Here is a 72,089-nt window from a genome sequence, read left to right as displayed (position 1 = left end):
ATTCGCAGCAGGGGTACTCAGAAAGTTTGGGCACCCTGCACTGCGGATTCCAATCCCCAGCTGCCTAGTTGTACTTGGCTGGACACAAAAATTGGGTGAAGCCCACGTCATTTTTTTCTTTTAATTATTTCATGAAATTCATGAAATAATTTAAAAAAAAAAAGGGCTTCCCTATATTTTTGGTTCCCAGCCGGGTACAAAAAAGCAGTTGAGGGTTGGGGCAGCCCGTAGGTGCCTGCTGTACCTGGCTAGCATACAAAAACATGGCGAAGCCCACGTAATTTTTTGTGGGGCAAAAAACTCCTGCATACAGTCCTGGATGGAGTATGCTGAGCCTTGTAGTTCTGCAGCTGCTGTCTGGTGTCTGTCTGTATGGAGGAGAGCAGACAGCAGCTGCAGAACTACAAGGCTCAGCATCCTCCATCCAGGACTGTATGCTGGGGGGAGAGACAGGGGGAGCAGAACTACAAGGCTCAGCATGCTCCATTCACTAGTGCATGCAGGAGAGCAGACAGCAGCTGCAGAACTACAAGGCTCAGCATGCTGCATCTAGGACTGTATGCTGGAGGGAGAGACAGGGGGAGCAGAACTACAGGGCTCAGCATTCTCCATTCACTAGTGTATCCAGGAGAGCAGACAGCAGCTGCAGAACTACAAGGCTCAGCATACTCCATTCAGGACTGTATGCAGGAGTTTTTTGCTCCCCAAAAAAATGACATGGGCTTCGCCATATTTTTGTATGCTAGCCAGGTACAGAAGGCAGGTACGGCTGCCCCCAACCCCCAGCTGCCTATTTGTACCCGGCTGGGAACTAAAAATATAGGGAAGCCCTTTGTTTAATTATTTCATGAATTTCATGAAATAATTAAAAAAAAAACACGACATGGGCTTCGCCCCATTTTTGTGTCCAGCCAGGTACAACTAGGCAGCTGGCGATTGGAATCCGCAACACAGGTTGGCCCGAGATTTCTGGGCCCCTCTGCTGTGAATTGCAGTCCACAGCTGCCCCAGAAAATGGCGCTTTCATAGAAGCGCTATCATCTGGCGCTGTATCCAACTCTTCCAGCTGCCCTAAAGCCGGGTGGCTCGCTGGGTAATAATGGGTTAATACTAGCTTTGTTTTACTAGCTAGTATTAAGCCAGAGATTCTTAATGTCAGGCAAGTTTGACCCGGCCATTAAGAATCTCCAATAAAGGGTTAAAAAAAAAAGCCACCACAGAGAGAAAAAGTACTTTAATAGAAATAAATACACAGACACACTTAGAGACTCCATGTTTATTACTCCCTCTTATCCCTCCACGATCCTGCTCTTCTGTCTTCTTTCTCCTTCAACCCATGCAGCTCTGCTACATCAGGCAGTACTGCATGGGAGGAAGATGATGCTGCTCCCTGTGTAGTCTAATCACTCAGTGAATGAGCAGAGGCTGCGGGCTGTAAGCGGTGACCTCACCGCTGACAGGCGGGTTACCATAGCAACGGTGCTCCGATCACATGATTCCCGGTGCCGCAATTCACCAGCTGTGGCATCTAGTCCTTGCACGTGGGCTGACTCTGTAACGAGCGCCCACATGCAGGAACATGGAAGCCGACCATGTGCCAGAGCATTTTGCCGGTACACAGAGATGCTGGAACAATCACCGCATACCGGAGAGATGCACTGACAGGACCTAGCATGACGTCATAGCCATGTGACCAGTCTGTAGCCAATGAGATAATAGACACGTGACTGGTCATATGCTATTTTGACGTCACGGAAGGTCCTATCATCAGTGCTGGTTACCGGGAGGACGCATCGATTATCGGAAGGAAAAGCGGTGGGAGACAGACCTGGGGACCTGTAAGTGTTATGGCAATGTTTATTAACTGTATGTGTACATTTATAATGTGTTTTTATGTGTTTGTGTTTGCCTCCCATTGTTTTCAATGGGGTTCGAGTGGTTCGTCGAACGGTTCTTCGAATGTTCGTCGAACGGAGCCTCCGTTCGACGAACCGAACCGAACTCGAACGCTAGGGGGGTGGATTATCTCTAGTGAATAGTTGATATATGACCTGCTGATTCCCTCTGGAATAATTCACTCTTAAGCAATATTATTATACTGCATCTGTGCAGCTTTTGCCTGGGTGATTTGTGATATAGGATGTGGGCCAATTTATGATTATTGATTTTCATGTGGGTATTTTCCTAACAGCGGCATTGCTTTGCATATAAGATCTGTATATTCTGATATTTTGTTCGCTGGGTAAATTACTTTGATGCATTGTAGTAAAAATTTGTTTATATGGGGATTAATCCTATTCACTATGTAATGATCTACTGTGTAGGTTCAGATTTTTTGTAGACATTTATGTGATATCAATAAGCTATATGGGCTAATGCTTGTTAGCTATAACATGTGATACTCAAAAATTGCTTATATATGATAGAAAATCTGGAGATATGGCTATCTATCCTATGGATGGTTTATGAATTTGTATACATTTTTCTGTGAAAATCCTGACTGTAAATCAACTTATGACTGGTCGTGATCTGGGATCATGTGTCCCGCTTGGTGGTCCCGCAACAATTGAGTGCGCTTTCAGTTCGTATCCAGCCAAGTATAATAGGTTGATTTTTGGTAGTTGTATGTTTTGAAGTGTGTGCTATATAATAGGACAATTAGTAAATAATGGATTACATTGTGATAGGTATTACAGAAACCTGGCTGTATGATAGGCATGGTTATGTGACAAACCTAGAGGGTTAAGGCCACTTTACACACAGCGACATCGCTAGCAATGTCGCTGGTGAAAGCACCCGCCCCCGTCGGTAGTGCGTCATGTGCAAATCGCTGCCTGCGGCGCACAACATCGTTAGTCCCCGTCACACATACTTACCTTCCTAGCGATGTCGCTCTGGCCGGCGAACCGCCTCCTTTCTAAGGGGGAGGTTCGTTCGGCGTCACAGCGGCGTTACTAAGTGGCCGCCCAATTGAAGCGGAGGAGCGGAGATGAGCGGCCGGAACATCCCGCCCAACGCCTTCCTTCCTCATTGCCGGCGGCCGCAGGTACGTTGTTTTTCCTCGTTCCTGCGGTGTCACACATAGCGATGTGTGCTGCCGCAGGAACAACGAACAACCTGCGTTCCTGCAACAGCAACGATATTTGAGATTAGAACGACGTGTCAACGATCAACGATATGGTGAGTAATTTTGATCGTTAGCGGTCGTTCGTGCGTTTCACACGCAACGACATCGCTAACGAGGCCGGATGTGCGTCACGAATTCCGTGACCCCAACGACATCTCGTTAGCGATGTCGTTGCGTGTAAAGCCCCCTTTACACTAAATCAGAAAGGTCAGGAAAGACAAAGAAGGTGGAAGAGTGTGCATTTTTGTTAAAACTAACTTAAGATGTGTGCTCAATGATATTGGGTGGAGCTATGACAATGTAGAGTCAGTATGGGTAAATGTACATGGAGAGGGCAATAATGGAAAGCTGCTTGTTGGCGTTTGCTATAAGCCTACTAGTATAGATGAACAGGTAGAGGATAAAATGAAGCTACCAATTTCAAAGTATCAACAACACATCTGACTATAGCTACATATTCAGACGTGTTGTTGATAATTTTAAATTTGCAGCTTAATTTTATCCTTTGCAAATTAGAATATTCCACAAAATTGCTAAGGTAATGTAAACCTTAACAAAAAAGAAGTGGGTAGTGATAAAAAATATATACAGTGTGAACGGAAAGTATTCAGACCCCTTTACATTTTTCACTCTTTGTTTCATTGCAGCCATTTGGTAAATTAAAAACATTTTTTTTCTCATTAATGTACACTCTGCAACACATCTTGACAGAAAAAAAACAGAAATGTGGAAATTTTTGCAAAAACAAGAAAAAGTGAAATATCACATGGTCATAAGTATTCAGACCCTTTACTCAGACACTCATATTTAAGTCACATGCTGTCCATTTCCTTGTGATCTTCCTTGAGATTGTTTTACTCCTTCATTGGTGTCCAGCTGTGTTTAATTAAACTGATAGGGCTTGATTTGGAAAAGCACACACCTGTCTATATAAGACCTCACAGCTTACAGTGCATATCAGAACAAATGAGAATCATGAGGTCAAAGGAACTGCCCAAGGAGCTCAGAGACAGAATTGTGGCAAGGCACACTTCTGGCCAAGGTTACAAAAGAATTTCTGCAGTACTCAAGGTTCCAAAGAGCACAGTGGCCTCTATAATCCTTAAACAAAAGATGTTTGGATCACCAGAACTCTTCCTAGACCTGACCGTCCAGCCAAACTGAGCAATCGTGGGAGAAGACCCTTGGTAAGAGAGGTAAAGAAGAAGACGAAGATCACTGTGGCTGAGCTCCAGAGATGCAGTAGGGAGATGGGAGAAAGTTCCACAAAGTCAACTATCACTGCAGCCCTCCATCAGTCGGGCACCGTGGCCTGACGGAAGCCTCTCCTCAGTGCAAGAGATATCTGTGACGCCTGCCTAGAGCCAGGGACTCAGGATCGGTGAAACAGATGAATAGAGGCAACCACCCACAAAGCAGGAACCTGGACCCCACAACCCTTTAACCCCTATACAGATTGCAGTCCTGAGAAGAGCAGTAACCAGACAGGCTACAATCCCGAAGGAAGAACAGGGACAAAAATCGTCAGGCAGGAGAGTGGTCAAATATTAAAATAAGGGTCAAAACCGGAACTAGCAGCGAAGTACAGAAACGGCAGGCAGTAGAGTGGTCGGGTAAACAAGCTAAGGATCAAAACCGGAGCCAGCATCAAAGTACAGGAATGGCAGGCAGAAGAGAGGTCAGGTAGTCAAGCTAAGGTCAAAATACGGGAATACAAACAAACAGCATGGCACCAGAGACTAGCAGGGATTTACAGCACTATATCTGGCACCTGCCAACAGAAGGGAGAAAGCACATCACGACGGTCAACCAGTGGTACTGCAGGTCTTAGTAAAACCCAGCGTAATAGATGAGTGGAGCCTGCACCCAACAGAGCCACTGACTGCTCCCTCGTCCTCAGCGCCCTCACAGTGGTGACGCGGTGGTGTCTGGTGATTGAAGCAGAAGTTGACTCTGGTGGAGTCGTGACAATATGAAAGCCCGCATAGTTTTTGCAAAAAAAAAACACATGAAGGACTCCCAGACTATAAGAAATAAGATTGTCTGGTCTGATGAGAAGATAGAACTTTTTGGTGATAATTCTTAGCGGTATGTGTGGAGAAAATCAGGCACTGCTCATCACATGCCCAATACAATTCCAACAGTGACATATGGTGGTGGCAGCATCATGCTATGGGGCAGGGACAGGACGACTGGTTGCAATTGAAGGAAAGATGAATGCGGCCAAGTAAAGAGATATCCTGGAAGAAAACCTCTTCCAGAGTGCTCTGGACATCAGACTTTGCCAACGGTTCACCTTCCAAAAAGACAATGACCCTAAGCACACAGCTAGAATAACAAAGGAGTGGGTTCAGAACAACTCTCTGACCATTCTTGACTGGCCCAGCCAGAGCCCTGTCCTAAACCCAATTGAGCATCTCTGGAGAGACCTGAAAATGGCTGTCCACCAACGTTCACCATCCAACCTGACTGAACTGGAGAGGATGTGCAAGGAAGCATGACAGAGGATCCCCAAATCCAGGTGTGAAAAACTTGTTGCATCATTCCCAAGAAGACTCTTTGCGGTACTAGCTTAAAAGGGTGCTTCTACTCAATACTGAGCAAAGGGTCTGAATTCTTATCATCATGTGGTATTTCAGTTATTCTTGTTTAATAAATTTGCCAAAAGTTCTACATTTCTGTTTTCTTCTGTTAAGATTAGGTGCAGAGTGTACATTAATGAGAAAAAAAATGAACTTTTTTGAATTTACCAAATAGCTGCAATGAAACAAAGAGTAAAACATTTTAAGGGGTCTGAATACTTTCCGTGCCTACTGTACATCTTTATTAGAATATTTAATAATTAATATAGAAAAAAATACATGGTATAATAGTGCCACAACTTCAGTGGGACATATAAATACAGACAAGTATATAGTTGCTTAAGTAACAAAACACAATATAGAATGAGAATTCCTGTTCAGAATTAGTATCCTAATTTATACCCAGTACCTAGAAGTATGTATGGTCTCTAATAGCCTTATACTGTAAAGTGCAACTTAAGGGTAAGTATGAGAAAATATTATAAGGTGCTCATGTGCATTGAAATGTGTTTACCTTAAGCCTGCTTTACACGGGACGACCGATTGTGCAATTTCACAATCGATCGTACCCACCCTCGTCGTTTGTGCGTCACGGGCAAATCGCTGCCCGTGTCGCACAAAGTCGTGGAACCCCCGTCACACGTACTTACCTGCTGAGCGACCTCGCTGTGGGCGGCGAACGTCCACTTCCTGAAGGGGGAGGGACGTTCGGCATCACAGCGACGTCACACAGCCGCCGGCCAATAGAAGCGGAGGGGCAGAGATGAGTGGGATGTAAACATCCCGCCCACCTCCTTCCTTCCACATAGCCGGTGGGAGCCGTGGGACACAGGTAAGAAGAGTTCATCGCTCCCGTGGTGTCACACGGAGCGACGTGTGCTGCCAAGGGAACGATGAACAACCGGCACAAGTAAAACTAAACGATATTATGAAACTGAGTGACGAGTACACGACTCACGATTTGTGAGCGATACTGCGTTGCTCAGAGGTTTCACACGAGACGACGTCGTGTATGATGCCGGATGTGCGTCACGAAAACCATGACCCCGACGATGCATCGCACGATCCGTCGTCTCGTGTAAAGCACCCTTTAAAGATAGCAGTGGTGTGGTTCTCTTATCCCTCCACTGCTGGAAAATGGCGCCGAACTCTGGTCATGCATGTACCAAGATCTCTGACACTGCAGTGAAGACTATGAGAGGCATCGGCACTTGCCCAGATTTTTTTGTTATTTACATTTGCGCACACACTGATGTCTCTCATAGTATTCACTGCAGTGTCTTCAATAAAATGGCGACAGAGGTTGCAGTACGTGCATGCACGCAGACTCCAGCAACATTTTAATAAAGACAGAACTACTGTGGCAATGTGCACATGCCGCCAACAACTGCAATGGCGGCATGATAATCAAATAAAGAAAAAGGGGAAAGCCAGGAGGATGCCGGAGGAGGAATAAACGCCAAGGACCTGACCCACAAAGGCCCGCTCATGTTGCACATATCATTCAAAATGCAGTGCTTTTCTGTAACTTTCATTAAAGATATTTCAGCAACCAAGCAATCAATCTTTCTACAACAGGTATGCCTGAATTCAGCATCTTTGTGCCAGTATGACACTTCCTTTAGTCCATATCAGAAAATTCTGGTGGTTGGTTCTCTTTAAATTTGCATCTAGACTTTTTTTCCACCAAATTGCGGAGCAGTGAGCGATGAGCACGGTGAAAGATTTCTTCAAGGTATTGTGCTGTGGAGAAAAGAAATCATGGAAAATGGAATCCACCAATGTTTGCAGATTACTATTGGACAATTGTTAAGAGATGATCCAATGCAGGAATACAAGGGAGAAGCAAAAAAGACTTGTCACTGAATGAGGACCAAATTTTGTAGTACAGTTTCTGTAACTGTTTATTATTCACAGTAGTTTTTAGACAGGTTTTACTTATTTGAATTCTTTCTTCGAAATACAGTAAATATCAGAAAATTGGCATAGCAAAATATTCCCCATCTTTATATTGTACTTGCAAAAATAATAATGTTTCAAAGTATTGAAACTTTTATGCATTAATTATATGTAGCAGTAAAAAGAAAATTCTTTAATATCATAGAAAGAAGAGCCAGCTAAAAATGTTCATTGTCAGATTTGAATTCAGGAAGTCAACATCATTAAGAAAAGGCTCATTTCATTTCTGAATTTGGCAACTTTTGAAAATATGTAGAACAGTGTTATAAGAGCACACACTCAAGAGGAGAGAGAGGACCCCACCGATCATAACAGCTTACATTCTAGAGGAGAGAAAGGATCCACGGATCATAAGAGCTTACACTCTGAGGAGAGAGAGGACCCACTTATCATAAGAGCTTTCACTCTAGAGGAGAGAAAGGACCCACAGATCATAAGAGCTTACACTATAGAGGAGAGAGAGAGGACCCCACTGATTATAAGAGCTTCCAGTCTAGAGGAGAGAAAAAACCCACTGATCATAAGAGCTTACACTGTAGAGGAGAGAGAGAGAGAATCCCACTAAGAGAGAGAGAAGAGAGAGAGAGAGAGAGAGAACCCCATAAGACGTTACACTATAGAGGAGAGAGAGGAGCCACTGATCATAACAGCATACACTCTAGAGGAGAGAGAGGAGCCACTGATCATAATTGAGTACACTCTAGAGGAGAGAGAGGAGCCACTGATCATAAGAGCTTATACTCTAGAGAAAAGAGGGGAGCCACTGATCATAAGAGCTTATGTGACGCCCTGGGCAAGACAGGGGTCACAGATAGTGACATCACCACACCCTACACCCCGGATAGGTACACCAAAGCTAAACCAGAAACCCTTGTTGCCTTCCTCCAGGGGCTGATGTCCACACCAGGGGGTGGGCCAGGCAGTTGGCTCCGCCCACGGAGGAGTTCACAGTCCTGGAGGCGGGAAAACCAGGCAGTTGAAGAGAGATAGAGTTTGAAGTGAGAGTGAAGTGGTAGAGGAGCAAGTGAGAGGAGTTGAAGTGAAGGAGAAAGTGACTGTTTGGAAAGCCTGAAATTGGTCCGGGTGTGTGCCCCAGACTGAGACAGCAAGGTTAGCAGACGGTGGTGACCGTTTGCAGGAGAGGCTGATCGGAGGTTGCCGAAAGGACCGTGGACGGGTGGTGGCCCGGCGGTACCGGACCGGTATACAAGGAGAAGCCAGCACCATTGGCAGGGGCCTTTCGGATCCCGGCAAGGCTAGGAGTCACCGTGAATTTGCCAAATCCGTCAGTGAAGGGGACCTCCGGGTCTCCCAACAACTAAGTCCCGATTGAAGACAACAGTCCAACCGTAGGAGAGAGACACCGCCACCGCCAAGGCACCAGTTTCTCAGGGCCAGCGCCTGCGGGCACAGAGGGGCTCCTCCGACCCATATTTAAGTCGGGGAGCGGGTTACCGGTGGGAACCCATCGCTACCAACATTACACTAGGTGCAGGGACAGAGACCGTCACCGCCAACTACCGGGGAAAAGCAACAGCAGCCGTCCGTGGGAACCGTCTTTCCAGCCGTGTGTTTTACCGAGAACTGTGTCAACGTCTCAGGCTGAGTGAGTACCACCGTGCCGTGCAGCACAGTGCTGCCCCCGTGACCCTGCACCTCACCAGGCCCCACACCTGGCCTGCCATCCATCCCTACCCCATCACCGGGTCCCGGGACAACCAACCCCCTACCCACGGAGGGGAGGAATAACAACAAAGCTGCTCCCTGTCACCGCTCCCGGGATCCCTATACAGAGCAGCGGTGGTGTCCACACAATCACCACAACCGTGGGTGGCGTCACGGACAACAATAAATCCCCAAAACCAATCCCCTTTTCACTCATGGGCGAGGAGCGCCGCTCGAGTCCCCGGGATCCGGCCCATCGCCCGAGCCACCGAGCAGCAGAGGCCGCAGCAGCAGCGGCAGCCGGACCCGAGCAGTGGGAGAGCGCGGCATCCCCTCCTCCGCCCGTGACACTTACACTCCAGAGGAGAGAGAGGAGCCACTGATCATAAGAGCGTACACTGTAGAGGAGAGAGAGAACCCACTGATCATAAGAGCGTACACTGTAGAGGAGAGAGAAAACACCACTGATCATAAGAGCTTACACTCTAGAGGAGAGAGAGGACCGACTGATCATAAGAGCGTACACTCTTGAGGAGAGAGAGGAACCACTGATCATAAGAGCGTACACTCTAGATGAGAGAGAGGAGCCACGGATCATAAGAGCATATGTAGCGCCCCAAGGGGTAAGTGGTTAACTTACTCATTGCTGAGCAGTCGCGGGTCGGGTCGGGCGATGTCACGGGTGGCCTTGCCCGGTTCCGTTGCCCCGAAGTGTACAGCAAATGAAGGGAAAACGGGGTGATTGTGATTGGGAGAGTTTGTCGTGATGCAACCTGTGGTATGTGGCCAGGCAGTAGCCGCCCCTGCAGAATTCCTCGCTGGTGCAGGTTTTATGGCAGCCGGGATGGTGTTGCTCCCCACAGGCGGAGCGAGCCCCAGGTGAATAATGGGAATATGGCAGTCCCTTGGGAGTGCCGGAGCGCGGAGCGACAGCGTCGCTAATCAGAGTCTGCATCAGCAACTGCGGTTCCAGGTTCTTTTACTCACTGATTTAACCCCTTCACCCCCGGCCACTAAAACACCCTAATGACCGGGCCATTTTTTGCAATTCTGACCAGTGTCACTTTGACAGGTTATAACTCTGGAACACTTCAATGAATCCCGGCAATTCTGACATTGTTTTTTCATGACATATTGTACTTCAGGATAGTGGTAAATTTAGGCCGATATTTTTTGCATTTATTTGTGAAAATTTCAGAAGTTTGGCAAAAATTTTGAAAATTTTGCAATTTTTAAACTTTGACATTTTATGCCTATAAATCTGAGAGATGTCACACAAAATAGTTGCTAAATAAAATTTCCCACTTGTCTACGTTACACCAGCGCAATTTTCAAAACAATTTTTTTTTTCGTTAGGAAGTTAGAAGGGTGTATAATAGCATTAAAATTAATCCTTTATTATAATTAATCTAAAAAGAAGAACAACAGTTCCTCTAATTCATATAATATCAGCTCACAAAGCCCTCACCATGTATGTGTAACATGAGTGCCCAGGTAGCTTATAGGCAAATCATGCTGCATGTAGATAAACATGGTGGTGGCCACTAGGTCAAAACAAATTAACAAACCAACACAATAAACAAAACAAAAAGTGATTATGCCCAGGTCAACGGACAATGGTCCCGTTTGATAGAAAAACTAAGCATAAAAAATAAATATACCTAACAGAAAATGTTGTCAATTAACACCTGATACTGACAATGGTCAGATACCATAATTATTAACATATGTTAAGGCATATAAAAAGGAATTGTCTCACCAAACCCTTCCAAAAAGAGGGGCAGGCAGTCTCTCCTTCAGATTCCTGGGTTCAGTATGCTAGTCCAGCATTCACTCTCCCTATCCAGCCAGGAGACCAAAAAATAACAAAATTACCTGCCGCCCGAAACTCCCGTCCTAACAAGGACGGTCCACATCTAAATTGCAGAGTTGGACCCCTAAGCTGACCCTGTTGGTGTCCCAATTATATGAATTAGAGGAACTGTTGTTCTTTTTAGATTAATTATAATAAAGGATTAATTTTAATGCTATTATACACACTGTTATTGGGATTGCTGTATTATATAGGAAGTTAGAAGGGGTCAAAGTTCATCAGCAATTTCCCATTTTTCCAACAAAATTTACAAAACCATTGTTTTTTACGGACCACATCACATTTGAAGTGACTTTGAGAGGCCTAAGGGACAGAAAATACCCAAAAGAGACCCCATTCTAAAAACTGCACCCCTCACACTGTTCAAAACCACATCCAAGAAGTTTATTAACCCTTTAGGTGCTTCACAAGAACCAAAGCCATGTGGAAGGAAAAATGAAAATTTTACTTTTTTACAGAAAAATGTTTCTTTAGCCATAAAACTTTAATTTTCACAAGGGAGAAAAGAGAAAGTGCACCATAAAATTTATTGTGCAATGTCTCCTGAGTACGCAGATACCTCATATGTGGTGGAAAGTAATTGTTTGAGTGCATGGCAGGGCTCAGAAGAGAAAAAGTGCCATTTGACAGCAAAATTGTTTGGAATCATTAGCGGACGTTATGTGGCATTTGGAGACCCCCTGAGATGCCTAAACAATGGAGGTCCCTCACAAGTGACCCCATTTTGGAAACTAGGGAATTTATCTAGATGTTTGGTGAGCCCCTTGAGCCCCCAGGGGCTCAACAGAAGTTGATAATGTTGAGCCATGAATACATATTTTTTTACCACAAAACTGTTACTTGAACCAGGTAACTTTTTTTTTCACAAGGGTATCAGGAAAAAATGCACCATAAAACGTATTGTGCAATTTCTCCTGAGTACGCAGATACCTCATATGTGGTGGAAAGTAATTGTTTGGGTGCATGGCGGGGCTCAGATGGGAAGGAGTGCCATTTGACAGCAAAATTGGTTGGAATCATTAGCGGACGCCATGTCACGTTTGGAGACCCCCTATGGTGCCCAAACAGTAGAGCTCCCCCACAAGTGACACCATTTTGGAACTAGACCCCTCAAGGAATTTATCTAGATGTTTGGTGAGCCCTTTGTACCTTCAGGGGCTTCACAGAAGTTGATAACTTTGAGCTGTGAAAACTATTATTTTTTTTTTTTTACCTCAAAATTTTGGATCGTCGATGGGGGGTGGCGATGCCAGCCCCTCTGGGGTCAAGCAAGGGTCCCCTGCTGTAAGAAACAGCAGGGGACATCATTTGAAAGCTGTTGCTATGACCACGGCAATCAAATGAACTTTAGGCAGTAAAGTTACGTGCCTGGTCGTTAAGTCACGTTAAAATAGGACGTAACTTTACTGCCCGCGGCCATGAAGGGGTTAAAGCTGCACCCATGTACTGGTCTCTGCAGTCTTGGGCTCCGGTCAATCCCAAGCAAGTAAGGGGGCACCACCGGTGTTTTAGGAGAGAGAGAAGGAGAGAGAGTCCTATTCCAAGGATGTCCCCCTCAGCAGCTAGGTACCCTGGCTGAGCTCCCGCTCCAAGTCTAGTAAAATCCAAGAGTTCCTGAGGTGTCTTGTTAGAACGATGGTCCCGACTGGTCTGCTTTTGATGTGAGTGTGTTGCACCTATTTCTACCCCCAAGTGGAACCTACCCCCCAGGTGACTGGCTTCAGTGACCGGAGAAGTCCCATGTATCGTGATTGCCACCCACTGCCTACCCTGAGCCATCCCATCCTGTGCGAAGGCTCCTAAGCTGTATGTAGAGTGTGAATGTGGAACACCGGTGATTAACCTCCCCATACCTGAGATGTACCCTGTGGCTACCAGAGCCTCGGGTGCAGCACAAGTACACTCTAGAGGAGAGAGGACCCTCTGATCATAAGAGCTTACACTCTAAGGCCTCTGCCACACTCACGTGCCTCCGGTACGTGTTTGTCATTTTTCTCACATACCGGAGACACGTACATACGTGGGCCTAAGTAATCCTAATGTTTTGGACACACGTAAGTATTTAGTAACGGAACGTGTGTCCGTTCCGTACTTACGTGTGTTCGTGTGTTCCATATGCTGACATGTCCGCTTTTCTCAGGCAGCACGGGTGTCACACTGCCCGCACCAGTACCACACGAATGTAGTGTGGATGCGGTCCCGTGTGACACGCGCCGGAGAAACACACATGTCACGTTAAAAATAAAAAAAACACACACTCACCTCCACGAGCCCTGCAGTCTCTGCCGCAGCTGTCACCTGCGTCTGTCCCCCAGTAAATTTGAACCACGCATCTTCTTCACTGGGAGCCGGAAGCAGCGTCAGCGGGGCGTGGCCTGCCCCAGATGCTGTCATTCAGCACCACAGACTGCTCCGGACGAAAAAGTTAAGGCGTGGTTTCCGTTCTCCGTGTGTTATTACATATAACACACGGAGAACACGTACGTGCCACAAACACGGCACACGGGGAGCAAACCACCGCTTTAACACTAGAAGTCCCAGAGAGGGTTCATTTAACATTTCTACCATTGGAACCCTATGCAGCTTGAAATTTCTGGGACTTCTAGTGTTAACACGTACGTGAAAAAACGGTTTGTTTTTTTCACGTGCGTGTGACAGAGGCCTAAAGGAGAGAGAGGAGCCACTGATCATAAGAGCGTACACTCTAGAGGAGCTTACACTCCACACACACACACGAAAAGATTACAGTTTATACTTTAAAAGAATTGGACAGAAAATAGGCGACATTAAAGGTGGAAAAAGTTCTGAAATTATTCTTCTTGGTATGATTTTTTTTACAAGATAAAAACATGGCATTTTAACAAGGGTGTGAAGACTTTTTTACATTCACTGTAAATCAGCAACAGATCTTTTAGGTGCTGTGTGCAAAGTGAATCGCAAATTGTATGCATTTACTGGGTTTAGCAATTTTTTTTTAAAAATCAACACAAATTTGGTTTGCATCAAATCGAAAACTTATACGGGTTTACTTATGTGAACTATTTTTATGGGCAGTTTTTCAAGTGATGAATTTGCATGTCCCTAGCAGCAATGAACCAGTCTTTCGGCTAATAATCTTAGCAGATGGTTTTTACTCTGAAGATTGACATAAGCAGCACTCTATTGATTTATACACTATGCTGTGCATCCACTGTCAAAGTTCAAGTAAGAAAACTGGTCACACCGGTGTCATCTGACCATAGATAGATCACAAGGTCTACATGAAATGACGCAGGAATGGAAAACATGATACAACATTATGAAGTTTGAGACTTGTATCCTCTACTTTTAGGGACAAGAGGAGCTGCGAACTCTGCACAGTTTGCACTTGTCGGCTTTAAATCTTGTTTTAGAAACTATTTAACCTCAGGTTTCTATAAGAATTATTCATTTCCCTCTGAAAAAATCACATCAATGTTCAGGTCAGCCAATATCTTTCTTGTGAACACTAAGGCACCTTTCACACGTCAGTGATTCTGGTACGTTTGTGCTTTTTTTAAGGGCTCCGCCACACATCCGTGAAAACCACGTCCGTGTAAAACGGGCCGTTTTTCGGGTCCGTTTTCCGTTTTTTATGTCCGTTTTTATGGTATGTGTGGCCTGCGTGTGTATCCCGTATGCTAGCCGTATGTGCGTGTGGAATGTCCGTGTGTGCGTGAGTGAAATAACTGACATGTGTATGTGTTGTCCGTGTGAAATGTACGTGTGTGATGCAAAATGTCGTTACTACATGTCGGAAGACAGAGTAGCGGGATGAGAATGAACTCGGGTGAACTTCACCCGACTTCATTGTCATGCCGCGGCTCTGTCTTTGTGCCGTGTACTGATTAGCGGTCACCTGTGAAGGATTCACCGGTGACCGGTAATCCCCCGAGTGACTGAAGTGTCCCCCCCTCTCTCATACTCACCGATCCCCGATCACCGGCGCTGCACGGCGTTCACACTGCTCCGGCGGCTTTTTCTAATTTGAAAAAGCCGGCCGCCCATTAATCAATCTCGTATTCCCTGCTTTACCCGCCCACCGGCGGCTGTGATTGGTTGCAGTGAGACACGCCCACCATGCTGAGTGACAGGTGTCACACTGCACCCAATCACAGCAGCCGGTGGGCGTGTCTATACTGTGCAGTAAAATAAATAAATAATTAAAAAAACCGGCGTGCGGTCCCCCCCCCATTTTAATACCAGCCAGATAAAGCCATACGGCTGAAGGCTGGTATTCTCAGGATGGGGAGCTCCACGTTATGGGGGGCCCCCCACCCTAACAATATCAGTCAGCAGCCGCCCAGAATTGCCGCATACATTATATGCGACAGTTCTGGGGCTGTACCCGGCTCTTCCCGATTTACCCTGGTGCGTTGGCAAATCGGGGTAATAAGGAGTTATTGGCAGCCCATAGCTGCCAATAAGTCCTAGATTAATCATGTCAGGCGTCTATGAGACACCTTGCATGATTAATCTGTAAGTTACAGTAAAAAAACACACACACACGAAAAAATCCTTTATTAGAAATAAAAAACACAAACACATTCCCTCATTACCAATTTATTAACCCCGACAAACCCTCCATGTCCGGCGTACTCCACGGTCCTCCAGCGTCGCGTCCAGCTCTGCTGCATGCAGGTGACAGGAGCAGCAGAAGACACCGCCGCTCCGGTCACCTCCACGCAGCTAATGAGATGAGTAGCGCGATCAGCTGCTGTCAGTCAGGTAACTCGCGGCCACCGCTGGATCCAGCGGTGGCCGCGGGTAACCTCAGTGACAGCAGCTGATCGCGCTACTCATCTCATTAGCTGCGTGGAGGTGACAGGAGCGGCTGTGTCTTCTGCTGCTCCTGTCACCTGCATGCAGCAGAGCTGGACGCGACGCTGGAGGACCGTGGAGTACGCCGGACATGGAGGGTTTGTCGGGGTTAATAAATTGGTAATGAGGGAATGTGTTTGTGTTTTTTATTTCTAATAAAGGATTTTTTCGTGTGTGTGTGTTTATTTACTGTAATTTACAGATTAATCATGGAGGGTGTCTCATAGACGCCTGACATGATTAATCTAGGACTTATTGGCAGCTATGGGCTGCCAATAACTCCTTATTACCCCGATTTGCCAACGCACCAGGGTAAATCGGGAAGAGCCGGGTACAGCCCCAGAACTGTCGCATATAATGTATGCGGCAATTCTGGGCGGCTGCTGACTGATATTGTTAGGGTGGGGGGCCCCCCATAACGTGGAGCTCCCCATCCTGAGAATACCAGCCTTCAGCCGTATGGCTTTATCTGGCTGGTATTAAAATGGGGGGGGACCGCACGCCGTTTTTTTTAATTATTTATTTATTTATTTTACTGCACAGTATAGACACGCCCACCGGCTGCTGTGATTGGGTGCAGTGTGACACCTGTCACTCAGCGTGGTGGGCGTGTCTCACTGCAACCAATCACAGCCGCCGGTGGGCGGGTAAAGCAGGGAATACGAGATTGATTAATGGGCGGCCGGCTTTTTCAAAAGAGGAAAAGCCGCCGGAGTTTTTATAACAGCAGAACAGCGCCGCGCCGGAGATCGGGGAATGGTGAGTATGAGAGAGGGGGGAACTGACCGACAGACAGCTAGAGGGACAGACAGACAGAGACCGACCGACGGACTGAGGGAGAGAACGAAACATAAAAAGAAAAAAGACTGACATGACATGAAAAAAGCACAAAACATACAGGGAACAAACAGAGATGCGTCCGTGTCACTCGGACGTGCGCACAGACCCATTGACTTTCATTGGGTCCGTGCTGCGTGTTGCGTGAATAAAACGGACATGCTGGCGTGAGACACGGCCCACAAAACGCATCACGGAGACGGACAAACGGACATAACCAAAAACGCAAGTGTAACCGCTGAGATATAGTAACATTGGTGCACGTTTGGCCGTGTCTCCAGTATACACGGAAACGGACCAAACACGCACGTTTTTCACGGATGTGTGGCGGAAGCCTAAAACGTACCAGAAACACTGACATACGCAGACCCATTATAATCAATGGGTCTGCTCACACATCAGTGATTTTTCACTGAACGTGTCTCCGTGCAGCGTGCACACGTGGCCGTGATTCTGCACGGAGACAAGTCAGTTTTTTTCTGACATCACTGATGACCCACGGACCACACTCTGGTGTGATCCGTGTGTGATCAGTGAAACACGTACCAGAAAAATCACGGACATATTAAATATTTTCAATTTACCTTGCCTGCGATTCGCTCTGGAGCCTCCGCTCTTGGCAGTTTTTGCCTGGCTCATGAATATTCATGAGAGCAGGAAAACCCGACCAGGAAGTAGGTGCTGAGAGCGGTGGGCGGACGCTGGAGACCCGAGGAGATCAGCACCATAGACATCAGCAGTGAAGCAGGTGAGTAATGTCCATATGCAATCACGGGATCACGGATTGCACATGGACAACCCACGTGTGCCATGAATCACGGAACACGGAGGGACATGTGCATGTTTTACACGTCAGTGAAGAACGTCTGTGTTTTTCACTGACGTGTGAAATGGGCCTAAGGGGTACTTTGCACACTACGACATCGCAGCTGCGATGTCGGTGGGGTCAAATCGAAAGTGACGCACATCCAGCGTCTCTGTCGATATCGTAGTGTGTAAATCCTTTTTGATACGATTAACGAGTGCAAAAGCGTCGTAATCATATCATCGGTGTAGTGTCCGACATTTTCATAATTTGGCTGCAGCGACGGTACGATGTTGTTCCTCGTTCCTGCGGCAGCACACATCGCTGTGTATGAAGCCGTAGGAGCGAGTAACATCAGCGTACCTGCGTCCTGCGGCTCATGCCAGCTATGCGGAAGGACGGAGGTGGGCGGGATGTTTACGTCCCGCTCATCTCCGCCCCTCCGCTTCTATTGGCTGCCTGCCGTGTGACGTCGCTGTGACGCCGCACGACACGCCCCCTTAGAAAGGAGGCGGGTCGCCGGCCAGAGCGACGTCGCAGGGCAGGTAAGTGCGTGTGAAGCTGCCATAGCAATAATGTTCGCTACGGCAGCTATCACAAGATATCGCTGCTGCGACGGGGGCGGGTACTATCGCGCTCGGTATCGCAGCAATCTGCTTGCGATGTCGCAGCGTGCAAAGTACCCCTAAGAATTGATGTCGATAATACCAAAATTGGTGTACTTGTAACTATAAATTATTCCTGCACCTCTTTAGCTTGTATTTTGTGCTGCCCTGTGATTATATAAACTAAATCTATTTCACAATGAGAGGTAATTATAGTCATCGGTAATAATATACTATGAGACATATAAGATAGGAATTATAGAGCAACCAAAAGAAAACATTAATGAATATAACAGAAGGCTAGATTCAGAACAAAATACAAAAATCCTTCCATACAATCACAATGTATAAAATTATGAAAAAGTCTTTCTGGTTCAGACAGTTTCTTCTCCGATCACGGGTTAAACTACACTTGACTTCTGCTGGTCTCATTCCCACCTCCTTCCATCTTCACCTTTACCTGTTGGTAAAATAAATCCTTTTAGGAAATGTCCTCAATGCACATGTAAAGTTGTGGTCACTTTAATCTCTCAACTATTTTCTAGGTTTTTAACCCCTTCGCCCTGCAGCCTGTTTTCACCTTCCTGACCAGGCCAAATTTTTCAATTCTGACCAGAATCATTTTATGTCGTAATAATTCTGGAACACTTCAAAGTGTTTTTTAGATTGTTTTTTTTTCTTGATATTTTGTACTTCATGTTAGTGGTAAACTAAAGGGTGCTTTACACGCTGCAACATCGCTAACGATATATCGTCGGGGTCACGCCGTTAGTGACGCACATCCGGCGCCGTTAGTGACATCGCAGCATGTGACAGCTAGGAGCGACGATCAACGAGCGCAAAAACGTGAAAAATCGTTGCTCGTTGACATGTCGCTCTTTGTCAAAAAATCGTTGCTGCTGCAGGTATGTTGTTGTTCATCGTTCCTGCAGCAGCACAAATCGCCGTGTGTGACCCCGCAGGAAATATGAACATCTCCTTACCTGCGTCCATCGGCAATGAGGAAGGAGGTGGGCGGCATGTTCCGGCTACTCCTCTCCGCCCCTCCTCTGCTATTGGACGGCTGCCGTGTGACGTCGCTGTGACGCCGCACGAACTGCCCCCTTAGGAAGGAGCGGATTGCCAGCCAGAGCAACGTCGCAGGGAAGGTAAGTCCGTGTGACGGGTGTTAGCGATGTTGTGCGCCACAGGCAGCGATTTGCCCGTGACGCACAACCGACGGGGGTGGATACGCTCGCTAGCGATATCGGTACCGATATCGAATCGTGTAAAGTACCCTTTAGGACAATATTTTTTGTGTTTATTTGTGAAAATATTGGAAATTTGGTGTAAAGTTAGAACATTTTTCATTTTTATGCCCTTAAACCAGAGAGTTATGCTACAGAAAATTGTTAAAAAAATAAGTTTTTTTTTAAAAAATTTTTGAAACATTTTTTTTGTTAAGAACTTGAAAGGGATAAAAGTTTATCAGGAATTTCTCATTTCTCCAACAAAATTTACAAAACCAATTTTTTTAGGGATCACATCCCCTTTGAAGTCATATTGCCTAGGTGACAGAAAATACCCAAAAGTGACACCATTTTAAAAACTGCACCCCTCAAAGTGCTCAAATCCACATTCAAGATGTCTATTAACCATTTAAGTGCTTCACAAAAATTAATGCAATATGGAAAGAATAAATGAAAATTTTACCTTTTCCCACAAAAATGTTTGTTTATCCCCAATAGTTTATTTTCAAAAGGGTAACAGGAAAAATGCACCATACAATTTGTTTAGCAATTTCTTCTGAGTACACCAATATCCCACTACTCTTTGAGCACACGGCAGGGCCTGGAAGGGAAGAAGCATCATTTGACTTTTAGAAGTCAAGATTGTCTGGAATCAATAGCGGACGACATGTTACGTTTGAAGAGGACCTGATGTGACTAAGCAGTAGAAACTCCACTCAAGTGACCCCATTTTGGAAATTAGACCCCTCAAGGAATTTATCTACATTTGTGGTGAGCACCTTAAATCCCCAGATGCTTCACAGAATTTTTAAAATTGAGCAGTGAAAATTAAAAAAAAAACCACACTTTTCCTACAAAAATGTTGCTTTACCCTATTTTTTTTTTATTTTCACAAAGTTTACAGGAAAAAATGCACTATAGAGCCTGGTGCAGAGTGCTGTAACAGAGCCTGGTGCAGAGTTTTGAAACAGAGCCTGGTGCAGAGTGCCCCCCCCCCACAGAACCTGGTGCAGAGTTCCCTAACAGAGCCTGGTGCAAAGTGCCCCCACAGAGCCTGGTGCAGAGTTCCCTAACAGAGCTAGGTGCAGAGTGGCCCCCCAGAGCCTGGTGCAGAATGCCCTAACAGAGTCTGGTTCAGAGTACTCTAATAGAGCCTGGTGCAGAGTGCCCCAATAGAGCCTGGTGCAAAGTACCATAATAAAGCTTAGTGCAGAGTAACCGAACAGTGTAATAATCTGCTGGATACTCTCTCTTGTCGACTATGCACTTTTTTTGAATGAGAAGAACATAAAATAGGGGACGTCGATGTGGCCATGGTGCTGCTGGTGGTGGTGGTGTAGCTGCGGCAGGGAAAGGATGTGGTCCATCTGTTCCTGCTACACGCCCAACTGAAACACTTTCCTCTGGTGCATGCAGGCAACTGGACGTTCAGCGCAATTTCATAGGGCCGAGTTCTGCTGGACAAATGGTTAGAATAAATAGAGGTAGTTTTAGATTGGATGGCTGAGCATGCCTCCAGATATTTGCATTGCCTTCCACCCAGTTCCCTGCTGAAAGGACAAAATTTGAACCTGAGGAACATGAGCATCTGTCTTCCTCACCCCCTTGCAAATCAGCCAAACAGTCTGAGCCCTACCCAAGTCATGCAGTAGTCACTTCTGCATTTTGATGACTTTGTTGGCTGGGATTCCATGCGCCATCCATCTGGCCCTTCCCCAGAAGTAGAAGAGATTGAGTGCACTGATGCCCAACCACTTGTTTGTGAGGATGAGTACCTGGGATGGCTAGTGCACACAGAGAGCAAACCACCGCAGCACATCTCTGCTGATGACGAAACAAAGGTGTTAACTGTTGCAGCTTTCTGCAGAGTGCAGACAGGCAAGGATTACAGGGGTGAGGAGTGGGTGGAAGATGATATGAGGGATGATGAGGTCCAAGACCCAGCATGGTGTGAAGATCATCCGAGTCACGTGTACAATTCAGAGAAAGACGGGTTGGTCAAACTGCCCCTGCTGCACAGCAAAAGAGGGAGCAGAGTGCAAAAGCACAGGGACTGGCACCTAGCCAGTACATCGGCTGCTACTGCCCACCTCACAAACAAACTGAGTACACCAAAACCAACTCAAAGGAGCTCCCTGGCATGGCATTTCTTCAGCCAATGTGCTGACAACAAGATATGGGTGATTTGCATGCTGTGCCGTCAGAGTCTGAAGCAAGGCATAAATGTTCTTAACCTGAACACCACCTGCATGATGAGGCAGCTGAATGCAATGCATGAGCTGCAGTGAAGTAGACACCTGAAAAACCAGGAAAGATCTGAGCCTCCCCCTGCTAACTCTCCTGCTGTGGTCTCGGCCTCTTCTTCCCGCTCCTGAGCAACAGTTCCACCTGGTTCCCTGGAAAGAAAGAATATGACAGCACCACCACAATCAGAAGTATCAACAAGCATCTCCACACCATTGTTACAGTGTTCATGTGGCACCTCTGAGGCTTCAGTCGCCACAGGGTACTGCACCTCACTTAAGGTGCGGTACTCATCCTGGATCCAGAGGAGGTTAGTACCGGTTTCACACACACAAGCTCATACATACAGTCAGGTTGCCCTCCCCAATGGGGACCGGGCTAGGGTCGAGTCTTAAGGTAGTCTCCAAACATGGGGGGCTGCCACCCACTAGTGACAGGGAACCAGGGGAGGAGCAGCCACCAGGGGAAGTTAGGAGCCAACACAACAGAAATGGAGTTCTCCGGCAGGAGAGGAAAGGGTTTCTCAGTAGCTCCCGTGCGACGAAGGAGAATACGGGAGCCAAGGGGTGAGCTTCATTGCTCCCTTGGAACCGGCGATGTGCAGGGTGCAGAGCCCTGGGGTGGAACATACTCTATGTTGGACCTCCAGAATCTGCAGGACAGGAGGATTGCACGTCCCTCTGGCCACCAACAGTTCCCAGAGCACAGTGGCACATAGGGACTGAGGTCGGGATCAAGAAGTCTGACCACATTGCGGACCTGCATCACCTGCATATGGGACAGAAGCTAAAACTTACAAATACCGGGATCCCCAAGTAGCTTTAGGCCACAAGTGTTCATCTTTAAAAGCGCAAGAAGGAAGAGCCCACGGACTACCGGACTGTTACTGACCTCCAAAGGATCCGGGATTGGCTGGGGCCCACCACGGCAGAGACCGGTACCCTGAGGCTGCACCTCAACTGTGAGTAAAAAGACCTGGAACCGCAGCAGTCGATTCTGCCTCTTATTTGCCGTTGCACCTCGCTTTGACGCCACCGGCCATCACTACAACCCTCATCATCCTCCCGGGGGCTCGCTCTACCTGTGGAGAGCAGAACCATCTTGGCTGCGACACCATCAGCCCCGGAGGACATCACCTGCAGCGACAGCTAATTCCTGGCCGCGTACTACAAGTGGCGTCACGAGACAAGCATCCCTCTTCATTCATCATTCCCTTTTATTGTACGCCTCGGGACCACGAAGCCGTGCAGGGCCACCTGTGACATCCCCAGACTTGACATCACCGGCCCTGTGACGGGTAAAGTTAACCCCTTGCCCCGTGGGTGCTACATTTACAGAAGGGGTTATCTAGTGTTACATTGTGTAACAATGTTATACAGTGGGTCATTCTGAAAGCGGTGATACCAAATACTTCTTGTTTGTTTATTTTTTTACATAAATATTTGTATTTATTGGTATCATATTTTTTGTTCTTTATTTTGTGATTATTTCTACAATTTGTTTTACATTTTTAATTTACTTTTTACCTAGTCCCCGCATAGAACATCAACTTTCCTGCCCTAATTGCTGATCTAATACTCTGCAATGCTTTTACATTTGTAGGGCATTAGGGCATTTTAGGACACATGTCCTAAACATATTCGTTCAGACAGCAGCTATCACCCCCATACACATGAACATTTATATGCAGAGTATCTCCCCTGAAAACAGAAAGATCAAGTGTTTCCATTTAAACTACCAAACTTGGGATCTCTGAGAGTCCCCTTACAGCCCATATAATCCATCGGCCCCAGCCAAAACGTCAGGTTCAGCTGACTTTAATGCAGACTTTTGGTCTTATGACTGCATCTACTTCACCTCTGTATTATACCATAATAACTCTTCCACATGAAGTCATAACAGTCCATCAATTCCACAACACACCATAAACATTCTACATATAATTGATTGATCGGCTAATTACAGGCAGCGCACAGACTCATAGATCTCCTTTCATCATCGTTCACTCGTGTTACACACCAGCACTCTCTTTTCAATTAAAATCAATTTATCTTTATTCAATATCCATAAAAACATCAACAGACAAGAAAAGCAGGTAGGAGAGGATTACCATTTTCCAGGCAGTAGTAATAAATGCTTTTCAGACACCTTTGGTCTTCAGTCATAACCCCATAAAGATTCTGTCTCTGCCCAGTTTACAATTCGGTCTTCTTAATTCCAAAATATGACCAATCTCCTCACATGTAGAACACACAGTGCAACACTCAGCATTATCTGTATATAGATGCCCTGTACATTACACAGAGCAGCCTGGTCATTATATATTCATTTCAGCATCAGTAAAATGTGACATTATATATTGGTGGTTTCAAATTCCTAAATGGGTAAAATTGCAAAGTCCTCGTAAAAACGACAATTTGCCTTCTCTGAGGTCTGTAATCAGCACACGCTGACTCAGGCTTCAACCAACAGATTGGTAGTTCATAGTCAGGCAAGCATGAGTTAATCTTTGCTGGTCTGCTTGTGAGTCACCTTTGATCACATGTCGTGTGGGAGCCAATCACACCTGCTCCCCTCCTATTTATGCTGTGTGGGCACTTCCACTAGTGCCAGGTATAGTTTATCGTAGCTGGTATGGTGAGGTGTTATGATCCAGACTAACTGGCGGTTGTAGTACTTGTTGTTGTGTACGGTTGTGGAGTTAACCCTTGTTGTCTTTTTGTGGTTACCTTCCTGCTCTTGCTTTTCTCCTCAGTCTTTCATTGTTGGTTCCTGTGTGTTTGCAGTGTGTCAGAATTTTGGTTTTCCTCTATCTGACTTTATCTATGTTTCCATCTCTCCTGTCCCTTCCTTCCCTGGTGGGAGAGGGAGTATAAGATCATATAACAGAATATAAAGATGTATAACAGAATAAACCTTCAGTTTGAAAAACCCCCGGTGGGGAACCTGGACTTCATCGATGCGCGTTTCGCATGGTGAGACAGCTTTTTCAAGATGGAGAGGCACCATGAGTTGTTGGTTCACTGTGACCATCTCTCAGCATAATTGCCTTTGGTTTCAATGTTGAGAATTTTGTTCTTGAGGTTAAGGATAGCCTAGGGTCCCCTATTGTGAGGGACAGCATAGAAGCCCCTGTCCCTCGCTTTCCTACAGTCACATTGGGACAGTTACTGGCCACGCTGCAGTCTCAGAGTGGCTGGTTATGTCACTAAGAGTGTCATGCGATGTTCAGCTCTACACATACTCTTCAGGAGCAAATCGGCTCCGGCAACCAGGCAGGAGGCAGAGGAGTAAATGATATATAAATTGAGAAAACCCCTATAACAAGTTGGTCAAATGTTAGGAAATGATTCCGTTATCTAAAACTATTATCTTTAGTATCAAATAATAGATGTCTTTTTCTTGCGGTCATAAAGTCTTGTTGTAGAAAGCAATATAATAAATGACTATATTAAATTTACTGAAAATCTGGTAGATTGTTACATATTTAATATTGTCCTATACATGACAGAACTGGCCTGACTGTATGCAGAACACAAATCGTACAGTGTATACAAAATGTCATTACAGCTGCATATTTTTGTCATACCCTGGATGTTGGGCTGTGCAGAAAAACCAGTTCCAAATTCCATGGGTGTAACTGTGTCTTTACAGACATGTTAAAAGCTTTTACAGTACAAAGTTGTGATAGAAAACACCCGACTATGCACTCCCATTCAAGTCGTGTCCTTTCAAAGCATATCTGCTGCCTTCTGCATTAGCATTAAATTGCAAGCTACACACTAATTAAATTAAATATGCACAAAGATATCATTAAAAAGTTTTGTATAACATTATTATGTTAGTAAAATCTATTCACCTTCTTAAATGCCAATTAACCCTAAAACACTCATGGCCCTGCATAAAGCATATAATTTGCGACTGCACTGGCAAAATTTCCAAACCTAGACAGAATATAAAATATTTTATTCTGCATTAATATTTCATGTGAGCTGTTTGCAATGAATTACTGGATAAAACCTGTCTTGTTGCAGGAACATATGTCTCTCCAGAGTAAAACGTGTAAGTTATGTCCTGGAAGTCTTCTAAAGAGCATGAGAAGAAGTGTACAAGAAGGAAATCACCCTTTTAGGTGCTTTATTTTTGGGTAAACAATATAAAAAATAAAACAAAGCTAGAATTGCTGTTTTTGATCTCCTTGCTTCAAAAAGATTGAGTAATGAGATCAAAAGTCACATGAAAGCCAAATTTGTACCACTAAAATCCTTACTTAGTCACACAAGAGAACAAGCCTCACACAACTCTGTTAAAAATATAACAGTTACAATCCTTAGAAAATAGTGACATAAAAACACTTTTTCACTTATTTGGTGTTTTTCAATGTATTTTTCACTGTGCAACAACTATTACACAGTAGTTTTATGGAAAACACCTGTGCAGTCAAAATAATCATTACACCTTTAGGAAGTGTTCATATTGTGCTTGGGTCACAACAATGACTGCATTGGCGCTTTTATCTGAAGCTGCGGAAAACATAAATCGGGTAGAATTTTCCGAGGCTGGTGTACCGCCCCACGCTCGGCTGCAGCCGAGCCGCTCGGATCCGGGCTCGTTTGGTGGGTGGTTCGAGCACCTCCGGACCCGGGGGTCACGTCGTTCTGCAAGGGGGTTTCTGGCGCTCTCGATGGGGGGGTGGATAGGTAGGTGTACGGCTGGAGCAGTGTTTGAGTTTGTGACGCCACCCACGGGACGTGATGAAGGTGTAGACACCACCGCTGCAGTTACAGGGCACCCGGGGGAGATGCTAGTGCAGCAAGATGTTAACCCCTCCGTGGGCAGGGATGGTGGCCCCGGGATCCGCTTGGGGAGAGTGACAATTGGGCGGTGCGCGGCCGGGTGGCACTATTGTACTCACGATTACTGACACACACGTCTCTGATAAACAAAGTTGATGGTGGTCAGTGCCCGCAGCCAGCTGCGTCTTGTCCCCCACCCGGGTTGGTGGTCCTGGCCTGTTTCCTGCACCTTGCTATGTTTGTGTAGACTGCCGGTGCCTTAGCAGCGGGAGTCCGCTCCCCGACTGTGTATGTACCGGTGGAGTCCGTTTGCCCGCAGGTGCTGGCCTGTGGGATCTCTCTGCCTGTGCGGTGGCTTTCTATCCCCCTTGGTGGGCTGTTGCCTTCTTTCGGGTCTTGGGATGGGAAAGGACCTAAGGTCCAGACCTCAATCAGTGAATTCAACATGGTCCAGTGGCTTCTGGGCCTTGTTCTGGGTCTGAGTACCCACCTTGTGCTCCGGTTTCCAGTCGGTTCCCCGGTTCGGTACCGGCGGGCCACTACCCTGTTCCGGTCCCTTACGGTTCCACCTGGCCATCTTCCCGGCTCCTGCAGGCCAGGCCACCGCCTGCCTCCTAGCCAAGGTACCAGGGCTACGACCCTGGCACCTGTCAGTTTCCGCTGCAGACCTGTCACCACAGGCCTGCTGCACACTCCTCCTCTCAATTCCACTTGACTAACTACTCCACTTGAACGTCCTTAACTCACTGACTACAGTTTCCTGCCTCAGGTCCTCTGGACTCATTGGTGGGCGTGGCCACCCACCTGGCTCCGCCCCCCTGGTGTGACCATCAAGCTCTGAGGGAGGTGACTAGGTTTTAATGTGGTTAGCTGCGGTTACCTTTTTAGGGGGATGGGTGTTATGCAAGGGCCTACCTGTGACTACCTGGCTAGTCCAGGGCGTCACACTGGCACAAAAGCATAATATTTGTTAAACCAGGGGTCACCAACACATGGCCCATGGGCCACATGCGGCCCCTGAGGCTGCTTCATGCGGCCCGCAGGCACTTTAGATCCCTTGAAGATCATGGCCTAATCTAGGGGGCTGCCACCATCAGCGCTTTATTTCATTTGCATTTGCGTCCAGGGATGCACATTCATTTGAGATGTATTTCTGCAGAGAGACAAGATCATACACTGCAATGCCAATACCAGCCATTGGCCAATCAGAGGCCAGCAGCTGACGTCGGCTTTCTGTGGTGGCTGCACATGACAGTTACTTCATATGCTGCTGATGCCGGTACGCTGGCATCAGCTGCTGGCCTCTGATTGGTGGGCGGCTGGCCTGTACTGGCCGTGATCATCAAGGGGTAAATTGTGCATGTGGGCCATTTGTTCAGAAAAGAGGACGCCGAGGGAACGCTGTACATGTGAGACAAATCTTTTTTTTATGTGTATGTGAAGATTGGCATAATAGAGGACATTACTACAAAAAGGGGGCTTGGATGGGGACATTACTACAAGATGGGGACCAAGATGGGGCATTACTACAAGATTGGGTCAAGGATGGAGCATTATTACAATATGGGGAAAGGATGGGCACATTACTACAAGAATTGGGACATTACAACCAGATGGGAACCAGGATTGGGAAAAATACAAGATGAGGACCAGGATGGGGGACATAACTAAAAGATAGGAACCAGGATGGGGCACATTTCTAAAGATAGAGGCTAGGATGGAGCACATTACTACAAGATGTTGGCCAGAAGTACTATATGGTGCTAATTGTAAGATAATATTACTGCCCCGCGCCAATTGCTGGAAATTTGTAAAAATGTAAAAAAAAAAATCAAAATACAGCATGAAAAAATATTTTGCCACTAAAATTGCTGTTTTACAAATAAACTAAAGTAAACAAAATAAGTACACGATTGTTATTATTATTATTATTATTATTATTATTATTGTTGTCATTATTATTATAGCGACATTTATTCCATGGCGCTTTACATGTGAAAGGGGTATACATAATAGGACAAGTACAATAATCATAAACAATACAAGGCACAGACTAGTAAAGGAGGGGAGAGGTCCCTGTCCGCGAGGGCTCACAGTCTACAAGGGATGGGTGAGGATACAGTAGGTGAGGGTAGAGCGGGTCATGCAGCGCTGTATGAGACTGAGGGTTACGGCAGGTTGTAGGCTTGTCAGAAGAGGTGGGTCTTCAGGTTCCTTTTGAGGCTTGTCAAGATAGGTGATAGTCTAATATGTTGTGGCAGGGCATTCCAGAGTATGGGGGAGGCACGTGAGAAATCTTGGATGCGATGGTGGGAAGAGGAGCTGAGAGGGGAGTAGAGAAGGAGATCTTGTGAGGATGGAAGGTTACGTGCAGGTACAGTGCCTTGTGAAAGTATTCGGCCCCCTTGAATTTTTCAACCTTTTCCCACATTTCAGGTTTCAAACATAAAGATACAAATTTTAATGTTATGGTGAAGAATCAACAACAAGTGGGACACAATTGTGAAGTAGAATGAAATTTATTGCTTATTTTAAACTTTTTAAAAAAATAAATAACTGAAAAGTGGGGTGTGCAATATTATTAGCCCCCTTTACTTTCAGTGCAGCAAACTCACTCCAGAAGTTCATTGAGGATCTCTGAATGATCCAATGTTGTCCTAAATGACTGATGATGGTAAATATAAGCCACCTAAAGTGGTGCTACAAAGTATTAACTTAAAGGGGACTAATAATATTACACGCCCCACTTTTCAGTTATTTATTTTTTTAAAAAGTTTAAAATAAGCAATAAATTTCGTTCTACTTCACAATTGTGTCCCACTTGTTGTTGATTTTTCACCATAACATTAAAATTTTTATCTTTATGTTTGAAGCCTGAAATGTGGGAAAAGACTGATTCAAGGGGGCCGAATACTTTCGCAAGGCACTGTAGGTACTGGGAAACTCAGTCACAGATGTAGGGAGGAGCCAGGTTGTGGATGGCTTTGTGGGTCATGGTTAGGGTTTTGAACTGGAGTCATTGGGCAATGGAAAGCCAGTGAAGGGGACTGGTAGAAGGAGAGGTCGGGGAGTAGTGGCAAGGAGAGGTCAGGGAGTAGCGGGTGGACAGGTGGATTAGTCGAGCAGCATAGTTTAGAATAGATTGTAGGGGTGCGAGACTGTTAGAAGGGAGGCCACAGAGCAGGAGGTTTTAATAATCCATGCGGTAGATAATAAGGGCATGCACTAGGGTTTTTGCAGCTTCTTGGGAAAGGAATGTACGGATCTGGGAAATATTTTTGAGTTGGAGGCAACAGGAGGTGAAGAGGGCTTGGATGTGTGGCTTGAAAGAGAGATCAGAGTCTAGAGTTACTCCCAGGCAGCGAGCACGTGGGACTGGGAAAAGTGAGCAGCCATTGACATTGATGGATATGTGGGGGGGTTGAGTGAGAGGGAGGAAAGATAATGAATTCTGTTTTTTCCATGTTCAGTTTTAGGAATCGAGGAGAGAAAAAGGATGAAATAGCAGATAGACAATGTGGGATTCTGGTTAGTAAGGAGCTGATGTCAGGGCCCAAGAGGTAGATCTGCGTATCATCAACGTAGAGGTGATACTGAAAGCTGTGGAACTCTATGAGCTGTCCCAGGCTGAAGGTGTAGATGGAAAACAGCAGGGGTCCTAGAACTGAACCTTGGGGGACACCGACAGATAGGGGGCGAGATGAGGAAGTGGTGTGAGAGTAGGAGACGCTGAGAGTTCGGTCAGTGAAGTAAGAGGAGATCCAGGATAGAGCCAAGTCTGTGATGCCCAGAGATGAGAGAATTTGTAGTAGAAGGGAATGGTATACTGAGTCAAAGGCAGAGGACAGGTCCAGGAGGAGAAGGATAGAGTAGTGTCGTTTGACTTTGGTGGTTAGTAGGTCATTGATGACTTTAGTTAGGGCAGTTTCAGTGGAATGATGCGGTTGGAAGCCAGATTGTAAACAGTCAAAAAGGGAGCAGGAAGAGAGGTGTGATTGCAGTTCAAGATGGACAGGCTGTTCCAGTAGTTTTGAGGCATAGGGGAGAAGTGATATGGGACGATAGTTATCACCACATCCTTAAAGGGGTGGTTCACCCATATTTTTTATTGTCTAGTTCAATATTATATTGAGAAACAATGTTTCTCTCAAATACCTTGTGTTGGCAATAGTGCCTGTGAGAGGCGCTATTGCAGACCGCTGTTCCCGCTCTGGTGATGTCACCGTCAAGTGCTGCACACGTCACATCCGTGCAGCCGGCTGCAATCTTCCAGACTCACTGAGCTGTGGGCGGTGTTTCACAGCCCATCTGCTACCTGCTCCCCCCTCCCTCACGGCACAGCGCGTTGCGTCTCTTGCTTGCAGCGTTCTGCTGTGAGGGAGGAGGGAGGGGGGAGGAGGGAAGGGAGGAGGAGGGAAGGGAGGAGGAGGGAGGTGGGGGAGGGGGGGAGCAGGGAGCAGATGGGCTGTGACAGCCGTGAAACACCGCTCACAGCTCAGTGAGTCAGGAATACTGCAGCCGGCTGCACGGATGTGACGTGTGCGGCACTTGATGGTGATGTCACCGGAGCGGGGAACAGCGGTCTGCAAAAGTGCCTCTCACAGACACTATTGCCAACACAAGGTATTTGAGAGAAACAATGTTTTTCAATATAATATCAAACTAGACAATAAAAAATATGGGTGAACCAAACTTTTAATGACCTAAGCTTCAAATTGTACTATAACCCATACGATGAATGCCATTTAAAAAATTAATGTAAACACAACAAAAATGTTCAAAAAATTATAAAAAAAAGTGTATATATATATATATATATATATAAAAAAATGTGTGACTAAATATGTCACTGTCCTGCAAAGAATGTGCCCCCCCCCAAATTTGAATTTTATCTATGTGCAAACCATATACCCAGTTGAGTTTGATACCCCTGTGTTAAACCTTGTGTTCTTCAAAGTGCGCCCCCTTTTACTCTGATGAGAGCTTTACACACTCTTGGCATTTTTCCAAGCAGCTTCATCAGGTAGTCGACTGTAATGGCTTTAAATGAACATATGCAATTGTCAATTGTTCTTTTATGCACTCACCAGCCTTCACAAAATCTAAAAAGTTGGTAAAACCTTGAAAATATTAGAACCTTGAAGGTATGGTCAAGTGTGGTCATGAAAACCATCAATGGTGCAGAGTAAACTCCCCCTCATGAGAACCACTCCAGGAAAGCAAGACTAAGAATTGCCTCTGCTACAGAGGATAAGTTCATGGAGTTACTAGTCTCAGAAAAGACAAATTGACAGTACCTCAGATAACAGCTCAACAATAAATGATGCACAGACACATCTCAATATCAATTGTCCAGCGGAGACAGTAAGAAGTAGAATTTTATGGTCAAATTGCTGTAAAGAAGCCACTACTGAGGACTGCAAAGAAGGAGAAGAGACCTGTTTGATCCAAGCAACACAAGGTCTGACATTAGATTAGTGGAAATATCTACTGTGGTCTGATGAGTCAAAATTTGAGATTTTTGGTCTATGTGAGAAAAAGAAGAGCAGATCATTTACACATGTTTGATGCCTACTGTGAAGCATGCAGGGGGATGTGTGATGATGTTCGAGTACTTTGCTGGTGGAACTGTTGCTGATTTATTCAAAATTCAAAGCACACTTACCCAGTATGGGTATTTTTGCAACAGGACAATGACCAAAAACACCTCCAAGCTATATAGGGGCTATGTGACCAAGAAGGAAAGGGATGGATTGCTGTGTCAGATGACAAGGCCTCCATAATCACTTGATTTCAACCTAATTGAGTTTAGGATGAGTTGGACAGCAAAGTGAAAGCAAAGCAGCCAACAAGTGCTCAGCACCTCTCGGAACATAGACAGTTGGAAAGCCATTCCAGGGAATGACCTGAGGAAACTACTATGCCAATGGTATGTAAAGATAACGTAATGTGGCATGGGGTGATATGTTTAAAGATGAGGTCCTGGCTTGGTGTGTGTCAATATCGTAGGGGCGATACACCAGTTAATGTGTCGCCCTGGGCAAGCCAGGGGTCACAGGTCACAACACCACCACACCCCACACTCCAGGTAGGCACATCTATGCTAACCAGAAATCCTTGTTGCCTTCCTCTAGAGGCTGATGATTCACACCAGGGGGTGGGCCAGGCGGTTGGCTCCGCCCACCAAGGAGGTCACAGCTCTGGAGGCGGGGGAAACCAGGCAGTCAGCTCAGGGACGAGCTTGAGTAAACAACAAAGTCTAGTCAGGGAGGAGGAAGTAGAAGGAGTGGAGGAGAAGCCTAGACAGGGCAAGAGTAAACAACTAAGTGAAAGGAGTGAAAGTAAGAAAGTGACAGAAGGAAGGAAAGCCTGAAGGGTCCAGCTTTGTGTAGGGCCAGATCAGCAAGGTCAGCGACGGCGGTGACTGTCTGGAGGGGGACCGTTTGGAAGTTCCTGGAAGGACCCCGTTGGCTGTGTGCCCGGTGGTCTGGAGCAGTGTTCCGAAGGACAGTCAGCACCAGGGCAGGGGCCTCTCGGACCCCGGCAAGGCTAGGAGTCGCCAAATTTGCCGAATCCGTCAGTGAAGGGGACGTAGATCCCCCAACAACCAAGTCCCGATTGAAGGCAACAGCCCAACCTGAAGCAGAGAGACACCGCCACCGCCACGGCACCAGTTTCTCAGGGCCAGCGCCTGCGGGCAAAGTGTAGAGCTCCTCCGGCCCAGATTGCAGTCGGGGAGCGGGTAACCGGAGGGAATCCACCGCTACCACAAGTCAAACATAGGTGCAAGGAAGAGGGACATCACCGTCACCTACCGGGAGTGCAGGTGCAGCCGTCTGTGGGACCGTCCTACCAGCCGTTTACCGTACAAACTGTGTCCACGTCTCAGGCTGAGTGAGTACCACAGTGCCGCAAGGCACAGCGCTGCCCCCGCGTCCCTGCGCCCACCAGGCCCCGCACCTCCTTCTCCACCACCGGGCCCCGGGATCACCAACCCCTACCCACGGAGGGGCAACACAACACCTGGCTGCTCCGCATCACCATCCCCGGGATCCCCAAATTGAGCAGCGGTGGTGAAATCACCACAACCGTGGGTGGCGTCACGAACTATAACTATCCCCACACCCAACCACAAACCCCCCTTTCACTCACGGGCGAGGAGTGTCGCTCGAGAAACCCCGGGATCCGGCCCACCGCTCGAGCCACCACTGAGCAGCTGCCGGACTCGAGCAGAAGGGGTGAGCGTAGTGTGCCGACACCCTCCTCCCCGCCCGCGACAACTTGGCGTCACGAACAGGATCTTACCGCTCTGCCGTCTGGTAGAGGTGCGCCTTGTTACCGCCGGAGGTATCCGGCAGAAAAATTTCAGAAGCCGCCATCTTTGGCGCGAAGAGTTCCCGCTCGAGCGTCTTCTCGAGCAGTAGAGGCGCGAAGGCCAAAACCCCGCCCCGAGAGAGGAGGGGCCGGAAAGAGCTAAGGGGGACGCGATGGCGGCTGGCGGCATGTAGTCGCGAATATAAAAGCAGGGACGCCAGGACCTTGCAAGCATACCGTTCCTGGAAGAAAGAGAGAAAGACACCATGTGGATGCCGTCCCGAAACACCGTGGCCCCCGTACCGGGAACCGCAGCGTGGGTGGAAATCCGGACCGCGCAGCTCCATCTAAGGCTGCAGGTCAAAATGCAGCTCCTCTTGGAGGAGTGGGAGACCGACATGGCGGACGTTATAGCCACCGTGCGGAGACGCGAAGAGGAAGCGGAGGAAGGGAGGGTGAGTGACCCACGCCCCTATGTCCCGGAGGGACCGGTCGCTGCGGCTGAGGGACCCGGTCCAAGCCCTCTCCCCCCGTTGCCTCCCTCGCCACCCGTCTCGGGGGCCGTGACCCCGCCACTAGGCCCGCTACCACCGCAACCGGTAGCGATACCCAGCCCGTCCGCCCCAGCGGACCGACCTGTAGCCGGAGCCCGTAGCAAACCGGAGGTGTTGCCATGGAAGGCCCCGAAGATTGTGCCAGAGACAGTCCCCGAGCAGTTTCCCGAGCCGGAGCCGATGGCCCGCTCTGAGCCGAAGGCCCAGCTAAGGAAAGCCCCTGTGCCCATCCCCCACACCTCGGCTGAGGTGGCGCCGGGTTGTTGCTGCAAGGCAGCGCCCAAGGCCATGACACCGCGGGATACGCCGCCCACCTTCCTGACAGTGGGTAACGTGCTGGATGTCCCGCGGGGCCCGACTCGTGCGCCGGCGCTGGCAGCAGCGCCATATTGGGACAGGGAGCCGACAAAGCTGGGCCTGGAGATCGCGGAGAGGGAGAGAAGGAAAGCCAAGCTGGTAGCCCGAGCCATTCGGGAGAAGGAAAATCTGCGGCAGGCGACCTTCCGTGTCCGGGGCCCGTTGTATGAAGGGCAGGTGAGGCGGTTTGATGTCCGCCGGGGCTATGGATTCATATATGAACCGGGCCTGGAGGCCGAAGTGTTTGTGGCCCGGCGGTATGTGAATGCCCATCTGCCCGAGGAGCATCCTGGCCGTAATCTCATACTGGGGGACATGGTGCGGTATACCCGGCACTGCGGAGAGAGGGGGTGGTTTACCCTGGATGTGAAGCTCAGGGGCAGCAATGAGAGCAGGGTGAGCTCTGCACCCCCTCCCTCGGATGAAGCAGCAGAAAGACCGGAGTAGGGCAGCGGGTGCCCGCAGCAGCAGTCCCTGTTGGGACCACCACTGAGTTTTTGTTTGTTTGAAAAGTTGAAAAATGATAAGGAAAATGATGATACCGTGAAAGTCACCTGACTTGCTTGTGATTTGCAACCGGCCGGAGCCGGCACCGTTGTCCCTGTGGGGACCGTTTAAAGTTTTGCATGGGAACTATCCATGGACAAGCCCGTGAACTTGCAGGGCACCACAAACGTTAAGTGGCTTGTAAATATGTTGGTTACCGTTACCGTTTCCGCAATGCCGCCTCCGGAGAGGCAGGTTGGAGGGAGGGCCCTGAGCAGAGCAGGCTGGGGCCCAGCCACCAAAGGAACCGGTGGCTACCCTCTGGAGGGAAGGACAGATCCCGCTCGGGTAACTTGTGCTGGACTGTGGGTCAAGGGGTGCTGCCTGGGCTTTAGGGGCAGCATCAGGGCCAGGTTGCTTGGGTGGGAGAGAGCGGAAACCGTAGCCGTAAACCATTGCAACGTTAAAAGTAAATGTGCCTCCCGTTTTGGGAAGAGTTATTAAAAATGTTATTCATGTTTGCTTAACCTTGTTACCCCCTTTTTCAGAAAAATAAAACTGGTGTAGGACGGCAGCCCGCGGACGGTCAGCATTTTGCTAAGGGGGAATGTGTCGCCCTGGGCAAGCCAGGAGTCACAGGTCACAACACCACCACACCCCACACTCCAGGTAGGCACATCTATGCTAACCAGAAATCCTTGTTGCCTTCCTCCAGAGGCTGATGATTCACACCAGGGGGTGGGCCAGGCTGTTGGCTCCGCCCACCAAGGAGGTCACAGCTCTGGAGGCGGGGGAAACCAGGCAGTCAGCTCAGGGACGAGCTTGAGTAAACAACAAAGTCTAGTCAGGGAGGAGGAAGTAGAAGGAGTGGAGGAGAAGCCTAGACAGGGCAAGAGTAAACAACTAAGTGAAAGGAGTGAAAGTAAGAAAGTGACAGAAGGAAGGAAAGCCTGAAGGGTCCAGCTTTGTGTAGGGCCAGATCAGCAAGGTCAGCGACGGCGGTGACTGTCTGGAGGGGGACCGTTTGGAAGTTCCTGGAAGGACCCCATTGGCTGTGTGCCCGGTGGTCTGGAGCAGTGTTCCGAAGGACAGTCAGCACCAGGGCAGGGGCCTCTCGGACCCCGGCAAGGCTAGGAGTCGCCAAATTTGCCGAATCCGTCAGTGAAGGGGACGTAGATCCCCCAACAACCAAGTCCCGATTGAAGGCAACAGCCCAACCTGAAGCAGAGAGACACCGCCACCGCCACGGCACCAGTTTCTCAGGGCCAGCGCCTGCGGGCAACGTGTAGAGCTCCTCCGGCCCAGATTGCAGTCGGGGAGCGGGTAACCGAAGGGAATCCACCGCTACCACAAGTCAAACATAGGTGCAAGGAAGAGGGACATCACCGTCACCTACCGGGAGTGCAGGTGCAGCCGTCTGTGGGACCGTCCTACCAGCCGTTTGGTTTACCGTACAAACTGTGTCCACGTCTCAGGCTGAGTGAGTACCACAGTGCCGCAAGGCACAGCGCTGCCCCCGCGTCCCTGCGCCCACCAGGCCCCGCACCTCCTTCTCCACCACCGGGCCCCGGGATCACCAACCCCTACCCACGGAGGGGCAACACAACACCTGGCTGCTCCGCATCACCATCCCCGGGATCCCCAAATTGAGCAGCGGTGGTGAAATCACCACAACCGTGGGTGGCGTCACGAACTATAACTATCCCCACACCCAACCACAAACCCCCCTTTCACTCACGGGCGAGGAGTGTCGCTCGAGAAACCCCGGGATCCGGCCCACCGCTCGAGCCACCACTGAGCAGCTGCCGGACCCGAGCAGAAGGGGTGAGCGTAGTGTGCCGACACCCTCCTCCCCGCCCGCGACATTAAGGCCACATGAGGCCTATGGTTTCAGCCAGGATTGAATAACACCTTACTCAGAAACGGAGACCACAAGTTTTTAAAAACAACATAAAAGCTTTATTCATTAGTCCTTCAATGACAACTACACACACCAGGTAGGGGTACACAACTTCTCGTACATTTTAGTAACACAGAGCACACATTCTTCTGACAAATCTGGGATGTTCCTGTTTTCACAACTAAAGTCAACTTCAACACAACCTAGCTTAGCTCCACATAACAGTTCGTGGACACCATTCTACCCTTTTTGGGGTTCCACGTCTGATTCTCATCGTAGAGGAGAGCAGTTTTGCCAATATTGCAGTATTCAAGCTTCAAGCTTTCAGACGACTGGGGAACCTTCGGCCTGCACAGGCTCTTGTCTTGTGTGCTTTCTGTTTTGACCAGTTACCTTTAGAAGCTGTAAGCCATTTGGGGCCTGACTGCTGGAAATTCTTCTATCCAGACCCTTCTAATTAAGTCACTCTAATACGAATGTGGGTCAATGGACCTGACACAGTCCCTTACTCTGTCCTTCGGTTGGTTACTTTGGATCACGCTATCTTGGTTCCAGTCTCCTTACTCTTGCCTGGCACAGATCACCCACTGCATGAGGCTTGGACCATCATTCAGACCATAGGTCTGCTATATACACACTCTAAGCTCTATATGACTCTCTAAAAGGAAACTGTCTCTTTCTTTACATACTAACCCTCTCCCACTGTGGATTAGTCCCAACTTTAAATATTTCTTGCGTTATTGTCAAAATGACCACATGCCATAAAGAAAAAGAAATGTTTCCATCTAAGAGCTTTAGTCCATGTTTCTTAATTTGGAGCTCGGTTGCACTCTGCCACAGCATACACAAGTAAAATAAATCTTGGAATTCAGCTCTACAAATTTTAAACTTCTTATTCTTTACAGTGTAAAACAAACTGCCCACACCAATTTCCCTGCTGTCCCAAGCAACGTGTTTCAAATATCAAGATTCCTTAATCCAAGATTTTAAAAAATATTTAAAAAAACTGACCCGCACATCCTACAAGTGTGTATAGGTGCCAGCTGAAAAAACATAGCAAATACAAAATAGATACAGCTGCACACTAAATGCCATCAATGTATAAGGGAACTCTGGTACTGCATTACTGCTATATGAAAAAATGAGATTTTTAGTTTATGAATTGGCCAATGCATGTAAGCCCGGAAACCAACGGCAAGGTAAATTTCAATAATCCGGGTAGCTAACTAAAATGCCACTATCTAGGTTAAAAACATCCTTGTCTGGGCAGCTAGACTAAAAAAATCTAACTTGAAATGCCACTATCTGGACTAACCTCCATGTCTGGGCAGCTAGGACTCCTGGTATAAGGACTATGAACACAGCCGGGTTTATAGGGCGGAGTACTCAGTCAGAAAGAAACTCACTACAAATATTTAAAAAAACTGACCCGCACATCCTACAAGTGTGTATAGGTGCCAGCTGAAAAAACATAGCAAATACAAAATAGATACAGCTGCACACTAAATGCCATCAATGTATAAGGGAACTCTGGTACTGTATTACTGCTATATGAAAAAATGAGATTTTTAGTTTATGAATTGGCCAATGCATGTAAGCCCAGAACCTACGGCAAGGTAAACCTCAATAATCCGGGTAGCTAACTAAAAAAAGCGGCCCAGACATGGAGGTTAGTCCAGATAGTGGCATTTCAAGTTAGATTTTTTTAGTCTAGCTGCCCAGACAAGGATGTTTTTAACCTAGATAGTGGCATTTTAGTTAGCTACCCGGATTATTGAGATTTACCTTGCCGTTGGTTTCGGGGCTTACATGCATTGGCCAATTCATAAACTAAAAATCTCATTTTTTCATATAGCAGTAATACAGAACCAGAGTTCCCTTATACATTGATGGCATTTAGTGTGCAGCTGTATCTATTTTGTAAGAATCCTTAATCATGATAACATGACCAAGGATGCTTGACATTGTAGAAATTTAATAATTGTAGAGCTGGAATCTAAGATTTATATGACTACATACTACATTGTTACACATTATTCATACAGTAAGGAAAATAAGTATTTGATACATTGCAGATTTTGCAAGTTTTTCCAACTACAAAGAATGGAGAGGTCTGTAAATTTTATTGTAGGCACACTTCAACTGTGACAGAGAGAATTTAAAAAAATCCAGAAAATCACATTGTATGATTTTTAAATAATTAATTTGCATTTTATTGCATGAAATAAGTGTTTGATACAATAGAAAAACAGATCTTAATATTTGGTACAGAAACCTTTATTTCATTTAGTTCCTGACAAGGTTTGCACACACTGCAGCAGGGATTTTGACCCATTCCTTCATACAGATCTTCTCCAGATCTTTCAGGTTTCGAGGCTGTTGCTGGACAACATTGAGTTTCAGATCCCTCCAAAAATGTACTATTGGGTTCAGCTGTGAAGACTGGCTAGGAAACTCCAGGACCTTGAAATGCTGCTTACAAAGCCACTGCTTAGTTGCCCTGGCTGTGTGTTTCAAGTCATTGTCATGCTGAAAGACCCAACCATGACCTTTCTTCAATGCTGTTCACATTACACTACCTTTACAGTACACAGTACATAATACATATTACACTTCACATGACAATAATGCAATTGGTGTGTTCAGGGGAAACACAACAACATATCCACCTCCTTACAATAACATCAAAGCAAAAAGGGGGCACTTTGAGGAATTAAAGGTTTAACAAGCATGCTGGTTTATGTCACACATTGTTACGTCACCGCCGGAGTCTGCTCCAGCGACTTCTGCTCCGATCGCCAGGCTATGCCGTGTTCCTGCCGTGGATGGTGCTGGTGATGGGAGAGAAGTCGACGCCAGCGGCACCAGTGGGTGCAGGCTCCGATCATCCACTGGGCTGGGTTAGCTTGGGACCTGCAGTACCGCTGGCTGACTGTGGGTGGCATGTGTCTTCCAGCTGAAGTTGCCAGCGTTCAGCTACAGCCAATGGGAAGACACCACACCCTTCTTATTTCCCCTCCTGCCACATGATTACTGCCAGATATAGTTCTGATTTTCCTGGCTCCTGTTACGTCCTATTCTGTTGGTGATTCCTGTGTTGACTTCTGCGTGTTTTGACTACCCTTCTGCCTACTGTTTTTGTACCTTGCTGCCCGACCCGGATTTGACCTCTGCTACGTTTGCTGACTACGTTACTGCCTGCCGATTCTGTCCCTGTTCCGCTATTCCTGGTTTGACCCTGCCTGACTACTACTCTCATCGGACTGCAGCCTTCCACAGGTAGTGATCTCCAGTTCCCTGTGTAATTCCAAATCCCTGTATAGGGGTTAAAGGGTTTCAGGGTTCTGGGGGTCCTACTTGGTGAGTGGCTTCCCTCTAGCCTCCCCGTTACAGCCCATGTGAGTCTGTGGATCCAGGCAGGCGTTACACACGTGTTTTTAATTGCCATATGTGTTCCTTCGCGGTTTTGCTGCTTTCAATCTGAATTTGCAAAGTGTACGTTCCAATAAGAACAAGAAATGCCATTGCATAGCCAGGGGTGTGCAAATATTTGTAAATTATTTTTAATTTTGATAAATTAAAAACATATCAAAGGAAAATTGCTATTAACGTAAAGTACAAAATGTCATGGAAAGAAAAAAATATCCCAATCACTTGGATCCATAAAGACTTTTCAAAGCCATTGCTACATATAAAGTGACGTGGCAGATTTGAAAAATATATTCTAAAATCCTAAATTAACTGTGTTAATAAGGACGTGCATGTATTAAAATAAACATGTCACAGAGGTGACAGGTCATCAGTAATTGTTTTCTGCTTATAGTAAATGCCACTGCTTTAATTGTTGCCCTGTAACGTAAAAATTACTAAACGGAAGGATTCCTACATATATGGTTCCCTTGAAAGTCAAAAGATATTTATGTACAGTGGTTTTGAAGAATCAATAAACTCTTATGGTAACTATGAAGTATCACATGGTTTTTTAAAGGGAATCTGTCACAAGATCTTGCCACCTAAATTGAGAGCAGCATAATGTAGGGGCAGAGATCCTTATTCCAGCAGTGTTTAACTTACTGGACTGCTTAGTGTAGTTTTGATAAAATCACATATGCTGAATGAACTTCTCAGCAAGAATTGAAACAGATGGAAGACTAGACAAAAGGGATAAAGTGAGCCATTTTGGAAAAACAATCTGTGACGCCCTGGCCTATCAGGTCGTCACACGGTATTGTGCAATCTGCCCTTCTGTGCAATATACACCTCCTCCTTGGTTACGGGTCCCCAACTTGTGGTGTTGCCAAAACCAGGTAATCAAAATCCTAGAAACACTCTGCACCACATCCACTAGACACACCAGTGGACGGCCTGAGTGGAATAGGGTCGCCCGCTTGGGGGGTTGTTAAGGGGAGGTCAGGAGTGTCAGGAGTAGGCCAGTGTAGTGTTGGAGGTGAAGGAGAGAGGAGGTCAGGAGCTGGGCTCCTTGGAAGTAACTAGGTGGCAGACGGTGGTCTGGGCCTGGTAGGAGCTGTACCCCTGGTCGCAGGGGATCGTGACAAGGGGCACGGAGCTGTCAAGGAGTACAGCCGGCGGCCTTGTACCATTACCGGGCTGGGACCAGGACACGACGGGGTACGTGAACCCTAGGTCAGGGAGTAGCTTCAGGTAACCTGACAATTCACCCGATGAGAATGGAGCCTTCAAGATCCGCTCTCCACCCGCTCCAAAATCGGGGTACTAGCCCAACGAGGGGGATAGGACTTTCGATAAAATCCAGGAAATCCCAAGCGTGAACCCTGAGAGCAAGCTCCCACAGTTAGCCACACTGGGAAGCGGGACCCGATTAGATTTATGCTACCGGGGCCAACTAAGAAGTAGACTAAGTGCCAAGAGAAAGGTCACAGATCATCAGGCAACACCACCGGGGACGGGAACCAAACTAGCTCCCCTCGGCGGCAGCGGTGTCCAGAACTTTGGTTTACCAAGTTGTCGGTGTCAGCTTCATGAGTGAGTACGAAACTGACCCTTTCACCCCCCAATGGCACTCCCCAACTCCATCACTGAGTCCCGGAGTATCCCCCCTACCCGTGGAGGGTCTCAACACCTGGCTGCCCCCGTCATCACCCCGGGTACTCCCCAATGGCAGCGGTGGTATTCCACCTTACCACACACCACAGGTGGCGTCACGAACTCTAAATTCATAACTTCCTGTAAATACCCCCTTCATTTGAGTGGCCGCACGACCCCCGGGTCCGGACGCCCCTCGAGCCACCGCGGATCCGGATCCAAGCAGCCCGGCTGCTGAAGTGGGGGCGGCACACAATCCACTACCCATCCAGATGACGGAACAACCGAAATACAGCAGAAGGTCTGTGATCAAGTCCATCATGATATGCTACCAGGAAGCGGTCAGCACAGGTAGAGGTAATAGTTGCCCGTAGGGAAGCTTCTTAGGAGCCTTATTGCGGGCACATGAAGAACACGCAGACACGAAGTTCACAACGTCTTTGCGCAGGGTTGACCACCAGTAATGCTGCAAAATGATAAGAGTCATTTTCTTTTGTCCGGTGTGACCTACAAGCTTAGAGGAGTGACTCCACTGCAAAACAAACCTCCTGTCTGCCTCTGCGACAAAAGTTTTTCCGGGCTGTATCCAAGACAAGCTTCTCTTTTTGATCTGCAGATGAAAATAACCTAGAGAGCACATACACCTTGACATTCTTGTCAGCTGGCCAGAAATGGAGAACAAAATTGAAGAGGGCAAAGAGCAGCAACCAATGGGCTTGGCGAGGATTCAGTCTTTCTGCCAACTGTAGGTAGGCCAAGTTATTATGGTAAGTGTACAATACAACTTGATGAACAGCCCCTTCCAGAGGGTAACGGCACTCCTCCAGAACCATCTCAATTGCCAATAACTCTTGGTAGCCAATCAAATAGTTGCAGACTGCTGAGACCCCAACAACCCAAAACTAATCGTCCCATGTAATGAAAAACCACACTCAGATATATAAAAACAGAACTCTCTTTATTTGGAGATTTAATAACCAAATTTCATCTTTTAGTGGATGGTGGTCGGTCACAGCATAAAATATTAAGATAAAACCACGTAAATAAACCACAGTAAACCAGTACAAAGCATTATGCCGCTGCTGGACTCCCAGCACAGGTAGCTTTCGTACAAAAACCATCAACGCTGTTAAATTGCCCGCCAAGGAGGAGCAAAGTAGCAAACTGTGCTCCGACCCCCACCCATAAAATAAGGAACACTCGATAGAAAGAAATAAGGCAGCTCTAATTTCCGTTAAGTATACCATCGGGAAACAGAAGCTGTGAAAAAGTGCACTGCAAAGCAAATAAAACGTGACACTCCAACATCAACTCCATGATTCCTAAATAGCCGTCATGTCATACACGCGAGGACTGACCTCTGACTAAACCAAAGAAACCATGGAACACATCATAGTGGAAAGTTGCGTTAAATAAAGAGGCAGAGGTCATTCCCAGCAGCATAGAAAAACAAACTAAGAGGTAAAGAGGCATCCGGGAGATCCCAACTATTGGTCCTCGATGCCTTTCAGGGAACATCCAAAACCTGAAAAACCCAAATCCTCTTCCACGTGCATGGTTCTCCCATTCTCCTGGTCGCCCAAGATAAATGAATGGCCAAAAACGATACCACATGTTTGACACCATCTGTAATAGAGAAAATTGTTACAAACGCAATAAAACCGGTCTAATATACATGGAGAAAACTCAGCACGGCAACTATAAATACGACGAATTTCAGGATTGGCAAGTAATGGCACCAATTATGAATTAGCATCAATCTCCTAGCCTCGAGGCTGAGAAACACAAAGGAGCAATTAAAATAATATTTATGAGAGGGGAACCATTGTCATGAGGTAAGAACGAAGGACCTGAACGGCGAAAGAAAAGGTAATTGCAACTAGAGACAGGGGAAACTTTGCCAAGGAAGGAAAAACAGGTACCCAAGAACAAATATCTGGAGGCTCGGTTGTTTGAGCATCAAATCCGAATGCAAAACCCCCGATCACTAAATTGATGTTATCACGATAAAGACCACCGGGGCTTGTTTGGGAAACAAAGTTATATTATCCCCACTTCTATTCCTGTAATCGGGACTCCGCATGTCCCCAAGTATGCAGGAACCAGTGCAATGGTGCCAAAAACACACCTTCAAGAAGTGAGCACCTACCGGAATATATGATGCAAAAAGCCTGGATACCAATATAGACCGGTGTAAAATAAATAAAACAATTGCTAATTCATATTTCCTTTACTTAGAAATTTTGACTTGACGTAAGCAGCAAGTATATATATATATTTTTGTGTTGTTTTACTTTTATATAAATATATTTATCAGGTCATTTCACTTCTAGAAACAAACATTTAATAGTGAATGTATGAAAAATAGTGATCGCCCACACATACGACTCTCACCATGTTTTACTGTGAGCTTACCATTTGCACAGCCACCAAAAACCTCACCAGTGTTATCGTCTGTATTCACCACTTCCCACATGAGGGATGGAAATGGACACTCAGGCATTGGGATGTGTTAGGGCCAGGTGGACGGGCAGACCCAGGAGGTGGATCCACTGGGCCGAACTCCTTGATGATGGTAAGGGGTCCGGTAGCTGGAGCACTACAAGTAGCAGGGCAGTCCGTGCACACGAGTATAATGGAGAAGTCCCTGGGACCACGGAGTCACTGATGGTAGTCCGGGTGACGGAGCTCAGGTTCGGAAGCCGAGAAGATGTCAGGCGGAGTCCGGAACCGTTGGAGCGAGATGACGGGTCACCGCAGGGATCAGAGATGGTACGGACTGTCAGGATGGCAGATAGACAGCGTTCGGGGTTCGGGATTCGGCAGGACCGGATGGCAAGGCAGGATCGGCTCTAGAAGAGAGAGAGGTGAGTATCTCACAGAAACACAAGGAGACCTGACTCCTAGCTTGGGAAACACGAAGAACAGGCCCCGCCCACTTGGACACTAAACCCCTTTATACCCTGTACCTGTGTGCTTCATTTCCTGTCAGTGGACGCTGGCCCTTTAAGAAAGGGTCAATGACCGCGCGCGCGCCCTAATGCGCATGCGCGCGGCCCGGGTGCCAGAAGCCAGAGCAGGAAGCTGTGAGGAGGAAGCAACAGAGCCGGTCTGGGGCTGGGAAGCCGACGGGCGCCGGGAGCGGGGACCAGGGGGCCTGGGAAGCGTGGGCAATGGAGGCTGGAGAGCGGGGAGCGTGACAGGTGAGCCGGGGCGCAGGGCAGGGGACCCAGGGAGCGTGACAGGATGAAACTCTCAGAACATAATGAAAACGAGAAAGTGTCAGCAATGATATTTCACCAACTAAAATGTACCGGACCCATAACCAAATGTTGAAACCAAAGCCCTAAAGAACAATAAACAATGAACTGTATTACCGACGGGTGAGGATGGGGATGCTATGACAAATGGTTTAAGAGTCACAATGCTTATGTTAGCGATGACAAATAGTTTAAGAATCGCAATGCTGATGCTAGCGGCCAAAAGCAAAAGAGTCAAAGCGAAAAAATGTCAAGCCAAAGTGTGATATCAATGGGAAACAACACAGCAAGGAAAGATGAATTTTCCAACCCCTAGGACACCAGAGACAACTTAAAACCCACAGAACCGACAGTATGAAAAAAAAAGATCAATTCCTGATAGTCGAACTTGGGAGCTAAACAAGGCAAGTATAGGATGAAAGAAGCTCTCAAACCGTCAGGTCATTTCACTCTAACATGCTATACAATACCGTTGTTAAGGGAAATGTCAACTATCCACTGGTGGGACCAGAACCCAAAGTTCTGTCTGTAACCCGCACACCTACTATTGAGCTATAAACACTATCACAGCCAAAACCTGTTGTTGGAAGCAACAACCAACGAGGGAAAATGTAACCCGTCGGAAGAATTCTCATCTGAACAAACGATACAAAATCAGAGTGCGAAACCGAATAGGGGACGCTGGACACAGCATGAATGAACAAAAAGCGTTTAATAAATTTGACAAGAATTAAATCATCAAAGTTGTGTATGATGGGACAATCCCTGTCACATACCAAATGACCCATTTCAGGAAACAACTAAAATGGCTCAAAATAACAAATTAAAACAACCCAAAGGAAAATGTGTTAAATTAACGTCAGTCTTAAAATGACCAAAAAAAAAAAACAACGGAAAAATGGTGAGAGTGTGAATGAACCAGGAAAAACGGAAGGAAGACCTGATGTCTGATGATGCGTATGTTACCGAAGTGAAACCTTTAAGATAAGTTGAAAACGGTTATATACACACACAGGCTGAAAATGTAACTATCGATAGGATTATGTTAGCAAGAACCCTTGCAATGTGTTTAAAATTGGTTATATATGTACACAAGACATTATCGGAAGTGCCGTTAAAGCTGATGAAACCTGACATGCATTGAAGTCGGACATATCTGTATATACAGAATGAATTATCAGCAATTCCGACGTTAAAAAACACAAAATGCTCACTGAAACTTCTAAATAAGATGACCAAGTAGTGAAAGCAGCCACGACATCTAATAATTAATTGTTAATAACTACATAATTCACCTGACATTAGGGGGGGGGGGCAGCAGAGTGCTGTTCATGACAGAAAAAAAGACCCCATGCAGGTGGTGTAACCGGGGATGGGGAGGGGAGGACACACCTTGCATGTGGGCAAATCCCAGAAATGCAGACGCAAGGAGGGCAAATACAAAATCCTTGTGTAATACAAAATCTTTGTGTCTTAAATAGAAACCTGGTAATTTAGCATACCTAGAAACGCTCAGGGCAGGGATCGAAACCATAATGCCATGTTATCCAGCCATCATATATTTTTTATTTTTTTGGTAGACGAGCAGTAACCCTTTCCACTATATCACTGCACGACTGCCTATACACATCACTCCTTCTAGACTGAGCTCAAGGGCAAGATCCTCACTCCAACTGTACCAGGATGTGCCATGTATCAATGATTATTATTATTATTGATATTATTTATGTATTATTTATATTATTATTAATAATAATAATGATGATTATTGAAGGGTTTTTTTTTTTCTTAACTATAATGAACACCCTTACACGTAACATGCTATGGTACAAATGGCACAATAATAATAAACAATAATAATAGTAACGCTATGAACGAAATGTTGGTGTAAAATTAAGCTGAATCTTATTAACTGTTTTGATGTCTAAGTTTGAACGTAGTAAAAAACATTCTTACATGTGCTGGAAGGAGGGGGTGTTAATGAACACTACTACAATCAGGCAGAAAAGTAACTGACTAGAAGGCAAGGGAAATAATGCTGGTCATCCCCCCGCCCCTGAATACTGGTACTTACCAGCACTGTGCATGATGAAGGTTCTGCAGTGGCTTTACAATAGTGTCTGGACCTGTGACCCAACTGCAGGCGAGTCACCAATTAATTTGAGGGCTCTTTTTCCACGAGAGGGTATGGAATGATGGAGCTGCAAGATTAATAGCTGCTGATGGATGGGGACCCTCTGGACTATGAGAGTCAAAGCAAAAACAGGTCAGCGGACCGGGTAGCGCGTCCTTAACGGACCGGTGATCCAGCACCCGCTGGGCAGACATTATGTATGGTGAAGTGCCATAGAGGCCACAGTCACTAGTAAAGGAGAGGGCAGAAAAAGGGGGGGGGGGGATGGGGATCTTGTTTGATGAACCCTGCCAGTGACTGAGGCAGAGCAGCGTCAGCAGGCAGTGCAGGGGGAGGGGGCAGGGTGAGCTTGTGTCTGGTGAAATGTTCCAGTGACTGAGGCACAGCAGCGTCAGCAGGCAGTGCAGGGGGAGGGGGCAGGGTGAGCTTGTGTCTGGTGAAATGTTCCAGTAACTAAAGACAGAGCAGCCTAAACTGGCAAGGGGGGGGGAAGGGATTGGGGAGCCTTGCTTACAATAGGAGATGCTGCTGCTCCTGTGACTAAGCAGCAGGCAGCTCAGTGTTACAGGTGCTGCTGCAGCCTGACCTCCCATAGTGAGAGGAAAAGCACTCCGGTCAGGAGGGGGTGGGGCAGGAAAGGGAAACTTATAGGACCCACAGGCCGGAAAGGAGCTAAGGCACTGCGTACCTGCCAAGGTGGGTGTGCAGCTACCATGTTACTAAAAGGACGGGGTGGGAAATAGGGAATAGTTAACAGAGATGACGGCGCTGTGTAGCCTCGGAGACAAGGCAGGCGTGCAGCCGTCGCATCATTCAAAGCGGGGCGAATGGGTGCGGGCAAGACGGGGCAGCGTGCAGCTTCAGTGCTCTCCCTGTCAGGAAAGGGAAGGAGAACTCAAGCTGTACAGCGGGCGTGTTCGCCGTGCGTTCCGCCGGCCGCTGTGCATAAGTGCCTGAGCCTCAGGAGAGAAGGGGATTTGCTCACCTGTAAGGCAGGTGAATCAGGAATCGCCTTCCCCCTGATTCTGTCTCTAATGGCGTCAGCCATATTCTCTCACCAGCGACAGGCTGCATAACCAGGAACAGCAAGTCTCCAGGTCTCACAAGTGAGGAGAGGCAGAACAGAGCAGGAAGTAGGTTTATATAGGGGGAAGCAGAATCACTGGCTGCAACAAAACAGGGAGGAGGCAGAAATTACATGGGACGACCAGATTAACCCTTTACAACGGGGCACAGCAGTCAGAGTGCACCCAGTCAAATACTGACGTGCCCTACATTAAGCAGGGTAAAAAGGCTTTAGAAAAGAAACTGCAGATTACCATTTGTCCAAAAGGAGATCTCTGTATGAGGACCGCTGTGGCCTCAGAGGAAGAAGCATTCACCTCCAAAAAGAGCTGCTTACTGATCTCAGGTCTGTGCAGCACCGGGGCAGTTGAGAAGGCCTGTTTTAGGGAGATGGAAGCGCTATCAGCCTCTGGAGTCCAGAGCTTAGGATTACCACCCTTGCAGATCATGGCGGTTTTTGGACGATTAAGGACAAGAAATGAGATATAAACTGGCGTTAGTAGCTGACGAATTCTAGAAATCACTGGATGGCTTTCACACGTCAGGACAAGGCTACTTCAGGATTGCAGACATGTTCTTAGGATCCATCTTCAATCCAGTATCTGAGAATATATATCTCAGCAAAAGAAGAGAGGTCTGCTCAAAAACGCACTTCTCAAATTTGACATACAATAAGTTCTTCCTCAGTCTCTGTAGAACTTGGCATACATTCCTCTTTTGTGTGGGTAAATTGGGAGAGAACACCAGGATGCCATCCACATATACAGTATACGACCACACAAGAGTAAAGAAGATCCCGAAAGATGTCGTTCACCAACTCCTGAAGGATCGGCAGGGCATTACTTTGCCCAAGCGGCATTTCTAAAAGACCTGTGCGACATTTTATTGTGTCACTGTCAATCTGTGGTACAGCAGACAAACAAGGATCAAATCCAATGAGTTTGTATGTTCTCCCCGTGTTTGCGTGGGTTTCCTCCGGGTACTCCGGTTTCCTCCCACACTCCAAAAAACATACTGATAGGGAATTTAGATTGTGAGCCCCAATGGGGACAGTGTTGACAATGTATGTAAAGCGCTGTAGAATTAATAGCGCTATATAAGTGAATAAATATTATTATTTTTATTATTATTATAGCCAGAAGCTGGATCAACTGACAAAGTAGCTACTGAAGCCTGTCTAGGTTCAAATGGCACAATGGACATTATGGCATTCAAATGGTTATTCACTGAGCACATGAATGTCAAGATCTGATTTTGCTGCTCTCGTTGATGGGTCATCTCTCCTAAAACAATTTTGTAAGGGGAGTGGTATTTGGATCAACGCGGTCCATAGTCTGAGTAAACTGTCATGCGGGTGGGTGTGGACCCACTGTTCCATGGGACCAGGCTCACCCTGGCAGAGGCCTAGCTAAGTGACTACATTGTCTTCACTAGAGACTCTGATTGGGAGGTTAGACTTGTACTGGAAGGTATCCACCAAGTACCACTTCAGCGGAACTCTCAGCACTGTATCAGCTGACCTCAGGGGTAAGGGATGCAGGGACGGACTCAGGTGGAGGCTGGACAACAGGAGCAGGCATTCAGGCTGGTACAGGTAAGCAGGTACTGAAAGGTAGGCTGGTACTGTAGGACAGGCTGGAACAGACTGGATGGCAGATATTGGAACACAGGTACAGTTTAGCAGACACAAGATATGGGATGTGACAACTAGCAACCATGCAAAAAAGATTGAACACGTTGCTCAGGCACCTCCCACAGGGGGAAGATGCCTTAAGTACCTAGTGTCCTCCAGCCATAGGCTTGGAACACTTACAGATTGCGCACACTGCCCCTTTAAGAGGCAGGGAGTGCATGCTGTAGCGTACTAAGCGTGCTCCCGGCAGATTTGTGCAGTGTGCACAGGCTCCGGGAGCAGGAACAAGGACCAGAGACGCCTCTTAGTGGCCGGTAAGGGGAGTGCACTGACTTCCTTGTTGCAGGTACGATGGCACTGGCGCTACACTGACGCGATAAGACTGTGGGTGGAGGGATCAGTGAGGATACCAGTCTGCACTCTCCTTTCTCTCTGGTGCCTTAGAGTATGGGCTTAATGAGGCTGTCACGTGATTGGTGCTGGGTGATAACATCAGCAGCTCAGACCTCTTCTCCTCACTCTTCTGCTGCTGTTATCATCGACAAGACTCTTTCGTAGAACTCAGAAAACTGGTAAGAGAAGCAGTTTTCAATTTTAAATGCTATTTTATGTGAAACTGATATGTGTAAAAGAAAAATGGCTTAATGTGCATCAATTTTGGGAGAGTGAGGACTTGGCTATGTATGCTATATGTGGGGGAGGGGAGACAACACTATATAGGCTATATGTGGGGGAGGGGGGCTAGGCTATACAGGCTATATGTGGGGGAGAGGGACTAGGTTATATAGGCTATATGTGGGAGGGGGAGGACTTGGCTATATATGATATATGTGGGAGAGGGAGGACTTGGCTATATTTGCTATATGTGGGGGAGGGGAGATTAGGCTATATCTGATATATGTGAGGAGGGGGGACTAGGCTATATATGCTATATGTGGGGCAGGGAGGACTGGATTATATAGGCTATATGTGGAGGAGGGGGGACTAGACTATATGCGAGAGAGGCTGGGACTGGACAATATATATGCTATATGTGGGGGAGGGGGACTAAGTTATATATGCAATATGTGAGGGAGGGGGACTAAGATATATATACTATATGTGGGAGAGTAAGGACTTGCCTAAGGGGGTGGGGGTGAGCGTGGCCAATTAGGGAAACTTGTACCATCCATGCCTGCTGTACTACCCAAACCTGCTGCACCAGTCAGTACCTACCTTCCCAGCTGTACCAGCCACTCCTGCCATATCTGTTGAATGCTACCTCTCTGCCGGTCCCAGCCATCCAGTCTGCATCAGCCATCCTGGCTGCATCAGAGACTGTACTTACCTGCACCTGTGCACACACCAGGATTCCCTATCCCTGGGGTCAGCTGTAATATTTTGAGTAGCAGTCACCCTGAGTAGCACCTGGTGGATACCTTCCAGCGCAAGCCTACCCTCACCATCAGAGGCTCTAGTGAAGCTGAGGTAGTCGTTTAGTCACGCCCCTTAGGTGAGCTGGTGCAGCGGCCCAGTGGATCCACTCCCACTTGCACCCATGAGCATTACACCATGGCACTGACATAAGACAGTTGGGCAATTTTCTTGGCCAAGAGACCACTGTCAATAAGAGACCGCTGTCAAAGAGCTGAATGATGCTGTTTCTCTTTCCGTAGGATACCTGAAAAATTCACATTAAATATATATATTGCAATACATTACATAGTTAATGCTCACCCACCACACAAAACGGGTGAGCATTAACTATTTAATGTATTGCAATATATTTAATGCAAATATTTGCTATTTTGATGATGTTATGTTATTGGTTGCACTGACGAAATAGATTATGATTGTGGGAATTATTTTCATTATGGGCAATGATTACTGATGTGCAGTATAATAATTTTTTTGCTGTGCAATAACTAATGTGCAATATTTCCCATTTATCTTATTTGATGTGCAATAATATATAGATATAATTATTTAAAAGAAAAACCTTCTTTATGTGCACATTTTTTTTATTTATACGGTCTTTGATGCGGTTTGTTATGTATTGTAAATAATTGTTACTTCATCATCGTAATTGGGGTGATATGCTCACACCACCAATTTTGCTTTGTCTGTGATGTAGGTATTTGTTTGAATTATACAGTACAGACCAAAAGTTTGGACACACCTTCTCATTCAAAACGCTTTCTTTATTTTCATGACTCTGAAAATTCTAGATTCACATTGAAGGCATCAAAACTATGAATTAACACATGTGGAATGAAATACTTAACAAAAAAGTGTGAAACAACTGAAAATATGTCTTATATTCTAGGTTCTTCAAAGGAGCCACCTTTTGCTTTGATTACTGCTTTGCACACTCTTGGCATTCTCTTAATTAGCTTCAAGAGGTAGTCACCGGAAATGGTTTTCACTTCACAGGTGTGCCCCGTCAGGTTTAATAAGTGGGATTTCTTGCCTTATAAATGGGGTTGGAACCATCAGTTGTGTTGTGCAGAAGTCTGGTGGATACACAGCTGATAGTCCTACTGAACAGACTGTTAGAATTTGTATTATGATTAGAAAAAAGCAGCTAAGTAAAGAAAAATGAGTGGCCATCATTACTTTAAGAAATGAAGGTCAGTCAGTCCGAAAAATTGGGAAAACTTTGAAAGTGTCCCCATGTGCAGTGGCAAAAACTATCAAACGCTACAAAGAAACTGGCTCACATGAGGACCGCCCCTGGAAAGGAAGACCAAGAGTCACCTCTGCTGCGGAGGATAAGGTTATCTGTGTCACCAGCCTCAGAAATCGAAGGTTAACAGCAGCTCAGATTAGAGACCAGGTCAATGCCACACAGAGTTCTAGCAGCAGACACATCTCTTGAACAACTGTTAAGAGGAGACTTTGTGCAGCAGGCCTTCAGGGTAAAATAGTTGCTAGGAAGCCACTGCTAAGGACAGGCAACAAGCAGAAGAGACTTGTTTGGGCTAAAGAACACAAGGAATGGACATTAGAGCAGTGGAAATCTGTGCTTTGGTTTGATGAGTCTAAATTTGAGATCTTTGGATCCAACCACCGTGTTTTTGTGCGACGCAGAAAAGGTGAACGGATGGACTCTACATGCCTGGTTCCCACCGTGATGCATGGAGGATGAGGTGTGATGGTGTGGGGGTGCTTTGCTGGTGACACTGTTGGGAATTTATTCAAAATTGAAGGCATACTGAACCAGCATGGTTCACAGCATCTTGCAGCGGCATGCTATTCCATCCGGTTTGCGTTTAGTTGGACCATCATTTATTTTTCAAAAGGACAATGACCCCAAACACACCTCCAGGCTGTGTAAGAGCTATTTGACTAAGAAGGTGAGTGATGGGGTGCTATGCCAGATGACCTGGCCTCCACAGTCACCAGACCTGAACCCAATCGAGATGGTTTGGGGTGAGCTGGACCGCAGAGTGAAGGCAAAAGAGCCATCAAGTGCTAAGCATCTCTGGGAACTCCTGTTGGAAGACCATTTCTGGTGACTACCTCTTTAAGCTCATCAAGAGAATGCCAAGAGTGTGCAAAGCAGTAATCAAAGCAAAAGATGGCAACTTTGAAGAACCTAGAATATAAGACATGTTTTCAGTTTTTTCACACTTTTTTGTTAAGTATTTCATTCCACATGTGTTAATTCATAGTTTTGATGCCTTTAATGTGAACCTACAATTTTCAGTCATGAAAATAAAGAAAACTCTTTGAATGAGAAGCTGTGTCCAAACTTTTGGTCTGTACTGTATGTTTTTAAAGAATGTTTCAAAAAATAAACAAGATTTTATAAAATAAAATAATTTATTGTTGGTGACCAAATACTATATATTTTTTGTTTTTTGTGAACGTTCAAGATTTTTTGGACTTATTTATAAGGTACATTTGGGAATACTGAACATAGGTATTTTTTAAGTCACTGAACAGTTGCTTCCAAATGCCATCACAGTTCAGTTAACATTTCTGGTGAATCTCGTCTTTCCCTGTGAGGTCTCCTCCAGAGAGGTTGCGTCGATTGGACTCTTCATCATTGCATACAAAATCCACGCTCCAAGGGTCAACAAACACATTCAACCACATTGGAATCGTGCATTACATTGACAAACTTTACATTGTCTTCGAAGGTATATGGATAGTAGTTCCAACTCCATACACATTCATACAGACCTGAGGAGATAAGATACTGGGAATCTCAGAATGCTCATGGATAAAAAAGGAATACCTCTGACCAAAAAGAAAGCATCGGCGAATATGAGCAAACTGAATGGAAAGGACCTTATCTGCTCACCAAACGCATAAATCATTAGCAGAAACACCAGGGCCGGACTGGGACTAAAATTCAGCCCTGGCATTTGGGGGTGCACAACAGGCCACTTGTCGTGTGGTGAATGTGTAATAAATATCTTTGTGCACTTGTAGATTGTGTAACACAACCATATAACATGCAGTCACAGCTGCGTCCAGAATTACAGCTCAGGCCTATTTATTGCTCTTAAGTTGCCAGACCTGGTGAAGCCGCTATTTTCCCTATAGAACTGGGTCCCTTAGTTAAAGAAGAGGATGCTGAGCTCTACATATAATGGTAAGGCCTCATCATATAACTCATGGGCAGTGCAAAATCAGATCCCCCTCAGCTAATATTGATGACCTATTCTACAGATAGATGATCAGGGAAGCTATCGTTGTCACTGGTGCTAATTTTGGGTGCATGCCACTTAGGGAATGTGCAATTACATTTTAGGGGGCAGATCCCACCATGGATACCACTATGAAAAATACTCACAATGAGTGACCTCTGCATTAGTGTGCGCAGGTTCAGGCTTTTGAGCATCTTTTAACCACTTCAGGTTTCTAAAACCACCAAGTGGTTAAAAGAAGTGACCAGTTCATTCTTCTGGTGTTTTCCACCCAGCAGACGCTCTGTACTTTACAATGCAGATCAGTGGAAAGTTTCGGAAGATGCCCGGATGTCTTTTATTGCATTTTACCATCACTTTTTCTTAAAAAGCATAGTAAAAAAATTGACTAAAACAATAAGAAAACACTAAAAGCCAAAGATGGTCAAGACCATAGAAAAATTACCCAGGAAACGACTATAAAACTACACAGAAGATGGGTCAGGAAAAAAACGCCATGGTTTTCAACATCTACTTAAAAAACTTGCTGGTGTGGCTTGAGTTTAAAACACCTTGTGTGCACATACCCTTAGGTGTTCTAGTTATTGAAAACCCATTTCCTGCAATGTTTATTTGTTTTATTCACTCTCCCCAGGTCTGCTATTGTCTGCAGCGCTGGTGTCACATCACACTGACAGCGCCTGCAACCAATCATGGAGCTCAGCAAGTAACTGATTGGCTACAGCAAGTAACTGATTGGCTACAGCGCTGCTGATGTGATGTCAGAGATGCAGACACTTATAGACTCCAGGCGCAACAGCAGTTTGTATTTTTTATAACAAAAAGGACGCATCAGACGTCAAGACGATGTGAGCAGTCAGTGTCATGTAAGAGCTACTCACATGAATTCATCACTAGAACCAAATACTTGAGGAGGATTTAGAGACATTCTGCTTAAAAAATGTGTAAACATGTTAATTTACACTGTTTTTGGAGCAGAAACTGAGCATAATCTTGCCAAATTTTCCTCATAATGTCAAAACAATATTTTGATTATTTTTAAGCTTTTTTTGACATAACCATGAAACTTGTTTTGGATTTTCATGTTCAGAACCACTATCAGTACATGTATGCTGCACCAGAACCATCAGCAGCACATTAATGCAGCACCAGAGCCACCATCAGCACATGAATACAGCACTAATGCCACAATCGGTATATGAATGCCACACCAGAACCATCATCAGCACATGAATACAGCACCAGAACCACCACCAGAACATGAATGCAGTGCCAGAATCACCATTAGCACATGAATGCAGCACTAGAGCCACCATCAGCGCATGAATGCAGCACCAGAGCCACCACTAGAACATGAATGAGTTTTTCCCGTCCCTTTTGTCTCCACGTAGTACAGACACCATGATGAGATTTCATGCCCACAGCTAGTCCTCTTTGTTCTTCAGCAGCACTTCCTGACACAGTGCCTTTAAAAATAAAAGTATCAGTATACTGCCCCAAAAATATAAATATCTCCCATGCTGTGCTACTAAATAAAGACTTGCTGTGCTTCCTTCACAAAATATCTCCCCCCACACACACACTACCCCTCTCCGAAATATTATACCCCCACACACACTGCTCCTCACCAAAATATTATACCCCCACACACACTGCCCCTTTCCAAATATTATACCCCTCTACACACACACACTGCCCCTCTCCAAAATATTATACCCCCCACACACACATACTGCCCCTCTCCAAAATATTATACCCCCCACAAACACACACAATGCCCCTCTACAAAATATTATACCCTCACACACACTGCCCCCCTCCAAAATATTATACCCCCCATAGACACACACACACTGCCCCTCTCCAAATATTATAACCCCCTACACACACACTGCCCCTCTCTAAAATATTATACCCCCTACACACACACTGCCCTCCTTTAAATATTATACCCCCCCACACACACACACTGGCCCTCTCCAAAATATTATACCCCCATATATACACATGTGACGCCCTGGGCAAGCCAGGGGTCACAGGTCATAACACCACCACACCCTACACCCCAGTTAGGAACACCAAGGCTAACCTAAAATCCTTGTTGTCTTCCTCCAGGGGCTGATGTCCACACCAGGGGGTGGGCGAGGCGGTGGGCTCCGCCCACCGAGGAGTTCACAGCCCTGGAGGCGGGAGAACCAGGCAGATGAGTTTAGGAGGAGGAAGTAGAAGGAAGTGGTAGAGGAGCTAAGGAGAGAAGCTGAAGTAAAGGGAAAGTGACAGTTAAGACAGCCTGAAGCTGGTCCGGGTGTGTGCCCCGGACTGAGAGACAGCAAGGTCAGCAGACGGCGGTGACTGTCCGCAGGGGTGACTGTTTGGAGGTTGCTGGAAGGACCGCGGACGGGTGGTGGCCCGGCGGTACCGGAGCGGTATACGAAGAACAGTCAGCACCAGTGGCAGGGGCCTTTCGGATCCCGGCAAGGCTAGGAGTCGCCGTGAATTTGCCAAATCCGTTAGTGAAGGGGACCTCTGGGTCTCCCAACAACCAAGTCCCGATTGAAGGCAACAGTCCAACCGTTGGAGAGACACCGCCACCGCCAGGGCACCAGTTTCTCAGGGCCAGCGCCTGCGGGCAAAGTAGGGCTCCTCCGGCCCATATCCAAGCCGGGGAGCGGGTTACCGGTGGGAACCCATCGCAACCATCATCATCTTAGGTGCAGGAAAAGGGACCGTCACCGTCAACTACTGGGGAAAGCAAGTGCAGCCGTCCGTGGGAACCGTCTTTCCAGCCGTGTGTTTTACCGAGAACTGTGTCATCGTCTCAGGCTGTGTGAGTACCACAGTGCCGCAAGGCACAGCGCTGCCCCCGCGTCCCTGCACCCCACCAACCCCTGCATCACCCTCCTCATCACTGGGCCCCGGGACAACCAACCCCCTACCCACGGAGGGGAGGACTAACATCTAGCTGCTCCATACCATCACTCCCGGGATCCCCATACAGAGCAGCGGTGGTGTCAACAAATCACCACAACCGTGGGTGGCGTCACGGACAATAAACTATCCCAAAACCCAATCCCCTTTCACTCACGGGCGAGGAGCGCCGCTCGAGTCCCCGGGATCCGGCCCATCGCTCGAGCCACCGAGCAGCAGCAGCAGGCCGCAGCAGCCGCAGTGGCAGCCGGACCCGAGCAGTGGGAGAGCGCGGCGTCCCCTCCTCCGCCCACGACACACACACTGCCCTTTTCCAAAATATTATACCCCCCCATATATACACACACACTGCCGTTATGTAAAATACCCCCCCTTACACACACTGCCCCTCTGGATAAAGTACTCCCTTTCCCCCGCCTCTCGCAAAGCTATGTCCCTTTCACAAATGTTCCCCCGTTATGTGCCCTAATCCCCTCCTCACTCACCCATAGAGAGTACACATTCCATCTACGGCTCCTCCACAGAGCTCTTACAACTGTCCGTGTCTCAGCAGCGCCCGCAGCAGTGTGATGCTGTCAGCAAGGTGCTGATCTCATCACGTTGTTGCACGCCGGAGCCCCAGGCCCAGCGCTGTCACTGATCAAATGTATTTGCGTCTGAGAGACGCAAACACATTTGAACAGGAAGGAGGGAGCTGAGGTCACCAGCGCTTTCCTCAGCAGTACACTGGGCACAGGATCTCACTAAACAGCAGGGCCGGGGTGTCATAACACAGCGCGCTGCCTCCTGCTGCTTTCAGTGATGCTACTGCGCGCAAGGCAAATTAATGTTGCCCGGTGTGCAGACTGCTGAGGAGAGTGGCGATGACTATAGTATAGAGTGAGCAGCCACTACAGGGATCAGCCCACTACAGGGACCAGCCCTTCTGGCATTTGCCAGAATTGAAAAAAACTCACCAAAAGGAGCCAAGACAAATGATATGTGCTCACACAGAATGTGATGAGCCTTCCTCATAAAGATGGCTGCAGCCAAGGTGCAAGATGCTGATGTCACAGCCACTCAACCTCCACACCAAAGGGGAAGGGCGGCTGCTTAGCATAGGACATGCACACTAATAAGGCTTGCACTGGGAGCCCATCATATAATGAGTGAAATGCACAGTGTCTGAACTGTAACCTATAAATGACGCCAGAAAACACAGGTCAGGCGGGCTAAACAGCACTATATAGGTGCATCTCGCACGGATACACGAGACGCACAGTGTCTGAATAATGGCCTATAAATAACGCACAACACCAGGTCAGGCGGGTCAGTTAGCACTATGAGTACATAACACATGACAGGCTCACCATTTAACCACCTGAATTTAAATTTGAGGTATGGCACATTTTATCCATTTTTGCAGGATGTGTGTGGACCTTTTGAATAAAGGTGGTTAAATGGTGAGCCTGTCATGTGTTATGTACTCATAGTGCTAACTGACCCGCCTGACCTGGTGTTGTGCGTCAGTAGGACCCTCAAGCTTGAAACTTTTCGGGTCCTGCTCACCCGTATGGCTAACAGAGTGAGATTGCTCTTAGAGTTCACGCGTAGGATTTCTTTGGACTGTATTTGGGAAAGTCCTATCCCATCGGTGCGCTAGTACCCCGATTTTGGAGCGGGTTGGGGATGAAGTCTTTACCCCCGTCGGGTAAATTACCAGGACGCGTGAAGCTACTTCCCGGCCTAGGGTCCACGTACCCTGGCCCCTGCCCGGTGATGGCTCAAGCCGCCGGCTGCCCTCCTCGGCAGACCGTGCCCCTTGACGCTATCCCCTGCGACCGGGGTTCCAGCTCCTACCAGGCCCAGACCAACGTCTGCCACCTAGTAAACTCCAGGAGCCCAGCTCCAGACCGGTGACCTCTCCCTCTCAGAGAGTCACCTTCCACCTCCTACTCCTCTCACTCCTGTTTCACTCCTCTGTCACTTTACCACTTACGCTACCAAGCCCCCATATGGGTGGCCCTATTCCCTTCAGGCTTCCCCAATGTGTATGGTCTGGTGGGTTCGGTGTAAAGTATTCCTAGGATTTTGACTGGCTATGCTGTTAGCAACACCAAAGGACCAGGATCCGTAACCAAGGAAGAGTGGATACTGTGAAGAAGCGCAGGTTGCACAATACCCTGTGACGACCTGATAGGTCAGGGTGTCACACATCCAGTTGAAATCAATTGTGGAGCAGTGAGCCATTAGCTCCCTGTCCCATAACACCCAAACAAACCACTAGCCTAGGCCAATTAGAGACAAGCAGAAGCAGGTGATGTCAAGTATCCTATCACAGGCTTGTTGTTTTTTTCTTTAATTTTGTAAAAAGAGCAAGAATGGGGCACATTGTTACTATATTGGGACAAGGACAAGAATGAGGGATATTAGTGGGCGGTTGTTCATGACACCTGGTTGCATCTGCTTGTTCTTCTCTTGTTTGTAGAGAAGAAAAGTGCAAGGTCCTAAAAAATGTATGCAATATTAGGTGTATATTTCTTTTTAATGAGCATTTAAGAATATAATTATATACAGAGTACACAATTTCTGACTAGTCAGAGAGACTGGACAATCACTTTTAATTTCCTGCTAAATTGGTGGTTAGCTAAGTGATAACATTTTGCAATCTTTGTAGAAACTGTTGCATATATGCCATTGGTAAGTAATTGAATCTTTAATAATAACTTATTGGATCTCGATTCTTTAATAGCGATTTTTTTTGTATGCTGTTCTTAATGATGGTTGCATCTTATCATTGGCATGTGCCTCTGTACTCCTTGCCAGAAACGTCACTACAGTCAAAGACTTGAGTAAAATTTCTGGTGTGAGAAACGCTGCCACTTTTGAAAAATTTGCCAGACTGTTGTAGCCACACCCAGCCTGTCTTTTCTTCTTGCAAACCCCTTTGTAACATTCACCATCGGTGTTGTTGGGGCGAGCAGGAGTGGTACCACTGGACCACAGGGGTGACCCAGAACGTACCCTTTAGTGGGAGGGGTGTAACATTGCACCTACCGCAAGGCAGAACGCCAGGTACCACTCCCAGAACAGTGACCGTCACTATGGCAGCTGATCCCAGGAGAGGAGACAAGAAGGCGGGTATGGACAGGTATGGTGGGCATGACAAGGACAGATAAGTTTGGGAAGACAGACACGGGTACAGTTGAAGAGACAGAAGCACAAGACCTGACAACTAGCTATCAGACTGAAAGACTAACTAAGAGTGTTGTGCAGGCACCTCCCTTAATGGGAGGGTGCCTTAAATATTTGCTGCCTCTCAGCCATAGGCTGAGAGGCATTTCCAGGAAATGGCATGCTGGCCCTTTAAGCGGAAGGCAGGTGTGCGTACCCTAAGTACACTCCCAGGAGATCTGAGCTGCATGCACAGGCCCAGGGGGGAACCTCAGGGCAGCAACCTGGCTGGGGCGGAAAGTCAGCGTAACTACAGGGATGCTGGCTCTACACCCCTCCCATTTTTGTGTAGTTACACAAAACTAGCATTACTTAAATCATCAGAGCAATTTTGGGAAATGAAATTACAGACTGACATAAAGTTACAAATGAGACAGTAACTTGCATACAGTGCGCTCATTGCCTAGAAAAGACCTGGTATATGAATATTCTGAAGGGCTATTACTGATGTCTCTCTGGTTTCGCTTAGGGGCTAATGCTTTCATCATTCAATAGATTTCCACAACCAGAATGAAACAGATCATAGAAATGTCAATTGGGGAACACAAAAAGACATTACTATAGGGCCACAAAATTACAACACATGCAGCTTTTAACTCGGCAAGAGCAGTGTAACATGACAAAATCTCAGGGAACTCAAACTCTATCACCTGCTACAGGGAGGCCAAAAAACCTAATTACTAGAAGCAATCTGTCAAAAACATCATAAAAAAGATCACAGGTTATGTGAATATTAATGGTTTTAGTTTATATGTGATGATCTGTCTAAGTTATCAAAATACATTATATCAGCCCCCATCCTTCCACAAAAAAACCAACACATTATTTTTTTATTACCATTGCTATGTCACAATATGACTAGGATAATGAGGGACAGTGGCTCCTATGCTGTCCCTCATGCTAGGGGAGCCTAGGGTATCCCTAACCGCAGGGTTACCACTAATGGTGGCTATGCCTGAGTCTCATGCCTGGCAACGCTTCTGTCCAAAACTAATCTGATTCCCCCCTCCCACCAGAGAAGAAAGGGGCAGAAGTGATATGGAAACACAGATAAAGACAGACAAGAGAAAACCAAAACTCTGACACACTGCACACACACAGGAATAGACAATGAGAGACTCAGGAGAAAAGCAAGACTAGGAAGGTGGCATAAAAAAGGCAACATCCCGGACTTCCGGATCCGGTCCTGGCTGAGGTGGAGGCTTGAGGGAGAAGTTCCCGCCACCCCCTGGAAAAACCAGTCTGAAAGAAGCCCCCCCGCCTCCGGGAACAAGACGAAAGTCACACAGCAGGAAAGCGGAGGTCAGCAGCGATGGATCGTTACCTGCTGAGAAGCGCTGGCTGCAGTGAAGGACCCGGGAGGAGCGGCGACGCTGCGGCTGGGAAAGAAGTGGATGCAATGAACATGGCGCCGGCGAGCCTGTCGGGGGCGGAGCCAGAGGTGCAGGGGAGAGACGAGATGGATTCATGCCGGAGAGGCAGAGTAATGGAGGACACGGCTGAGGAGGCAGAGGAATCTGGAGCGGGAGAGAGGTGGATGCAGGGGTCAGAGGAGGGCAGCTCACAGTGGGAGGATGAGGGAGATATGGAGTGGGAGCTGAGAGAGGAGGAGGCCGGCGATATGGAGGGGGGCAGTGGAGGATCAGGAGGGCCGGAGGAAGATGCATGCCAGCAAAGGAGGGAGAGAGGAGGTAAATGGGGACAACCTCACTACAGGAGGAGTTCATCCTCTGCCATTCCTGGTAAAGGAAGCAAAAAGCAGCAAGACCCACTACCACCTCAGCCCTATAAGGCGGCAGAGGGAGGCAGAGGCTCCACACAAACAAGAAGGTCTAAGAAAACAGCACCACCTGCTGGCCAAAATAAGTGTAATACTTATATATGTTCTGAGGATTTCGATAGCGTAGGGCAATGACAATCAGAGACGAGTTCCTGGTACAAGATGTTTTATAATATGTAACCACGGTAGATACACAACGGAAAACACAGCAGTACAAATACACAAAATACCTTTCCGAAACGGAGCGAAGGGAATTCCCGGGGCCACGCACCGGACTCCCCCAGGGAGACCACCAGAGCGAACCCCTATACAGGGACTGTCCGGCAATCACCCCGGAAGGCCTAAATGCACCGCAGCCGGGACACAAGGGGCAAGCGGTAAAAGTCCAGGAGTGTCCGTACGGAATGATTGTCCAGAGTGGTTACGAACCAGAGAGAACCGGGCAGAGTGCTGACCGAAGATGGCAGACGGAATCCGGGCACAGCTTAGAGAAACCGGGTAAGGTCCAGAGTCGGTCGGTCGGTAGTCTTTAGGAGGATCCAAAGGCAATCAGGATTAGCAGCAGCAAAGCAGGAGCACACAGCAAGCAGTATACTCAGGCACTGGACTAGGCTTAGAGGCGGCCTTTTAAGCAGCTGGACAGGAAGTAGGGCAACAGAACAGTAAACTCCATGTTAACCGAGGGCAAGCTCATTCAAAAGAGAACTGGAAAACCTGGAAACCTGACATTACTCCCCCCCCCAGAGACGGCCTCAGGACGGATCAGGGCCTGGCTTGTCCGGGAAACGTTGATGAAACTGGGCAATCTTCCGGGGTGCCCGAATGTTACCCACCGGTTCCCAGGAATCGTCCTCGGGGGCGTACCCCTGCCAACGTACCAGATACTGGAGCCGACGACGATGGAGCCGGGAGTCAATAATGTCCTCAACCACGAACTGCTCCTCGCCGTCGACCATCACAGGCGGAGGAGGGGGCACAACACGACCATGAAACGTATTAGGGGAAACGGGTTTGAGGAGAGACACATGAAAGACCGGGTGTACCTTTAGATGGTGCGGTAACCGTAGCCGACAGGCCACAGGGCTCACGATCCTGGTGATCTTGAACGGACCGATGAATTTTTGACCCAGCTTCTGCGAAGGAACACCCAATCTCAGGTTTTTGGTGGATAACCATACAGAGTCCCCTACCTTGTACATGGGTGCCGGTTTCCGGTGAGTGTCTGCCGACCTCTTGTAACGCTCCTGGGCCATAGCCACAGTGTCCTTTAGAACCTCCAGATTTTGTCGTAGTTCTGTCAATCTGTCCTCCACCGCTGGCACCGAAACCGCAACCGGTGACCTAGGTAAAACAGTCGGATGGTAACCCAGGTTAGCGAAAAAGGGCGTTACCTTAGTGGAGCTGCTCTGAGTGTTGTTATATGAGAACTCCACCAACGGAAGCATCTTCAACCAATCGTCTTGGAGATGGCTGACATAACATCGAAGGTATTGTTCTAGGGTTTGATTCGTCCGTTCGGTTTGCCCATTTGTCTGAGGATGGTATGCAGAAGACAAACAGACATCAATCTGGAGTGCCGTACAAAACCCCTTCCAGAATCTAGACGTGAACTGCACGCCCCGGTCAGAGATGATCTCGTCTGGTACCCCATGCAATCGGAATACGTTCTGGATAACCAAATCCACTGTCTCTGCGGCTGAGGGAAGACCGGTACACGGAATGAAGTGAGCCGCTTTAGTCAATCGATCCACCACCACTAAAATGGTATTGTGCCCGCCTGAGACTGGCAACTCCACAATGAAATCCATGGAGATAGACCCCCAAGGGCGAGATGGCACGGGTAACGGTTGGAGGAGTCCCGTAGGAGCCACACGAGGGACCTTGCACCGGGCACAAACCACACATGAGTGGACATAGTCCTTCACATCTTTTAAACAGGTAGGCCACCAGAAGAAACGGCTCAGAAATTCCTGCGTCTTCTGTACCCCCCTATGACCAGCCAACACGGAGTCATGGACCAACTTGAGAACCCGAAGTCTTACGGCCTCCGGGACATAAATGCGTCGCTCTCTCAACCACACACCATTCCGAAGAACAAGTGTTACATCATTCGGGGGGGCAGCAAGAAATACGTCACCATCATAGGCCAGCTTGATGTCCTTCCACAAGTCCTGGTCCTGGATTACTCCAACGAAATTGGCATCCCATAACACGGTCTGAGACGGGGTTCCAGGTACGGAGTCCACGGCGTGGATTCGGGACAAGGCATCGGCTTTCCCATTACGTGAACCTGGACGGTATGTAACGATAAAATTGAATTGGTTAAGAAATAGGCTCCAACGGGCTTGCCGTGGAGACAGGCACCTGGCAGACTTAAGAAATTCCAGATTACGATGATCTGTGAGTACTATCACTTGCTGCGCGGCTCCCTGTAAGTGGTGTCTCCATTCCTTGAAAGCGGAAATAATCGCCAATAATTCCTTGTCCGCAATGTCATAGTTCCTTTCTGCAGGGGACAACCGGCGGGAAAAGAAGGCACACGGATGCAAGAGACTCTTGTCCCCGGTCCTTTGAGAAAGAATGGCCCCTAATGCATAGTCGGAAGCGTCGACCTCCACGATAAAGGGAAGTGCGGGATTCGGATGTACTAATATTGGCGCTGAGGTAAAACATACCTTGAGACGATGGAATGCTTCCTGGGCCTGGGCGGACCACACAAACTTCTGTCCTTTCTTGGTCAACAGAGTGATGGGACGAACAATCTCCGAAAAGTTACGGATAAAGCGTCGGTAAAAGTTGGCAAAACCGACAAAGCGTTGTACCTCTTTGATGTTTCCCGGTTCCGGCCAGTCTAGAATGGCTTGTATCTTGCTAGATTCCATGTTCAGTCCCTGAGGAGAGATGACATAACCTAAGAATTGTATTTGTGAGCAGTGGAACTCGCATTTCTCCAGTTTAATGTATAGGCGGTTTTCCCTCAGACGGGTAAGTACGGTCTTGACGTGCTCCTGGTGGTCCTGTAGAGAATCAGAAAAGATTAGGATATCGTCCAGATATATCACCATGAATTGGTCCATGATATCCCTAAAAATATCGTTAACTAGATGTTGAAATGCCGCGGGAGCGTTACAAAGTCCAAAAGGCATCACTAGGTACTCAAAATGTCCGTACCGACATCGGAACGCGGTCTTCCACTCGTCTCCGGGACGTATACGAAGCAGATTATATGCCCCACGGCGGTCTAATTTGGTGAATATTTTTGCCTGTTGGACCCTCTCCAATAGCTCAGGAATCAACGGTAACGGATACCGGTTCCGGATGGTTATCTTATTCAGTTCCCGGTAGTCAATACAGGGTCTTAGAGTCCCCTCCTTCTTTTTCACGAAAAAGATGGGTGCCCCTGCGGGTGAGGTAGACGGATGAATAAATCCCTTGGCTAGGCTTTCATCAATATACTCTTTTAGTGCTTCTAGCTCAGGTGCCGCCAACGGGTAGACATGACCAAACGGAATCTCCGCCCCTGGGAGTAAGTCTATGGGGCAATCATACGGTCTATGCGGGGGAAGCTGATCGGCTTTTCTTTTGTCGCATATATCAGCGAAGTCACGGTAAACCGGGGGTAAAACAGGTACCTGTACAGTGCCCTCCGTATTTGGTGTTACTGGAACCGGAACGGCTGGACAAATGGTCGGACCACTCTGCGGTGGGAAGGATATTTCCTTAGTCTCCCAATCGATGACCGGATTTGTAGACCGTAGCCACGGAATACCTAAAATAATCGGAAAATGAGGAGAAGAAATTATCATGAAAACAAGGGTCCCCTGCTGACCTGGCTTCATCACGCATTCGAGCGGTACTGTTTCCCGATCCACTGGTCCAGAAATTAACGGAGATCCGTCTACCGTCTCCATGGTAACCGGTGAGGATCTTTGCTGAGTCCGGATACCGTGTTTCCTGGCAAAGGAAGAGTCCATGAAATTTCCCCCTGCCCCGGAGTCTATCATTGCAGAGGTAGGAATTAGCTGTCCCTCCCAACGGATCTGAATGGGGAGTAAGCAATGGGTATATTTCCCCTCTGAGTCCTTCGGTGAGGTAGACATTACAGTCAAGGGAAATACCGCATCCAAGTGTCCACTTGCCTCAGAGATATCGGACTCTGCATCCGTGTTGTCACACTCTGCCATGGCTGCCAATACCTTATTTGGGCGATTTGGACGTTTCGGGCAGTCGATCAAGAAATGGTCCGATTGACCGCAATAGAAACACAAACGCTCACGGAGCCGGTGTTCACGACGTTCGTTGGTCTCTCGTTTTTGCAAAGAGTCCACTTGCATAGGTACGTCCTCGGCCTCCCGTGGCGTCCTGAGAGCGGGTTCTCTGGAAGGAAACGCAATATTGTTTACACGGTTTACAGCTGCCCATTTTTCCTGTCTACGTTCCGTCAAACGAGTATCAATGCGCACACAGTGCTGGAGAAACAGTTCAAAATCCCCTGGAGATTCGGAACGGGCTAACTCGTCCTTGATGGTACTGGACAAACCTTTTCTGAAAACAGATAATAATGCATTGTTTCCCCAGTCGGTGTCTACCACTAACCTCTTGAACTCAGTGGCGTATTCAACGACAGAACGCTTTCCCTGACGTAAGGAAAGGAGAGCCGATTCAGCGGTAGCACGGCGATTCGGATCATCAAACATTTGCGCCATTGCGGTCAGAAAGTCATCCAGGTGGTTCAAACGGATGTCCCGATTCTCTATCATGGGATTAGCCCAAGCCAGTGCTCGTGAGGTTAATAACATGATGATACATAACACCTTTGACCGATCAGAACGGTAATAATCAGAATGTACATCGAAAAACAGTATACATTGGTTAACAAATCCACGGAACTGACTACGATCACCATTGAAACGGAATGGGGGTAACCTAGGCATACCGGCAGCTGATACGGACGTAGTGGGGACGGCTTTCTGAGCCTCCACTCTGACTTGCAAGTCCTGTATAGCCGGCCCCAGTACCTGGTGATCATGGCCCAGCTGTGCCTCCACATCTCTAAGTTTATTCTGCACCGCCTCCATCTCCTGCTGCAGGGAGTTAATCATGGAGAAGAGTTGATCTACTCGTGTCTCAGTCATTGCCCCAGCGAAATCCTCCTATGGCCTGAGTATAATGTAATACTTATATATGTTCTGAGGATTTCGATAGCGTAGGGCAATGACAATCAGAGACGAGTTCCTGGTACAAGATGTTTTATAATATGTAACCACGGTAGATACACAACGGAAAACACAGCAGTACAAATACACAAAATACCTTTCCGAAACGGAGCGAAGGGAATTCCCGGGGCCACGCACCGGACTCCCCCAGGGAGACCACCAGAGCGAACCCCTATACAGGGACTGTCCGGCAATCACCCCGGAAGGCCTAAATGCACCGCAGCCGGGACACAAGGGGCAAGCGGTAAAAGTCCAGGAGTGTCCGTACGGAATGATTGTCCAGAGTGGTTACGAACCAGAGAGAACCGGGCAGAGTGCTGACCGAAGATGGCAGACGGAATCCGGGCACAGCTTAGAGAAACCGGGTAAGGTCCAGAGTCGGTCGGTCGGTAGTCTTTAGGAGGATCCAAAGGCAATCAGGATTAGAAGCAGCAAAGCAGGAGCACACAGCAAGCAGTATACTCAGGCACTGGACTAGGCTTAGAGGCGGCCTTTTAAGCAGCTGGACAGGAAGTAGGGCAACAGAACAGTAAACTCCATGTTAACCGAGGGCAAGCTCATTCAAAAGAGAACTGGAAAACCTGGAAACCTGACAATAAGCAAGTACAAGAGATCCATGTGGATTATAAAAAATTGGCAATAGAAGTGACATCTCATCTGTCTAAGGAAATAAAAATAGCCATAGAGGCAGCCATACAATCTTCACTAGCCGCCATGCAGAAGCAATTGACTGATCACTCAAATAGACTGACAGAAACAGAGCAGAGAATCTCTAATTCTGAGGAGGTAATCTCGACCATGCAAGACCAAATAGCAACTTTAATAAAATCTAATGAATACCTGAAAGACAAGGCAGAGGATCTAGAAAACAGGTCGAGACGAAACAATCTTCGTATTGTGGGGCTGCCAGAATCGGTATCACTGAGACAGCTAGACAGCATTTGTGAGGTGGAACTACCACTGATCTTTGGGGACTATTCGGTTGATGTATCCAAGCGGAGGAAGGACTTCAGCAAACTGTGCACATTTCTGTACAACAAAAGAGTAAAATGCCAACTACTTTACCCAGCCATACTAAAGGTTAGGAACTCCAATGGAACATTCTCATATTATAAAGACCACAAGGAAGCGGAAAACATCCTTATGTCAGAACACGACAGAAGCCGGGCAGAGGCTCAGGAAAGGAGATCTAATGAAGGAGGAAATTACAGAAAAGGCTCCCCTACAGGTTCAGGAAGAGAGGTTGGACAACACAGCAGGCAAACACAACCTGAGACCAACGGAGAGGGGAATCGGAGTCCAGCTCAGCAACCCAGCCCCAGACCGGGCTTCAGGGAGCAGCACTCTTGAGAGCCACCAAGACATGTGATGACTCTTGAACTGACTTTTACTGGTTTTTCTCTGTTCCCCTTGACCAAAGAGGGAGAGCGGGCTGAGAGGGAAGGGCCGGTGTGAGGGGGACGGAGAGGGAACCAATCGTTTTTCCTACCTTCGGTGGCGGGGGAGAGGAGAGGATGAGAGGTTCTTCTTCTGCTTCCTCTCTTTCTTCTCTTTCCTCTTCTCCTTCTTTTTCTTTTCCTTCTTCTTCTTCTTTCTTCTTCTCCTTCTGCTTTTCTTTCTCCTTCTGCTTCTTCTCCTCCCCCTCCTTCTCCTCCTCCTCTATCTTTTTCCTCTCCTCTCTCTTCCTCTTCTTCTTCTCCTCTCTCTTTTTCTTCTCTTCTCTCTTCTTCTTCTCCTTTCTCTTCTTCTTCTCCCCTCTCTTTCTTCTCCTCTCTTCTTCTTCTTCTTCTTCTTCTTCTCTTCTCTCCTCTTCTTCTTCTCCTCTCTCTTTTTCTTCTTCTTCTCTTTCTCCTTCTTTTTCTCCCCTCTTCTTCTTCTCTCTCTCCCTCCTTCCTTTTCTCCTCTCTCTTCTTCTTCTGCCTTCTTTTCTTCTCCTTCTCCTCTCTTTTTCTTTTGCTCTCTCCACTCTTCTGCTCTCTTCTTCTTATTCTCTTTTTTCTTCCTCTCCTCTCTTTTTCCTCTTCTCTCTCTTCTTCTTCTCTCTTTTCTCTGCTCTGCTTCTCTCTCTCTGGATTGTCTTTCAGATCTAAATACAGTGGATCCGAACGGGTTGAAAGGAAGGTCCCACAAAACCAGGACTAAGCCAGCGGATGAACTCTCGCTAAGGTTGTACTATATACGACATATTGTTTTAATCCTTGCATAATACTTAAGGTTGTTGTGTGTTACTCGGGGGAAAAAACATAGAATTTGTTTATCAGGCGGGTGATTAGGGAGACTCATATTTTGGCCAGGAAGAAGGGAAGTCACTAACATGGCAAAAAGAGCCGAAAGTCCCTTTAAAGGGAAAACCTGTTTGGTCGTTATAGGATTTATATTTTTCATATGTTGTATAGGGGTTTATTTACGAGTTGGGGAAAAGAAATGTCATTCTGGAGGAACCACTTGTGAGGGCATTGTTGACAGTCGTGTCTCTCTTACAGTCGAGGTCTTGAAGGGCAGTATCAACAAGAGCAAACCATTTAGACAAACATGATGCAACTAACAACGTGGAATGTTAAGGGCCTAAGATCACCTAACAAGCGAGCAATGATACTAAGACACTTGAAAAGACTAAAAACTGATATTGCTCTATTACAAAAAACCCACTTAGGGAGGGAAGATTTTTTCCGCATGAAAAAATACTGGGTGGGTTCAGTATATGGGGCAGCAGCACAGGGAAGGAAGGCGGGCACAATGATTTTGATAAACAAACAGCTTAGCCATGAAGTGGTGGCTCAGGAAGAGGATGATCAAGGAAGATGGCAGCATTTAACAATTACCAGTCCAGCGGGAACACTCAGTATATATAATGTCTATGGTCCAAACTCGAAACAGAATCAGTTCCATGACACCATAAAAACCATAATTCTCTCAGATAAGGAACCTAACATCATAGTGGCGGGGGACTTCAATGCAGTGCCAGACTCAGCGGAGGACAGAAGCAAGGGAGAGGGTGAGTTGGGACACGGGGACAAGGGCTCAGCCCACAGAGAGGTTTCTTTGGAGGATGTAGGACTAAAAGACATTTGGAGACTAACTCACCCACATGACAGAGAGTATACGCACTTCTCTCATCCACATAACAGTTGGTCTCGTATAGATCAGATTTGGTTGTCTTTGGAACTGGCAAACGGTGTGCAAAACTGCATGATTGAGAGTATGGTGATCTCAGACCACAGTCCGGTGAGAGTGGGCCTTAGAGAGAAATTCAAGAGAGGATCAGACATTATATGGAGATTCCCGTCGTTTCTCCTAAGACAGGACAATTTTCACAAGATAATAAAGGAATGGTGGGAAGAGTTCTCAGAAAATAATAAGGAGCATAGGGTGACGCCGGTATTATTCTGGGAAATGGCGAAAGCGGTCTTGAGAGGGCGTTTGGTGGGGTATGCAGCCATGGTCAAATGAAAGACGAATGTGAAATACAATTTTCACAGCGAGGCAGTGCGACTAGCGTATACTAATTATCTGGCAGTCAGATCTATCACGGCAAAAGATAGATGGATGGCGGCCAAGAGAGACTTTGACGAGTGGGCAAAAAAAAAGGAACAATTATTTTGGTCACATAAAGAGGCTGATCTTCATAGATTTGGGAATAAGGCGGGGAGGATGCTGGCAAATTTAGCAAGGGGCAACAGAAAGATGACGGTAATCTCTAAAATGAAAACAAAGGGTGGAGGGGTGACATCGGATCCCAAGTAAATTAATAAGGTGCTGGGAGAATATTACAGAAAGTTGTACGGGCCAGGACATAACGACATGACTGATGAGGCGGAGTGGTTAAGACAAGCCCAACTACCTAGCTTAACGGAGAAGGAACTGGAAGCCTTAAGCGCAGATATCACAGAGGAGGAGGTTTCAAAAACAATTGGGGAACTTAGTACTAAAAAGGCTCCAGGCGCGATAGTTTCAACAGCGAATTTTATAAAGCCCTCAAGGATCTGA

The sequence above is a fragment of the Anomaloglossus baeobatrachus genome, chromosome 5, assembly GCF_048569485.1.
Source record: "Anomaloglossus baeobatrachus isolate aAnoBae1 chromosome 5, aAnoBae1.hap1, whole genome shotgun sequence".
Taxonomy (NCBI): domain Eukaryota; kingdom Metazoa; phylum Chordata; class Amphibia; order Anura; family Aromobatidae; genus Anomaloglossus; species Anomaloglossus baeobatrachus.
Note: the sequence above shows the minus strand (reverse complement) of the source record.